Consider the following 72089-nt stretch of genomic DNA (forward strand, 5'->3'; position numbering starts at 1 on the left):
AGGTACAAAAACCTCTACATGTTGATTGTGAGCACTTCAACGGATGGAGCGAAAGCAACTATTGTAGATTCCACGTCTCTACATATGTGGCATACTCGTCTGGGCCATATGAGCGAGAGAGGCATGACGTTGCTTTCTGATTGATATTTGATTCCAGCTTTTAAAAATTATGATTTAGATATATGTGAGCATTATATATATGGTAAACAATCTAGATTGTCTTTTAAATCTGAAAAACATGTATGCAAGAGAATGCTTGATTATATGCAGTCTGACGTATGGGGGTCATCGCCAGAAGTTTCCATAGGGGACTCGTCATGGTTTGTTTCATTCATTGACAACTACTCCGGGAAGTTAGGGTTTACTTCATAAAACGTAAATCTAGAGTTTTCATCATATTCAAACAATAGAAGAAAATGGTGAAAAAACAGTCAGGGCGAAAAATAAAGATTTTAAGGACTGACAATGGTGGACAATTTACTTCCACTGAATTTAATGAAAGGATGAAGGGATCATTAGGTACAATACAGTGCGCCACAAACCTGAACAAAACAGTGTGGTTGAGCGAATGAATCGGACTCTCTTGAAGAGGGCTAGATACATGTTAAGTAATGTTGTGTTGGGTAAGGACCTATGGACAGAAGCCATTAACACATCTTGTTATTTGGTGAACCGGTCTCCTTCTACGACAATTAAATGTAAAATCCCAAAGAAAGTATGGAGTGGTCATAATATCGACTACTCAGATCTCCGCATATTTGGTTGTGAAGCTTATTCTCATGTACCGTCAATTGAAAGAGATAAGCTAGATCATAGAGCTAAAAAATATATTTTTGTTGAATATGGTATTGATGTGAAAGGTTACAGGTTATTCGACAAGGTTCACGCAAGGTCATCACTAGCCTTGACGTCATGTTTGATAAAAGTTCTCTATTCCATAAGAATATCAAGAAGAGCAAGAGGAACTAGAAAGGTTGACCGTAGACATTCAAATTGACATACATGATACTCGGGCAGAGACAGATGCACAGATAGATGTACAGGATCAGGTGAGGCAGCCACCTGTGAGAAAAAACTCATCACGTGATCGCAGGTTATCGGTAAGATATAGGGACGACTCTAATATTACATATGCTCTCATTACGGATGAGGGGGACCTATCTACTATTCAGGAGGCTCTTGATGAGGCTGATATAGAAAAGTGGAAGGCAGTTATGGACGATGAGATGAACTTGTTGCACAAAAACCACACATGGGAACTGGTGGAGCTTTCAATAGGCCAAAAAGCGATCGGATGCAAGTGGTTATTTAAGAGGAAACATAATAGATATAAAGCGAGACTGGTAGCGAAGGGTTATGCTCAAAGAGAAGGAATCAACTTCACAATGATATTCGTGCCGGTGGTTAAGCAGATGTCTATTAGATTCATATTGGCGCTGGTTGCCTAATACAATCTCGAGCTGGAACAGATGGATGTCAAGATTGCATTCCTACACGGTAAGTTGGAAGAGCAGATCTAAATAAAGCAATCAGAGGGCTGTGAAGTTAAAGGGGTAGAGAAAAAAGTTAGCAAGTTAATGAGGTCGTTGTACGGCCTAAAATAGTCGCCTAGGCAGTGGTATAAAAAATTTGATTCTTTCATGTTGAGTCAGAAATTTACTCGGAGTGAATACAATCACTGTGTCTATTATAAGACACTGAGTGATGACAAATTCATCATCCTAGTATTGTATGTTGATGATATGTTGATCGCGAGTCATGATATGTCTGAAATTAACGTACTGAAGACTCAGTTATCAGGGCTACAAAGATGGTTCTCGGTATAAATATTCATAGAGATAGGAAGAGGGGCAGGCTTTGGTTATCACAAGCAGAATACCTTGAGATGGACCAGGAAAAGTGAGTGAGCGTTCATCACGCAGCTCACTTCAAGCTTTTCTCAGAACAATGTCCTAAAACAAATGAGAAAAATCAGATTATAGTTCATGTGCCTTATTCAAATGCGGTTGGCAGTTTAACGTATGTCATGGTTTGTATGAGACCAGATATTTCATAGGTAGTGGGTGTTGTGAGCAAATAAATATCAAATCCCGGCAAGCAACATTAAGAAGCAGTGAAATAACTACTTTAATACATTCGAGGCACAAAAGACGACGTCTTAATTTTTTAGAAGACAGGGGCAAAGTTGGTAGAGTATGTGGATTCAGACTACGCAGGCAGTGTGGATTCCAGAAAGTCTAGTTCAGGATACTTGTTTGTACTAGCGGGTGGAACAATTAGTTGGATGTCGAAGCTTCAGTCCGTGGTAGTTCTTTCCACGACCGAAGCAAAATATATGGCAATAACGAAAGCGTTTAAAGAAGGTATTTGGTTAAGAGGCATAATAAATTAGTTGAAACTTCAGTAGGAGGCCGTGCCGATTAACTATGATAGTGAGAGCGTTATCAATTTGGCTAAAAATTATATTTACCACTCACGTACTAAACATATTAATGTTCGTCACCACTTTATTCGACAGGTGCTCGAAGAATGAGGCGTAACACTGGAAAAGAATCACATTAGCGTGAATCCAGTAGACATGCTCACCAAGGTCATTCCTATATAGAAGTTCAAGTTTTATACAACTTCTCTGGGCTTGACGATTGCATAAAAGAAGAGCGGAGTGTGCACGAGAAGCGTTGATTGAAGCTATAATGTGATTCAGAGATAAGAGAAGAGGACAATAAGCTACATGCTTGTAAATTGAAGACATAGTAGAGATTGTTGTTAAGAGATGTCTTAAAGTTGGAATTTTTGTGATCCTCAACCAGTCGAAGGTCAAGCTCAACTAGTTGAAGGTTACGCAGACTGCATAAATTCGAAGCGGTTTTCAGATTTTTCCAAAGTCGGTGTGTAAGTGGAGTTTCCTAAACTATAAATAGGAGTCCCTAAGACTTTTCTAAAATATGCTAAGGCTTTCTAAAGTATTCTAAAGGGTTTTTAAAAGGGTCCTAGGGTTATCAAATGGTGTAACAAGGGTGAGATTCATGGTTGTTCGAATCAGGTAAGTCCTCTCTCTTTGTAATTTCTATTTTCATAGTGAATTTCTATCACTTTGTGCCGTAGTTTTTTTCGTATTCCACATTAAATCTTTGTGTTCACTTGTGATTACTTGGTGCTCTTGGATTGCTATCCTAGATTCATATCTGTGTGATTCCACAGCACAAATTCTGCAGCACAAATCACAACAAAAAAGAATATTTCAAAACATATTGTAAAAGTAAATTTTAAACACCTTGAGTCCATTTATCTCCAAATCCAAGGCCATCAAACACAAAAATCAACTATTTCAATTTAAAAAATACTCCTTGACCACCAAATCCAAGATGCCAAACGGGGTGATAGTAATGTTTGATTTACCGTTGGATTGGTAACTTCCAGGGACTTTTTAACCTTTCATTTATGGCAATCAATTAGATGGTTATATTTGGTTTATTAGTGGGATCTCCGAAGTATGTTATGTACGCAAGTCCCACATTTCATTTATTTATTTATTTTAATGAACTGGATAGCCGTATATGAGTTCATCACCACCATTTTAAAAATGATGACCGATTGTACGACAATGGGCGCTATCGGTGGATACCAGATGTACGTACGTCAGTGGATCCTGATTGTGGGGCTCACCATAGTATATATTCCTTAAATCTACGCTGTCCATCCTTTTTGAAAGCTCATTTTGGCATGTCAATCCAAAAATGAAGCAGATCAAAATCTCGGTTGGACCACACCACAGGAAAAAATAGTAATTGACTATGAAAAATTTACTGTGGGCAGCAAAAGTTTTGGAACAAGCTGATATTTGTGTGGTCCCTTCATCTAGGTCCTTGTGATCTTATCAACAGGTTAGATGGAAGATAAATACTCCAGTAGGCCCTAAGAATATTTTAATAGTCGGTATTCAAACACCACTGTTTCCTATGGTGTGGTCCATCTACTATATTTTTTTGGATAACGCTCTAAAATGATATTTAAAAATGTATGGACGGCGTGGATGTAAGGGATCCACCGAAGGCGCGCCATTATCCGGAGGCTGTGTAGTGAAAAGTAAGGAGAGCAGGTCGACTCTCATACCGAATATGCTATGGTTGATGTGCATGTACTTATAAATTGCATAAAGTGTATAAAATCAAGGTAGATCAAACCGTTCAAATGGTGGGCCCTACTTTTTAAAAGCCATCTAAAAAAATTCATATTGATTTGATTGACAAGATATCCGATCACTACACATATATCGGAACTTGAAGTGAGATGAAATCCAACGGTCAAAACTCAGAAAGAAAGTGCTCAGAAATCAAAGATAAAAAAAAACGTTCGAATAATTCAATTCCGTGCTGATGACATATCCACCATGGGTCCAAAAATTTGAACGGCTTGATTTTGTCGATTCATGACACGTGTACAGATACGAGAGTTTGCGTGTTAAAGATCATATCAGCGGAGATAGTGGGGTTATTTCGCTCTTTCCAGCCGTCCCGAATCCCGATGCACTTTCAAAAAGACGATGTGCTATTTTAACTGTAGCAAATCAAGTTCTTGGACTAACGGACGGATCCTATTTCCTCGGGTCTTATCTCAAGCCTTGTAAACAAACGCACCATACCTATCAGAACCGTCCACGTGTTCAGAATCAGGACCGTTCATGAAGTGTGAACACTATGCAATTGTTATATTTCAAAGAATCAGATCAGTCCGCTTATTATAATTGCCATTTTGTTTCTTATCCGTCCATTTCTTACACCATGTGTGACCCAAAATGATATATGAACACCCATATTTTTTGGACAGTGGAAGATTCAAGTGGTGGTCCACCTTATGATCGTCCAGGATCCTGCGTACGTGTGCAAGGTCAGAACTTTTGTTGCGTTTGTGTTCGGCGCTTGTAGATGGGTGCATGGAAGTAGCATTTTTATTGTTAAAAAGAGGGAAATTGCCGCCAATCCAACGGACTTTATCTTTCACCTTTTGTGGGCCCACCTTATTAAAGGTGGTTATTGAGAGACAATTCATAGATGTGGCTTTGCCCTTTTGCCTTCCTTTGCTAACCAGACCATGATTAAAGGTGCATATTTGGGACTTATTCATTCCAAGAGGATCTAGACCGTCAATCAGATTGGTCCTGTCCAAGGATAGCCGGTAGTTGAATATCATATGAGAAGGACGTTCTTGTTAGCATGGATAGTGGGCGTCAATAGAAGGTGAGGATGAAAATAGATTCAATGGTAGAAAATGTTGGATAGGATGATCCGTTTGGTGTGATTTTCAACCAATGGCCATCAACAGACAGGACCCACTAGTTGGACGGCCCGGATCTACTTCCTCACATGCCACGTGGCCAGTTATTGATAGAAAAATCACCCTTCTTGAACATGCGCTTGCACCTGTCTAAAGGCCAAGTTAGGAATTGGTGGGCCGATTGTTGTAGCAGTGGGCCTAGACCCGCCCAAGTCCACACGTAGTTGTTAAGGTATGGTGAAGGCCTCATGCAACCGGACACGTTGTAGGGAAGATGCTGGATCCGGACCATTCAATGGGTGGGCCAACACATCAACGGCTTTTAAATGGACGGTAAAGAAGAAGAAGAAAAAGATCAACAGCTTACATTCAGCAGGGAAAACTGATGAGAACTAATGGCTATTATTGATGTTGAGATCTGATCGTCCCGTTAAACTGTCGTGTACTTGCAAAATCAAGTGAGAATGGGGGCCCTAGTTGTAGCCAGGACTCTCCGATGCCTAAGTCAGAATAAACACACTTCGGGTCTAGTTGAATTAGGGTAATAGTAAATACATTCTATCATATGAAGGGTTCTTATTTATAACATTTTAAGACTTCTTCTGTGTATGGTAACGAGTCTGCCTTGTAGACACGTATCACACAAGGAATCTTCCCCTAGGTATATAACACTTATCTCCACATGATTCTTGGCGAAGATCCCGAGAATGTGATCCTTTCAGTATATGAAGGAGACATCTCCCAGTGATCAGCGTCCAAAGAGGTTGTGGTCGATAGGATCCTAAGTCGCTTTGGTTGGAGTTTTGCAGACCGACCTTGGTTGACGATTGGCGTCGGGACCAAATTCTATGATCAGGTTGACGCGCATAGCTGTCCCTTTGTCGCTACAGTGAAATGTCAACTAGGCGACCAACACCACCACTCATATCTAGTAACTGGATTAGCCGCAGAGGTTGTGTTCGGCATATGAGGCCAAACTCTTTCCCGATCTTTCATCCGAGCTGTTTGCCTTCATTGATTTCATTTGTTCAAATTCGTTTGGTTAATCTAGTCAGTCAGTCTAGTTTTACCCATAACAGCTATGATCATACAACACTATATTTTTTTTCTCGACAGCAGTCCATCCATGATGGCCCCATTAGGGGGACATTCCTGATGCGCCATCCTTCCCTGCCAAGTTCAAAGTTGGAATGGTTTTTACCGTACTCCTATTCTTCCATCTCTACCGTTCATTTCCTGAAGGTAAATATTTGAAACATACGCGTTTCAGAGCTTATATTCCTTGGAGTACCGTGGACATGTGAGGGAGCTAAAGCGCACGTGGATCGTCCAATAAATCAGCTGGGCTGCCCATGTCCGAACCACAGCGATCAGACGATCCAATTAATTCGAAAGTGGGCAGATGGTTACGATCTTTTGGTCCAAGTGGTTGTTTGAACCAAAAAACAAACCACGACACAAAATGGACGGTTCAGGTTCTGTCCTGGATCAAGTTCTCCTTTAAAAAAAAATCTTTACCGTCTATTTCATGGGCCATCCATTAGAAGGTTAAAATGGATAATTGGTAATGATTTCTATGTGGTGGCCCATTATGTATGGGCTGAACTAAATGGACGGTTCAGATAGATTAATTGGACTGCTCATGCAACGTGAGGTTCAAACTCGGTTTGGCTCGGTCCTCGAACTTGATTGAGAGCTCGGTCAACTTGGCCAGAGTCTGCCACCCGTGCAAGAGTAAGGATCCCAGTTCAATCCAACTTAAATTTGAGTTTAAGTTTTATATATAATATATAATATATAATTTATTTAAATATATATAAAATATTTATATTAAGTGAACGTGATCTTTGATCTGAGTCAAGTTCCAATCAAGTTTCGAGCCGAGTCGAGTCGCGTTCGGCTTAAGCTTGGCCTCGGCTCAAAATTTTTTGAATCTCAAAAAATCAGCTCGACTTGGCTTGAACCCAGTTTCAAGACGAGTCGAGTTGAGTTTTTCTAAGACAAGTCGTGCGAGTTAACCAGCTAACTCGGTTAAAAGATTCAACGAGTGGGGTCGACTCATTCAGCCCTAAGTTGAGCCGGCACTCGCCCAAGTTGGGGGCTGATCGGTTAGATTTTCCCGAGTCAGGGAGACTCGTGGCATTGAAGACGATCTAGGATTACTGATTCGACTCAGACGAGTCTTATCAGAGTCTTAAAACACCGGGCCCAAACAGTTCTCAGAAGAGCTCTAAATGGGCTGGGCTGGTCCATCCCATTTATGGTTTGAAGGGAATTATTTTCATATGTATGATGGGGCACACATAATGAAAAGCCCAGATCAAACCCCCATGCATTTTGATTTCTGAGATATTGCTCGTTGAGGGTGAGCCCATTCGATAAACTGACTTGAAGGTGGGCCCACGCCTGTTGAACTTTCGTGAGTTTTGAGGCCAGCTGACATCGGACAGAGAGAGGCCGGGTCCGGATACCTAGCTCAAGAAATAGGGTTGGAAATTTTTTGGCCCGACCCATTTATATCCATTTATGGCTTTGGTACCAAATCAAGCTCAGTAACATGTCTGCTAATTCATGGGTCACACATATGCAGAGATTGTCGAGGAATCGGAACCGTCGAACGTTCATGCTGAAAGAATTCCAGGGGCATTGATATCTAATGTTGAATGTGGACGGTTAAAACATTCGTTCTCAATGATTAACATTCATACGTAATCGTATTGATGTTATAATCTATGAAACTAGCCTGAAATTCATGAGTTATTATTGAGATTTTCATTTTTAGTTTGTGTAAGTATGACCCATAGTTCAGTGATCCAAACCGTTGTTATGATGGGCCTTACCTTGTAGGGGTGTACATCGAACCGGTAGAACTGTGGAACCGAACTGGAACTGACCAAACGGTCCGGTTTGGTCCGGTTCTAGAGCACACCGGTTCCGGTTCCAAAAATTAAAGAACCGATTACATTGATTCAGTTCTCGATTTGGGGTATGTAGAAGCGAACTGAACCGTGGATCCAAACCACGGAACTGAACCGTGAAACTGAACTTAGAACCGAACTATGGAACCGAACTTAGAACCGAACCAGGAACCATTTGATTGTTTCCATATTTGACTCATGATTTATGGTTTAGAATGCACTATTTGATTGTTTTCATAAATGTGTTTTTGCATACCTTTTACAATATTTAAACCATTCATCAAATGAATCACAACATGAATGGATATGGGCTAGATTATAAAATAAAACATGCAATTGGACTAATTATAAAAAACTTATAACCGTAGAACCGATCCAGAGCCGAACTGGTTTTAACGGTCCCGCTCTAGGGTGCTAACGGTCCGGTTCCGAATATCCTAGAACCGTTAGGAACGGTTCGGTTCTGGTTTTAACCTAGAACCTGACCGAACCGACCGGTGTGCACCCCTGTGATACCTTGGAATGCCAGTGCACAAAAAATGCACCAGATTGCATGATTCTGGCTGTATATAATGTGGCCTTTGATTTTGTTAGACATGCACCGTTGGTGCATTTGCTTACTTAACTGTTTATCGAATTGAAGGGCTAGGGATCTTCCATTGTGAGAAGTATACGGCCTATCTACAGTGGGGCCCACAATATCAACTGTTTTGGTACCTACTTGTACAATCTATAAACCCAAGTGGTACTGGTCCAACCAAATTACTCTATCCATTCAATCTGAACCATGGGTCCCCTCCAAGTTCTTAATTTGGACGGTTAGCACCATCTGGTTTTTGCAGTACAACCCATCATCCATTGTAGGGCCTACAAGATGAACCCTCGTAACTTACGGTAAGTCATCCATCTTGCATATTGCACAACTACACTACAATCTAGACCGTCCAAATTGCAAGCCCTGAAGCACAGCCAAAGTAACCAAATTTACGGGACGATCATAACCATTCAACTAGTGCTCATCAAATGGATGTCTTAAAAAATGGTCAGCGGTCCAAAATTGACTAGCAAACCAAACATGAAAAGGTCGTCCAATCGCTTCTATTTTAAATCTGTACACTGTCCATCAACTATTTGGACGGTCCAGATTGGTGTGAATAGAAGCAACATGTACAGCGTATGAGCTGCCACAGCTTGTTAAACTGTGACAAACGCACATTATAATCTACATTCGAATCCTATGTAAAAACCCCCCCTTAGGCAGGAGAGAAACGTTGATACTCTGGCAGAGTGTGATGGATGATACCCAGGTGCTTAGAACCTACTTAGAAATTGCATTCAAATTAAACGGTCCAAAAATATGAGTCCCCGATTAGATGTGCCATAGACCTAAAATTCAGTTTATATGATTTTAGGACTATAGGCTTTATGAACATTTATTGAACGGCAAAAATAAAAAATAAAAAAAATCAATGGTCCTATTTTAACAAAAAAGTGTCTATGAATCAATGGTCAGGAATTCTCAAAAAAATTATTTTCTATGACTTACAATCAATGGTGCAGTTGATTCTATAATTTAGTCGGTTTAATTTAAGCTAATGCATCCAAAGTTGTACAATTTCTGAGTGCATGCGTATCAAGCGTCATAATCTGCTAGAGTATCAAATAACTCCCATAAAAACAGTCCAAGAGCGACGCATCTGACTCTGTCGTAAAATTTCTTTTGACTCGAATTCAGCTCAAAATGAGATCTTCCCATACACACGTTTGCTAGCCGCACACGCAGCACACGTGCTACCTGGCAAGCATGTCAAACATCAGATCAATTGATAAGGTGGCCCCAAGCTTGAAGATGATCCTATTGAAAAATGAAAATCAATCGTGTCTACCAATCAGGCAAGCCAAACGTGTATGTTGAATGTGGAAAATTGAAAATTTTATCTAAACCGTCGATTTACTTTTTATGGATATGGCCCACATGATAAGTAGAATAGACTGAATTTTGAATGTAGATATATTCATGAATAGGTCCACCTTATGATTTGTTCAGATGTCCCAGAAAATTTCCAGATTGTCATGTATTCTGCGTGGAAATGTGCGTGTGAAGAGGGTACGCGTAGGGATAGCATTTCCTAGTCCAAACGCACCGTCTAGGTAAATTACTAAAAGTGCACCTATATATGGGTTCATCAGCGCATGGATTATAGGAAACGGATTAGCTACTCCCCCGCAACCAGCCAATGGCTGGTGGTCGGTGCTCTGTGGGCCCCAACATGATGTATGTGTTTAATCCATTCCGTTAATCCATTTTTACGGATCATTTTATGATATGGGGAAAACAATGGAGTATATATCGATCTCAAGTGGAGCACATTACAGGAAACAGTGTTGAATGAACGTAGACCATTAAAAACTTTTTGGGGGCCATAAAAGTTTGGATCAAGATGATATTTGTTTTTTTCCCTTCATTTAGGTCTGTATGACCTAATCGACAGATTGGATGTCAAATAAAAAGTACATCGGGCCTTAGGAGGTTTTTAATGGTGGATATCCAATCACTATTGTTTTCCTGTGGTGTGGTTCACCTTAGATTTATATCCCTTTAATTTTTGGGATCAGCCTAAAATGATCTTTAAAAATGGATGAACGGAATGGATGAAACATATACATCATTGTGGGGCCCACGGAGCACCGACCAGCAGCCACTGGGCTGGTGGCAGGGGGAGTAGCCAATCCTTTTCCGGATAATAAGTAGCCAGGGAGGGGTATTTTTGTCATTTTGAAGCATTCTCTGGCCTCTTTCTAATCTCGTTAATCGTTATCCACCGAAAGAAAAAAAAGAGCGCGAATGCATGAAGGAAACCGTCATGGCAAATGATGCGAGATGATTCATGCACGACGGGTGCTATATCTACTCGCGCGTGTAGTATTTCAAACCCAATTTTCTCTACACATACAAACACTCCAATGAAGGATCACAACCGTTCATATTTTACGCCAGGAGTTCGTGTTTATATAATGAAAAACAAGCGATTCTTGATCCCAATGAGCCATTTGGATACCTTCAATGCAAAATTAATCTTGACTGTTCATTATTTCATATACAATGACCCAGCTAACGACCACACCGATCTGATCTTTAGGCCAAGGAAAATTACGACACTTGATCCCACCAGATAAACGACCAAGATCTCTAACATACGTGCCAATTTCACTCATGTGGGGAGATTAGAATGCATAATTGCTACTCTCGCGAGTAACTATCGCTTTTTCTGAAAAAAAAATTGATACTCTGGCTGAGTGTGATAGATGATATGCAGGCACTGATACATTACTTAAAATTTGCTTACGTTTCATACAATGAATTTAAATCGAACTTTTCAAATTATGGGTCCCAATTTCGATTCACCATGAACCAAAAATTTCCCTTATTGGACAATCTGACCATCGGATTTAATGGACACTTATCAGACGGTTAAAATGGAACAATATCCAACGGTCCTATTTCAACAAATAAGTGTCGTCTAATCAGAGGTCAGGATTTCTTAACCAATCTGATTTTGAACTATGACTTGGCCACAGTACAATGTCTGTATACCTGCATATCAAACACCATAGTCTGCCAGAGTACCAAATAAGTCCCCTTTCTGGCTTTCAGCCTTCCTTTCTCTTTCAAGGAGTTATATGATAATCAGGTGCAAATGATGCTTGATACACAGGCACTCATACATTGTACACGTGGCATATATTGACTCAAATAAAACCGGCTATATTGTTAATAACAATATTTTTAACATAAAAATATGAAAATTATATTTATTGAACAAATTTAACCCTTGATTAATGGACACTTATTCTTGGAGAAAGGACCGTTGGATTTTTCATTTTTAACCATCCAATAAACGTCTACCAATCCGACAGTCCTATGATAAAAAAAGCTTAACCTTTTTCGTTTTCTAATACATCTTCACTGGATACCATAATTTGAAGATTTTGATTTCACTATTTATCTTCCATGTATGCAATTTATTAATAATTTCTAAGTGCCTGCATATCAACTATCAGACTCCGCCAGAGTATCAAAGTTTTTCTATTCTCTTTATACATACACAGATTACTTGTTCCTTGAAATATAAGCTTACAGCGCTTTTACTTCTGAAATTCCGGCCGGCCCACTTCGGAAAATCTGACACACACCCTCCGGCAGAAAATTCCGGCAGACCCACTTCGGAAAAATGGCCTCCCACTGCATCTCCGGCTGCGTGGACGCACATGCGCCGGTCAGAGCGACGTACACGAACCTCTACAAGTGGCCGGAATCTGATGCCGAGTTCGTGAAATCGGTGAGTCGAAACGGGGGTTGTCCTCGAGTCGTGGAGAGCTACTCGTGCAGGCAGATGTATCTGAGGAGCTACACGTTCTCCAAGAAGGAAAGCGTGCATGTGAGGACTAGGAAGTGCATCGGGAGAGTAAAGGAAAGGGTGGTCCCGCGGACTACCAAAAGAAAGGGTGGTGGGAGGAAGAGGAAGAGGAGGAGGAAGAGGTGTGTGGTTCTGAGGAAGGTGCGGGAGCTAACGTGCGCTGCGCTGGTGACGATCTTCCAACGGCTGTTATCCTGTACCACTAGCGTGGATGTGGTGGACCGTTAACACCATTGGAGCTCTTGTGAGTGAGAGAAGCTGATTGTACCGCTAATTTACCGTCCAACCTGTGGAGTTTTTCATCCTGTGATGTTCATACAAAATCCAAACCGTCCAAAAGGTTGGCCCCACCATAAGGATCAGATTCTGAAATATTCTGCCTAATCCACCTATTTGATGGGCAACATCAACATTTCTTTACAATATCAACAGGTATCCATTTTTCTAAGGTGTGGCCCACCTAACGAGTAAAATAGGTTGAATTTTTCAATGGGACATACTTATGGTTGGACCCACCTATTGGAGGGGTTGGATTTTGTACGCACGAAAGATTGGAACTTATGCGCTGGTTGGACACTAACTGGTTGTCCAACTGGTTGGATGTGAGGGTGATTTTTTGTTTTGTTTTGTTTTAATTTTTGTGAAAGGTTGGAATTATTTGTATATTTGAATGTGTTTTTTTTTTTTCATTTCGGAAATGATAATTTATCTTAGTAAAAATTTTGGTTGCACCAAAATTTTTATTTTCATTGGGGTTTTTATTTGAGAAATTGCAGTGCTCCTTGTTGCATTGGGACACTTGGACAATCCAATCCATTGATCTAGACGGTTCATTAGGTCCGGAACACAATTCACAGGCTAACACGAGAACATCGCACCGACCAAACAAATATTAACCATTTGATCAATATATGGACGGTCGAGATCATTTGTACCAAAATAGGTCCAATCAACAATCTGATCCATCTATTTCTTCGGACCCATCATGGATTCCCTATTATTCTAAAGAATCATTTTTATTAGGAAACTATAACAATCTCATCCATGGCTTAGAGAATGGATGGTTAAAGAAAAATAACACCAAATCCAGGATTAATTTGATAATCTGATCCGCACGATTTTTGCATCATAACTCGTAGAATATTTCGTAGATTTAATAGATGGTCCAACTGAACCAATGCAACTCATAGCACTATAAAGTATAGTGCTGAAATGTAGCATTTCTCCAAAATTATACATAAGGGAAATAGGAAATGGGACTTACAACGTCCACCTAGTTGGGACTTCCCAGGAGGTTGGGTTGTGTGGCCCAACCATGATGTGTATCTAACATCAACTCCATCAGTCAGATGCACCATTCCATGGTGGGACAGATGCTTAAAAATCAAGTCAATCCATGATTTGGGTAAGCCACAACACATATAACATTTAAGAGGTATTAATTTCCTGTTAAAACATTCATAATCATTTATTGGGCCCACCGAAATATGGTTCAAAAATCCAGCCCATCCATTGTTGTGTCCTACTTGGATAAGGGGTCAGGCCAAGCTTCAGTCTTCCTAAACTCAGGTGGGCCCCACCTAATGCTTTTATATGCTTTAGGTAGGTCTTCACACGGTTTTAAATAATATATCCCACCTAAGTTCTGTATATGACTGATTTTTCACATACATCGTATCAGGATAAGGTAGGACCCACAAGTTCTCATGAAGTTGACCTTATATTGCCATTTCCGATATATATACACTGGATTTTTTTTTTTTATGACCGTCCAATAAATGTTAACCAATCCTACATGTAGATTATCAAATAAGTTTTATTTTTTTATGACACATTTATGTTGGGTGTCATAATTTGGTCGGGTGGTTATATATAAATGTCCACCAACCATTTTAAATGATGATACTTAGTATAAATGTGTCATGAAAAAAAAATAGAACTTATTTAATAATTTAAATATGGATTGGTGGATATTTATTGGACGGTCAAAACTATATCACACGATATTTTTCATTTTTGACCATCCATATATATCACTGGATATTTTTCATTTTTGACTGTTCAATAAATGTCCACCAATCTGATATTTAGATTATCAAATGAGTTTTATTTTTTTCCTGCCACATTTATGCGGGGTGTCATAATTTGGACAGGTTGTTATATATAAATGTTCACCAACCGTCTAAATTATAAATGTGTCATGCAAAAAAATAAAACTTATTTGATAATCTAAATATAGGATTGGTGGATATTTATTGGACTGTCAAAAATGAAAATTATCCAGTGATTGTATTTTCATAAACTAGGGTACACCGATGGGTGATTACGGTTGTTCAACCAACCTGATCTATTGTGACTTGAAGACATGCTCCCGCATGCAACCCCATTTTGTGGTATATCGTACATCCACCGTACTTGAGACCCACTTTTCGTGATCTGAACCGCTCATCAGATGGATCCGGCCCAGTATGGATGGCCCACAGCGATGTAATCACACCCCATGAACACTTCTAACAATGTACTTAATGGACTTTTACTAGTGAACTGATGACCTCTTTCATCGACTGTTCCATTTGCAGGCACAATGGAGACTCTGGATCATAAATCAACGGTTGTGATTACTGATAGTTGGCCAGTGGACTATGGTTTGGGGGTGTACACCAACTCGAGCTCGACTCCGCTCGGCCACTAGCTGACCCTAGCTTGAGCTCGGCGTGCTTCTTGCTCTAGTGATCAGGCAGCCCTGTCGGAAGCGGAGGAAGCATCCTGGGAGGAGGAACCAGCTTACCAATTACTAGAGCCCGATCCGGATGACCTCCGAAGGCCAAATCCCCCATATAACAGGGGGCCTAATGGGACAAGAGTGGCGCAAATTCATGCGCTCTTCAATCAAAACAATTATTCAGTCATTTCACTTGGTGAGCAACATCAATATCAGAGTAATCGGGTCACCGAACTATTTTGATTCGAGCTCAATTCGAGATGGGGTTCAATTTGAGACGAGTCAAGCTTGGACAAGCTCAAACTCAATTCAAAATTTTTTTCGAGCTAAAGAATTCAGCCCTAACTCAGCTTTGAACCTAGTTGAATTGAGCTTTTTCGAGTCAGTTGGGCGAGCTAACTCGGTTCACCTACACCCCTAGATGAGTCCGTCTGTTCAGGTTTTCAGTTTATAACAAGTAGGGCCAATCTAAACCATTAATATAATGGGCCTCACCTGAATGGCGCCAAAGTATATTTGGACCTTCTCAGTTTGAATGTGAACGGTCGCTCTAATTTATTTAACTTGATATGCCTTTGTCCACCTATTGAACGGTTGGGATTTTTCCATTTACTTTTGTTCATGGAATGATGGAGCCTGTCAACGGTTTGGATCATTGAACGATGGGCCTAGTTGTACAATTGAAACCGTCAACCGATACACAGATTGTGGATTGAATTAGATGGATGATATTATGCATCTGGACCGTAGAAGTTCTATGCAACCACCTCAAAGTACTATATGGTACAAACACGTGGCTGATCGGGGCTGTTGATCAAGTGGGCTACTATGTAGATAGTTCCATATGCGAGCACCATGGAGATTGGGCCATGGGACCCATCTGATCAGTGGCTGAAAATGGAATTGTTCAGACAATGGTCCATATTAGGCTAGAAAAACTCACAACAATTATGTGGTCAGAGTTTTCCAATCACTTGAAATATGGGTCAATAGCCTGTCCATGCAGCACCCCACCAGATCAACGTTTAGACGGTTGGGATGTCGGGTCTTAGAATATTTCATGATGTCGACCACCTAATGGATGGCCCACCTTTGATGGGCCTCGAGACTGAAACTAGTGGAAGCGGTTGCGTCGGAACCCCGGTCGGACAATAAGCCGTTCGACCAGAGCTCCTTGGGGCAACTGTAGTGTATCTGTTTATCAACGCAGTCCATTCTTAGATCATTTTAAGGTATGAGCCCAAAAATGAAGAGATCCAACGCTCAAGTGGACCACACCAAATAATAAGATTGGTTGCATTAAATGCAAGAGTAATATCTGGTGTGGTACAGTTGAATATTGGATCTGATTCATTTTTGGGTTATTAAATTAAAATGATCTGAGAAAATGGATGAACGGCGTGGATAAACAGATACATAATGTTGGGCTCCACAGGAGCTCTTGTCGGACGGCGTATTGTCCGACTCGGTTCGGACGCAATCCGCTTCCGAAATCCGCGTTCCAATGAAAACCTTACGTGGAGTAGCTCATCTGGCCTTCTCTGGATTAAACGATCAGCTGTCGGAAGCTAGATGGGGTCCACCGTGATGTTTGTCAGAAATCCACCCGTCCATATTTCCAGCTCATGTTAGGACATTAGATCAAAATTGAGATGGATCTAAAACTCAAGTAGGCCACACGACGGAAGCATTGGAGATTGAACGTCTACGGTTGAAACATTCTTAGGGCCACAGAAGTTTTGTTTCATGCTAATAATTTTATATTTCTATTCATCCAAGTGGGAATGACCTTATGAACGGTTTGGATGTCACATAAACATCAAGTGAACCTCAGGAAGGTTTCAACGGTAGACATTTCTCTCTTATCTTTTTCCTGCCATGCGGTCCACTTGAGTTTTGGATCCACCTCATTTTTTGGCTCATTCCATGAAATAAGCTGGAAAAATGGATGAACAAGGTGATTTCTCACAAAAATTACAGTGGGCCTCACCTAGCTTTCTAGCGAAGGAATGTGTTGTAGGCTATCCGTGTCCAACGCGGGCTTTTTTATTGTCTTATCTTGATCAATGTGCATGTGGACCATTTAGATGCGATTCATATTCAGCACTTGCATCAGGTGGGTCATACTGATTAACAAAACAAAAAGGACTCCTAAAATTATTTTTTTCTGGCCATTCATTTTTTTACAGTGTGGTCCACCTGAATTGCGAAACGGCTTGATTTTCCGGCTAGATCTAAATAGTGTGGTCCACCTGATGGAAAGCCTAGAACAAAATACTGCACAAATCTAACGATCCTAACCGTTCAATCTATGTATTTTTACCATCCAACCGCAAATAATCAACAGGTTTAGTGGCATGAAGGGCCCATGAACTCTGGACGATCCACGCGATTAGATCTAAACAAATGGATGAGATGCATTAATGTATGATAAGGACAATGTCCACGTTTTTGAACGGTGGATCCTTAAGGTTCTCTCTTCCCGAGGAAGGAGTAGGTGTGGTCTACGTGGATTTGGCGGACGCGGAATGCGTTGTGAGCCTGCAACTGCGGATCTCGGTGGTGACCGGGCTTTGTGGAGCCTACCGTGATATATGTGTTTAATCCGCGCCGTCCATCCATTTTTTCAGATCATTTTAGAGCATGGACCTAAAATTAAATCTTATCCACAACTCAAGTGGACCACACAGGGAAATAATGACGTAGTCACCCTAGAAACCTTCCTAGGGCCCACAGTGATATTTATCTGCCGTCCAACTTGTTGAAAAAGTCACACAGACCTGTATGAAGGTAAAAAAAATCAGCATGATATAAAACTTTTACTTTTGTGACCCCAGTAAATATTCAACGGTAGGTATTCAATCCCCACTGTTTCATCTGGTGTGGTCCACTGGAGCTTTTGATATTATTTATGTTTGGTCTCGTTACCTAAAATGAGCTGGAAAAACGGATGGACGGTGTGGATAAAACACATACATCACGGGTGAGCCCCACAGAGCCCTGCCACCGCGGAGGTCGGTGGTGGTAGTGTCATGATGCAATCCCCGTCCGGATTTGGCGGACTACCTCTCAAGCATGAATCATGCTTTCATTCTTCTACATTGAAATGATAAGAATGATATGATACACCACCGACTCTTTGGACCCCATCCACGCGTGGGTTTACGTTTCGAAATCGGATTGGGTATTGAGTTACTCTGTAGGCTTTATCTTACTGACCAAACTCTGTTGGGCCCACTGTGATTGTATGTGTTTTATCCACACCGTCCATCCATTTTTACTGGTCATTTTAGTGCTTGAGACCAAAATTTATGTATATACATATCTTAACTGGACCACAACACAGGAAACAGTGAGAATGATGATTTCATCTGTTGAAACCTTTCTAGGGTCCACAGTGATGTTTATTTGTCATCCAACCTGTTCATAAGATCATACGGACATGGATGAAGGGAAAACAGACGTATCAGTTTGATCCAAAACTTCCGTGGCCCCCAAGAATTTTTCAACGGTAAAAGTTCAATTCACACTGTTTCTTGTAGTGTGGTCCACTTGAGAGTTGGATATGATTTATCTTTTAGATCAAGCTACAAAATCATCTGTTAAAATGGATGGACGGAGTGGATAAAATACATAAATCACGGTGGGCCCCACAGAGTTTACTCAGTACGCAGTCCGATTCCTTTCATTTATGGCAAGTGGGCCCATGCTTTGGTAATCCAGACCACTAGTTTGTTGCGTCCCATCATATATGGACGACTCTCTCGAATGCTACTTGATAAGATAGGATTAACCTTTACTTTTGGGGCCTTAATCCTAAATACAGCAGCCGTCCACATGCAACTGAAAAAAGTACAAAATATCGTGTCTAGAATCTATCAATCTGGGAGAATTTTGACAATGACCTATTGAAGACTGGGGCGCAACAGATCAACGGTCTGGATTACTGAAAAACCAGGCCCACCTATCTGAATCGAAACCTTGTGGACTGTGCAAAGCAACAGATTGCTTATATCCTAAAAATCCTTTATTCTACGCTGTAATAAAGAGGCCCGGCCCATCAACACGCAGACACACAAACCAATATGGGACACGTGCGCTTGATCTGAGCTTTTCATAAGGTGGGCCACGCTGTTTAGATCTTCTGGCATAAAAACATGCCATTTTGGGCCACGGCATGCAAAACAACTAGAGTAGAAAATTCTTTCAAAACTCTATTTTCTTTGTATATTGTGGCCCACCCAAGGAGTAAAACTACTTGATTTTTTAGTAAAAAGATCTAAGAATCACATCCAACTAGATGGAAGGTTCAGATCTTGCACGCTTGTCCCATATAGGCAGAAGTGCACGCATGCGGATAGATAAGACAAGGTTTGGAGTAGTCATGGACACAAGCTGTGCTGTCCACAAAAGCAGTCATGGGGGATGGGCTGCTGTCCACAAAAGATAATCATAACATCCACCCACAAAGGATAGCTTATTGATGGGAATCATACAAAAGTAATCCCTTTGATTTCAGCGCAAGCGATCACAGAGGGCCCACCTAATGCTAGGGTCATGATAGGAATCGAGTTCACCATGGTAGGGGCTAGTCTCTCATGTTAGTTTAGAGCCTTCGGAGAGTGGTGGTGATTCATCCTCCTCACAGGTCGCACTCATTTAGGGTTGTTTGGTTGCCTGTATTTTATATACATATATACATTGTCAATTACTATAGAATTCATGTAAATTAAAATTATTAGCTGTGTTTGGTTGTGCTATAAATCAAATTTTACTAAAATCTATTAATTTGTTAATCGAAATTATCAAATTGTTTTTTGGCCGCCTAAATTCAATAAAGACAGTAAGAAAGATATTGTAACTTGTGAATTGGTCCATGTGAAATGGAATTATGCGGTCTCTACTCATGGCTTAGTAGTAGAGTCACAAGAGTTTCAACACTAAGGTCATAGTTCTATGTGTGTACATAAGGATGCGTGTAAGAACAAAAGAGATGAAATTATGGCCTCTTGATGCTTTAGTAAGACCATCCAAATTTCACCCATAAAAAGTACATTAATTTTATTATAGTAAAATTATATAATTTTATTTTATATAAATTTCAATTATCATTGATCCGCAAGTGTCAGTTTTCTTTCTCATTTTCTAACTTCTAATATATTTCAAATACAAGTAACTATATATATTCACAAGGATTTTAACTACAAAGTTGTTCGGCAAATTTGGTTAACATGGATTCGATGGTATTTACCAATGCATATTGTTGTTGATGTCTCAAATATTTCAACAATAGGGTGAGTCGATGCCATCGACAAACCATTCGATGCCATCGAGAGCAATTCGATGCCATCGACAAAATTCAAAAATCTCACGTTGGTTGTTGGACACTTAAGGTGTCATGCTCAATGTCATCGAATGGGGTTTGATGTCATTCACGAGCCGTCGATGACATCAAAATCTCATCAAGGTGTCATTGAGAAAAATTGAAACATTCATGTTTAGTCACTAGAACGGTTTGATATTATGCTTGATGTCATTGAATAGTTGCGCGAAGTTATGTAGAATTGCGTAAGTGCGGAATTTGTTTTCTATTTTGATTGTGATTCTTCTAGAGACTATATATATGAGTGTAATCGGGAATATGGGTATCAAAGAACTTTCTAAATCATTCCTAGGGTTTCAAGGATATAGCGTAGGTGATTCGTAGTTTGTTCGAATCGGATAATTTCTATATCTTGTAATTTTCTACTTTCATAGTGCATGTCTGTGACTTTGTGCCGTTGGTTTTTACCACGAAGGTTTTTTCACATTAAATTCGGAGTTTTTGTGATTAGGTTTGATTGTAAAATTGAAATATTTTGCTTGATTCATCCACATGTGATTCCGCGATTCCCCAACCCACATTAAATAAGTATTCCCAAGCAACCTTGAATACTCACCACCATTTCATATACCGTGCAAAACAAACACGGGAGTCGAGCTGAATAGGTATAGATCCTAAGTGCTCCACTAGCCTTTTATCCCATGGAGTGTATGTTTGGATGATCCGATGACAATCAAAGTCCCAGATTTATGATTTGTGGGCCTTAGATCTACACAATCTGGCCCATCTGATGGACGGCATGGATCTTTAATTCTGGGACATGGGCAAGACTGCACCGTGTTAACGAATCTCTAAGCAGTGTTTAAAAACTCGCCGTGTCAACTCGGGGATCGGCCATATAGGTGATCGGATCGCCCATTTACTCGGAGACGTTGGATAACTCGGCCGAGTAAACTCGGGAGCATATCTATCCTCTGTTTGAAACCCAGAGAACCCGAAAAGTGGAAGCAACAGATTCAGGAAACGGATTGCGTCCTGCCCCCACCTTGATGGAATCGGTCCCTGCAGGGGTTGTGTGGGACCTACCGTAACGTATGTGTTTTATCCACGCCGTTCATCCACTTTTTCAGATGATTTCAGCCTAAGATCAGAAACATGAAGTAGATACAAGTCTCAAATGGACCACACAGTGGGGATTGAATTCTTACCATTGGAAACTTCTTGAGGGCTACAGAAGTTTTGGATCAAGCTTACATTTTTGTTTTCCCTCCATCCAGGTCTATGTGACCTTATGAATAGGTTGGATGGAAAGTAAACATCACGGTGGGCCCTAGGAAGGTTTCAACGGTGGGCGTTATTATAACCTCTACTTCCTGTGGTATGGTCTGCTTGAGCTGTAGATCTGCATCATTTTTTGGATCACATCCTAATATGATCTGAAAAAATGGATGAACGGCGTAGATAAACTGTATACATCACGGTGGACCTCGGGGAGCTCTTGCCTGGGCTGGACGCAATATGCTTCCGTAGCACTAACTGGTTATATATATATATATATATATATATATATATATATATATATATATATATATATATATTATATATATAACAATTAGTCTGAGGTTTTACCTTTACAAGGTTTTTACTTCATTTACCTAACTTTTTTTTTTTTTTTTAACGACCCCTCATGCCAGTGCATAACGGTTACTTATCTATGAAGTTGAAAAGATTTTTTTCCAAAAGGAGAATGGGTCTCACTAAATTAGAATTGGGCCCATTTCATGGGAGATCTGATCCACTCATTTTTATGAGTGAGCCGTGAAACCATAAAAATGATTTTTCTTTTTCTTTTCTCATTTTCTTTTGAAGCTTTCAGTAGTCCACAATGGCATTGATGTTGTTTGTTTATTCTGATATGTTTCCTCCATTGTGATTCATATGTGATGATTTTTGTCATCAAACTTAGGCTGATGATATGAAATTAAAACCTCTATCGGCTGGATTGGGTGAATTTGCTTCATGACAAGCCAATGAGCCCCACACAAGTTGTTTGAAAAGTCTTTATGTGCGACCAGACAGCAGGAGGGGTCATTTGCCCCTTTTCTCTTTCTTCTTTTCAGGAGGGGACCACGCACTTGTCTAAGCTTCCAAAATGGTTGGAAGGTTTATGCCGGAGGTCACCACACTCTTCGGCAATGCTCCGACACTCCAACATACCACACTCTGGGCAGAAAATGAGTATTTTTAAAGATTTATGTCCACATTTTTACTCCTTGACGTATGAGCTATGGTAGTCAAATGTAAATTTATGTAAAGATAATAGTGGGTTTTTGGGGTTTTTTTTCTTTTGGAGTATAATTAGTAGGAGTTTGTGAAAGGAAAGATAGTATTATGGTCCACTCTCTATAGTTGTTTTTTTTTTAAAAAAATAAAATTATTTATTATTATAACTTTGTTGGGATATCAACGGTGGGAGTTTGTGAAAGGGAACAGAGTACGGTAGTCTTCCCCTGTTGTTGTATTTTTTTCTATTAGGTATCAATGGTGGAAGTTTGTGGCAAGTACTCGTTGGTATCTTTGACTGGACCTTGTTAGTGTCCTTCAATGAACTTAAATTGGAAATAACTATTGAAGTGATCAAACAATAATGACTCAGGGGGCACTAGTTGAAAAAGTTATACATAATTGATTGTTCATAAATTGAAATAATAAAGAATTGACTAATCATACATATATGACATTTGAACTTTTCCAGATGACCACATTTGATATTTCATATCATTGTGTGGTTGTACCTTTGTGTATTTTATCGGATGACCCGATGTATTTTATTATGCTTTCGGACAATTGTAAAACCATCCATTTTATGGGATTTTATGGAATGGTTAGTCATTGTGCAACTATACCTTAGTGTATTTTACCGGATAACTAGTTATTGTGTGGTCGTCACTTTTGCAACGTAGGTTCTACCCACGATTGCCAGCTGGATATGCATCACCAGGCTGAATGCATTTCATGCACCCATGTATTTAAACAAGATTAGCATTTATGAACTGTATGTCTTGTTTATTGTTTTCCAGTTGAAAACTACAATTGATTATTACATTGGATGTGTAATCTTGGGGAGATTTATTACTAAGATAGCCACTCAGGTTTGTTATATGCAATAAAACCAACTAGATAATTGAGTATAGTAGAATGATGGCGCATTTGAAGATATACCTATGGAGGCTAGTGAGGAGCCAGGAGCAGAGGAGTCATATTTGAGTGCCGCTGAGCTCTACAAGCTCAATCAGTAGATTGCTAGTTTTACTTTCAGTAGATTGTTGGAACTTTGAACTTATGGTTTATATTAAGTCCCCATCTGAGTGGCCATTTGGATTGTTGAGTCGTTGATTGGAACTTTATCCTAATGTGTGGTATATCTTGCTTACATTTGATGTCTATTAGAAAAATGTTAATGTGACTATGTGGAAATACTGTCACGTACAATTGTGTTTTTCTATAAGTTTAACACATGAGATTTTATTATAAGAGTACTATACTCGAGCTACGAAATCTGGAGTGTTACATTGGGTCCAATAGTGGTTCAGCAAAGCAGAAAGTTTCGGTGGCCCAAAACCAACCAACAAATGTCCAAAAATCAGATGTAAACAACAACCAGTGGACTTGATTTGGGAACAATGATTCACACATATCAAGTCCCACAAATTGGTCAGTTTGATTGATTTATGTATACCATGTACACCCTATGTATCAACAACCATCACGATTTGCGAAACTATCAAATAACACTCCCCTTCTGCCTTCTCACATACCAAACAATGGTATGTTATGTAGCTTACTGGGAGTCGTCTTCCTCCTCGAAATGGAGTGTTACATGCTGAAACCTACTTTCCTCAGTAACCCAACTTCCTCACACCAAAACGACCCATTTGGGGCATGAGATTACGTGTCTGTTTGCAAGTGAGTCTGGTAATTATGTATCAGTGAGCCCATTATCGAGTGAAGTGAGCCGTATTGGTGGGGTCCCTGCTATTGAGTCAAGAAAGTCATGTTGGTAAATCATGTATCAGTGGATCCCTGCCATTTAACTGCACGAGCACCAACTTTCTTCTATGCCAGCAATCCGTGGGCTAGTTTGAAGGACCATTTCAGTACCGGGTGAAACCCTCTCGCAGGAAGTTCCTGCGCTCAAAAGCTAAGTGGTGCCCACCGGCCACCGTGATGTTTGTGAAAAATCCACCCTGTCCATCCATTTTGCCAGATAATGTTAGGATGTGATCTCAAAAAACGAGGCAGACACAAATCTCAAGTGGGCCGCACAACAGGAAACAATGACTATTGGACGTCCACTGTTGAAACATTCATGGGGCCACACAAGTTTTGGATCATGCTAATATTTGTGTTTTCAGTTCATCCAAGTAGGAATGACCTAATGAGGGGTTTGGACGGCATATAAACATCACAATGGACCCCAGGGAGGTTTCAACAATAGGCATTTCCTAGCCCACTTGTTTTGGATCTGCCTCGATGGGGTAGATTTCTCACAAGCATCACGGTGGGTCCCACCTAGCTTCTGAACGCAGGCAGAGAAAATAACAACAACAGAGACTCTTGACAATAACATATAATTAAAAGCCCTAAATATGTAGGAGAAGAGAAAGTATAAGATGACAATTGAGGACAGATAAGACACTCAACACATTCATGCCTAAAAGGCATCCATAGATTTCACAGACAACTCAGGCGTTCCCCCAAGGGATTGTTCTAGTGAATGGGGGCATGATAATTCAACCATTTAAATAAATAAATAAATAAATAAAAGAGTACAGCATTCCATACACAGCTACAATCCAGTAGGAATTAATATTTACCCTACTGCATAGTGGGGAGCACAAATGATCATAGTGGGCCATTGGATAGAACAATTTCCACCGTGGATGTGCAGACCCAAAGAATTGCATGAAACAGAAAGTACTCAGGATTGGATAAAATCATAACCAAAATGAAAGAGATTAGCATTGGCCTCACCGTCAATTGTGTTGGGTCCCCATATTTGAATGCATGTGGTCATCCAACAGGGATGATATTGAGCCCACCTGCAATCTGTAGTTGACCACTCCAACCTAATGGTCTAATGTGATTATAAGTGGGACCACTTGGGGGCCCACAGGAACTGGAGCTGTAATAATGTAAGAGATTTGTATGGGATCACAGCTCCCTAAAGCTAGTTGGTCATCTTCTTTCCATTTTCAGGCTGTAGACTCCTACTAAAATACTAGGGCACTATAGGCTAGGCAAATTGCTTTGATTAGCAATGCATGAGAATTATTTCTAGAAGTACAGAGCAGTCATTCAACCTCCACTCTTTGGACCTTTGAAACCCTAGTTTCAATATCAGCCGATTGTTAACATTGCGACACCAAATTCAAATACCCTTCATATGCATATCTTTCTAAAATGTTGAAACGTAAACACAGAAAGCCACGAAAAATTGGAAAGTGAGTTACCGTCAGCAAGTCGATGTGACTAAGCAAATCGCGACCTGCACACTGTACCACTATTATCTCAAATTTCTTCTTCTCCACCAATGGATGCCGCTCAAAAGCAACAACAGAAGCATCTGAACTTTAGCGTCGATCGAAGGACAGACGCTTAGCTTGTTGCGCTTATCAACCAACAAAATACGCACTTCCAATGCGTGCAACACTTGCTAAGGTCCAATTGGAATATCCTAATCGCCACCGTTCTCCTATATTTGATCATCAGAGAAGTTGACAGCCAGATCCCAATAGTGTCCAACCCCAGCATCAGAGAACACCTTATGTGCAGCAGCTTCAGTCCTGCACTGGTGGATGAGGAACCTATTGAAACTTGGTTTCGCAACACTGCCCTGCCACACTAGCGCGCATTTGTTCACGGGTGCATCTTCGTCATTTTCAGCTCCCTCTTCCTCATCTGCCACGGCAGCGGCCCAGTTGATCCGCCTGAGCATCAGCTTCCAGTACCTTTTAATGGGCTTGCTCCCCCCTTCTACAACCACAACAGTGATGCTGTCCGACATCACCGCGACACCTGTCAGTCGGTTCTCTTGGGCATTCACGTCGACCTTGAAGCGTGTTTGTGGGTGCGAGAGGTCATTGATCCTGTAGACAGAAACGATGGTCTCCAATGTGCTCGGATCGTCAAAGAGCTTCCTTTCTTTCTTCTCCCGGCGCTCTGCCGGGGTGAGCTTGCGAGCAATGTTTCTGTCGACGTGGGCTTGTTCGCGCTCAGCAGCAGCGCTGCGGATTTCCATTTCAAGTCTTGTTGGGTCTTGAGTAGCTTCAGAGCCAAGCACTTTCATAAGATTGCTCATCTTGACCTTGGGCTTTGGAGGCTCTATTAGACCTTGCCGTATCATATCCTGCCTCCCCTTTTCCTTGGAAAGGCGACGCTGAGTCCGTAATTTCTTCTGTTCCTTTTTCGTTAGCTTCAGAGGTTGTGGCGAGGGTGGCACAGGTTCAGCCGGGGGCTCAATTGGAAGAGGATGTTCTATGTAAATTGTAATTTTATCCATCTTCAGCTTGTCGTCGGCGATGTTATCATCAGTCACATCACTGTAGTTACCAGAAACTAAAAGTGGCACATCCCTGATTTCAAGTGCAAATGAAAACATTATGAAATCATCTATAGATGGCATGTCAAAGATGTATTATACAATGCTTAGACAAAACCAGTGTTTTAAATAGCGGTAGCGTGTTGCATAGCGTTCAGCCCTCTGTAGGGTGTAGCGTAAATAGCGTAGCATGTTGCGTATGCTACGAAATACATCTATTTTTTAACTTAAAGATATGATTAGTAAGAAAAAAGCAAAAAATATAAAAATGCCTAAAAGATTATTCATTTTTTCAAGTATAAGCATGTCAAACAAGTTATTAATTATCGTTTATCAAAAGTCAATCCACATATGTAAAGTCACAAACCAAATCAAATAATTATCAAATCAACAACTTTCTAAGCAAACCACTTCAATTAATAATGTCTAATTGAAAACCACAAGTCACAACTCACAAATATGAAAAGAAATAAAAATTCCATATATAGATGTCATCTATACAAAGAGGGGTTTTCGAAAACCCTTTTTTTCTTTTGAGTTTAGCTTTAAAGGGTTTTTAGCATGAGTTTCACACCAACTTTAACAAAGGATCACCACCATTTTAAGGAAAGTAAAAAAAGAAATGTTTGGTTTTAACTTTATATTTTAAGCTTTTTTATAATGTGAGTTTTACACGATTTTTGACAAACAAAACTTTTTAAAAAAAATGTAGCAAACAAAACTTCAAAAAAAAAAAAAAAAAACATTGTAGCGTACGCTACCACCCTTGTAGCATATTTAGCTCAGTGTTTTAAATAGCGTAGCGTGATGCGTAGCGATCAGCCCTCTATAGCGTGTAGCGTAAGCTACACGATACTTTTTAATTTAAAAATAGGACAAATATAATAAATAGTGAAAAAAATATAAAAATGCCTAAACGATGATTCATTTTATCATTTATAAGCATGTTCAAAAAAGCTATTAGTTATCGTTTATCAAAAGCCAATCCACATATATAAGCCAAATCAAATAATTATCACATCAACAACTTTCTAAGCAAACCACTTTAATTAATAATGTCTAATTGAAACCACAAGTCACAATTATGAAAAGAAATAAAAATCCCATAGGTTAAAAGTATCAAGTATAATACAAGTGTCACATCCCTCAACATTAGAAACAAAGAAAACGTGAGAAAAATAATTTAAAAAAATAAAATAGTAAAAAAATGCATTGTAGCTAACGCTACGTAATATAGCGTACGTTACGCGCTACGTAATATAGCGTACGCTACGACCCCTGTAGCGTACACTACAAGGGATTTACGCTATTTGGGACGTTACGTAGCGCTACGGCCACGCTACGCTACGTAGCGTACGCTACCGCTACGCTACAGGCGCTATTTGAAACACTGATTTAGCTACACAACGAGGTGCTGCGGCTACACTAAGCTACGTAGTGTATGTGAACGCAACGCTATGATTGCTATTTAAAACACTGGACAAAACCAATGGCAGCTTTGTTCCGCCCATCATTTCTTACAGCCTGTTCATCTGATGAGTTTCATCACAGACAGGTGATAGACGAAAAGCATCCTCCAACCAAATAGTCCCAAACCATCCATTGGTGGAGTTTTCACTTGTTGCATACAAAAACCATTGGCTATAATGTTTCATTAACCATCCATCCATTTGCAGGCCAAGGGGGTGTGTCAAAAAATCACGTATCAAGTGGAGCCACAAAATAGACGGTTTGGATCACTCAAAGGTGGGACCCCAGCTGTGAGGAATGCTGGCCCCACTAAAAAACCACTAGTTGAGGGCAAGAATAGTACGTCTCCCCAGTAGATTGGCTATAATTATGTCATGGAAACACCCTAATCACTTACCACCACTCAACATCGGGGATTGGGTCCTTGGGTTTTTCTTTGGTAATAACTCTTTCCGAGACCTCAATCAGATTTGGGTTGATATCAAGATCTGCCTTTGCTTTGGCAAGCTGCGCTTGCTTTGTCTTGAGCTCTTTTGCTTGTGCTTCCCCAAATTGGCTCTGCAGAAAGTAAGTTACAAGTATTATGCAGGAGAAACATGGAACAAATTTATGCATGGGCATGTACCCAAAGGTCAGAATACCTTGAATCGGATTATTTCTGCCTGTTTCGACCACTTGCCTTCTTCCACAAACTGAAATGTCATCCTCTTGGCCCTCAGAATCTTCGTTTTATTTACACCCATTCTCTCATCGAAATGAGGATTTGATTCTGTATCAGCATCCAATTCGGGCCTGAGTATTTGGAATGCTTCTTTTTTCTGTTTGTTGATGTTGACCTGGTATTTTCAATTAAAAAAAGAAAAGAAAAGAAAAGGAAAAAAAAAAAAAAAGAAGAAGCCAACTTCAGTAAGAGCAGTGCTGATGGGGCATGTATGGGTCAGGTGGGAAGGGATCCTTCAAGGCACACATGCCAATGTGTGATATGTGGATCATTCATATTTAAGGCACAATGTAAACATGCTCAGGTGCAAAAGAAATAGGCTAGTGTACTCACCACATGAACCACCATGAGTGCGAGAAATATGGACGCTTAGAAAGAAAGGGCCAATGGTCCATATTTAATGCACATGTGTGGCCCACATAATGAGTGGACCATGTGCCATGAGCACTTCCATTCCACACATGCAAGTCTGTTTGAACCTCCTTCAGTAACGACCACAGGAAACAAATGAGAAGAATAGAGAGGCATTGGAATGAGCAAACCTTTAAGGTACTGAGATTAGTCAGCTTAGGCATATTGATTACATTTCCATGCTCATCTATTTCTCTACCGAGTGCATCTAGACGCAGAACAGGCGTCTTGGCTGGTTTCTGCTGCACGACCACGTCTGTCGACATCTGTCCAGGAAACATATTTATGAGAGGAGCAAACTCCGGGTCCTGGTGAAATCCCATCTTGGAAGCTAGTTCCTGTGCTCGTTTTACAGCTTCTATATTTGGTATGGATGTAATCCCAGCAAGAGCTGCCATACCACCTGCAGGTGGATTCGCTGATGCTGCAGCCGCAATTGGCAAGGCTGATGTGCTCGGTACTGCTGGAATGGGGGCTGCAGAAGCAACCATAGCAGGTGCTGGAGAGTTTGAAGGAACTTTGAGTCCCTCCTTGTTTAGTCCTACCTGCACAACCATCTATAGTCATTTACAGAAACATAAAGACGAAATCTACAACGCTTGGTCGAGCCTTTGACTGGAGTAACAAACTATACGTCCTGGGGGACCCACCTGGCGATTCATGTTGGTCACATGGTAATCCTCATAGTGGTTCAGATATTCCCCAAATCTCCATCCAATGATCCAAAGTACATGTGAGGATCCCACCTGGTGATTCATTTTGTTCACATAGGCCTCATTGTGGTTTGGAAATACCCAAATCACCCCCATCCAATATCCACTCCATCTGAATCAGCTCCTGCTAAATGTGGGGCACCAGTAGCAAGTGCCCATTTTCAACGGATAGCTACTAATCATGGTATCACCTGACGGGGAGATTGGTACACGACCAATCCTTGATAGGTCCCACCAGATCAGGTCACCAAAAGTACAAAAGGTGCTATTTCTCTCAATCAAGCAATGTACAATGATACCTCCAAGATTAATCATGCAGAGTTTGACAAACAGGCACCTAAATTAGATAAAGGAATTCCATTGAAGAAATTACCTGTGGAGCTTTATTCAATTTTTCTTTCAGTTCCTTCTGCATTTGTAACACTCTCTTAGCTTTCGCTAAAGCATCAAGAGACAGATTTCCGCCTTTGCCAGCAGCTGAAGTTGTTGTCCCATCTGTACTGGAGTTTCCATGAACCTCATGAGATCTGGTAACACTAACTCCCTTATTTTCATTGGTGGTAGAAATTGAAGATACCTTTGTGGGAAGGGGGTCATTGGAAGCAGAAGATGTTTCAGGCAGTGCCACATTGAGCGGTCCCAGAGCAGCACCCTGTAAGGAGAACTACAAGAGTCAGTAAAAGGCCTTGACACCTTTGTACAAATCAAGATCTTACATATCCTATCCTGGTGCATATGCATCAAGAAAAAATGTAGTAGGCTAAGGAGAAAATAGCATGCCTATAGTTTCAAAATGGCCAATGGCCCCACATCATGGCACTAGAAACTAGAAGATCGTGCTTACTTGAAAAAGTGATATTCTGATGCTTGTTGGCATCAAGAGATAGATGCAGAGGCTAATATCATAAATGCAACGCTGTGAAGTGAAACGACCAAGACTTGTAAAGGAGTTGGTAGTCGTATCATGTTTCATGAGAGCACATGGCAGAAAAATGAGCAGTCTCCCTCCCCCACTCTTTATCTATGGATCATACATGGCAAGAACAAGAATCCTTTTAAAAGAGGAGAAGAAGGCCATGCACATCGAGACCTCAAGACCCATTAGCTATGGAAGAGCATCATTATCTCTTCCCCACGAACAATGTTTGTTTGCTTTGCTATCAAGATGCGGAAATGGTGGACCATCTTTTTATCCATTGTTCTTTCGCTAGAGAAGTGTGGGGTCACTTTTTGGAGTGCTATGGGCGCTGCTATGCTTGATAGGTATGGGGGTATGGGGAAAACAGGGAGAAGAATTTGGTGGCTAAGCATGTTACGGGTATCTAGACTCAAGACTTTTTTTGTATCTGGACTTTATGGCTAGAAAGAAACGATCAATGTTTTAGGAATAGAAAGAGGGACGCTAAAGATGCCTTTAGAAGGGCTAAACTTCATGTTATGGAATGGGTGAGGGGGTTAAATCTCTTGGACCATTTCCCGGCCTGTTGGCGGGTCCTGTGATCATTTGTTGTATATTTGAAATTAGTGGCTGTGGCCTTTCATCAATGATATTGTCAATGTTCAAATTTTTATTTTTATTTTTAAAGGTGAAATCAAACCTTGCATTGCCTACTCATTTCTGAACAACCACCAGTAATGGGGAGGTTACTGATCAAGCTCCACTAATATAGATTGGCACAAGATTCCATGCATTCATAGCCCATTTAAAGGTTTTTTCTTCATCAAGGATGCTATCCTTGCTTAGAACTATTTCCTTATGTATTGGATTATAGAGTTAGTACACCTTTTTATTTTCACTATGGCCAATGAAACTACACTTTTAACTTCTGCTATTCAGTTTCTTCATTCTCTCATTAGTAACGTGAGAGTAAGTGACACAACCCAAAATTCTCAAATGATGTAAACTTGGCTTGTTTTCACTTCAAGCTTCCTTTGGTATCATATTAATGAAACTGTTGTGGGACAAAAAATTATAAAGATGCACACCCCAATTTATTATTTTTGTCCAGAAAGCCTTAGGCAATGCCTTTACTCTCAACATGCTTCTACCCATATTCATAACCATATGATTCTTCCTATCTGCGACCCCATTTTGCCACAGCATATACCAGGACATTAATTGATGCCTTTTTCCATTCTTCTGACAAATATTTTTCTTTGTTTCCCACTCTGCTTTACAACGAGGACCTTATACTTTTTTAAATACTTAAAATGCTTCAGAATTTTCTTTTAAAAAATAAATCCATGTCTTGCAGCTAAAATCATCAATAAAAGGGAAGAAATACCTTTTGTCTCATTAGAACCTTTTGTCTCATTAGAACGAGGTTCAATCGGCCCACAAATATCAGATGCACTAGATCTAACAAATTCTTTGGTTTTTTTAGACTTTCCTTTAGAAAACAGTTCCCTATGCTGCTTTCAGTACAATTTATGAACAGCAAAACTTTTTTGTACAGAAGCTTTAAAGTGTTAAAGCTCAAGTAACCATATCCAAGTGCCATAATCAATGCTCATCTCTAACAATGCTAGTGAAACATACCAAAATCTCATCGCAAATGTATAAAGGGAACATTCAATTTTTGTATTATTTTTACATTTGCAATGAGGCGCTTTTGACCATCTTCAGTTCAACAAAACCCATTCTTAATATTTATCTCATATTCTCTATTGGAGCTACCCCAGACTTAAATAATCATTTTTCAATCCCAGAACATAAAAGATGGCCCTTGATAGAGTGGATTGGTGGAATAGGATTCATGTAGCTAACCCTAATTAATTGGGATAAGGCTTAAATGATAACAGTGCTGAATCCCATAACATAAAAGATGTTAGATATAAATGAATTCTTTCCATAATTAGTTTGGATTGAAAATTTTCCTTTCCACGTAATCAGTATTTCAGAGTTGGCCCCAAACTTGACCATCAAATGGAATGTATCATCCAACTTTAAAAACAACTCTTAATACAACTAAGCCTCAAACATATTCCACTCCCTGGATAAATCTCAATGTCAATACAACTAAACTCTAAGAGAACTCTAGCCCAAAAGATGATGCCATGTTTTTAATGGCGGGTGACTCTCCTTGGAACAAAGCACATGCCTCTCCTAGGGAAAATGGCATCAAGGCATACCTTGAGGCTTAAGTACCAAGCTTAGTCTTATGCCTCCTCCTCAAGGCATACATCTCCCATGAGGATTAAGCCTTGCGTATGTGGGATAAGTAAAGATATTTTTTTATCCACTTATTTATTTTGTTTCGTGACTTCCTCAGGACAGCTTTTTTTTCCTCATCAGTTCCAAGTAGGGGCGGTGCCGGGGTGGTTGGCAGGATAAACCTATTGGTGATCCATGTTAGTCATGGACCCCATCACAAGGGCATGTATGTTTTTATATCTTAAAAGCGCATGTAAGATTAGCATTCCTCACCAACAACCCAGCATAAAGTTGAAATTAAAGGCTAGGATCAAAGGCTAGGATTATTCCAAAGGCTAGGATTATTCCACCAGATGGAATCTTAGATAGGTCAGTTAGACAACTGATCTAGAACGATGATCAATAACGATCTTCATATCTTAGACGGGCCAACTGGATGGTTAGGCTCTTTAGATAATAGCCCAACCCTTGGAACATACTAAAGCCCTGGGAAGCGAAGAGCCGACATCGAGGTGCCAAACCTTCCCATTGATGTGAACTCTTGAGGAAAACCAACCTGTTATCCATAGAGTAACACCATCCAAAATAGGACTGGTGGTTCCGATGAACCAAATGGGATATGCAATTCTGCCACATGTTCCACAGGTGAGTGTTAGCACCATAGAAAAGGTGCACTGTGCTTCAACTTACTTTTTTCTGCAGCCGATTCCTCTCCAATGTCGCAGAATAAGCTTTTCCTACAGCACTATTTCAACCATCTAATAGTTATTCCATGGTGTTAAAAAAATTATATCCTAGGCCCAACTTGGTCCAACAAATTCAATGGTCTAAATTTTAGCCCATCCGATGGGGGAGGTTCCTTTTTTCATAGATGGTACTTAGTGGAGCCCATAATATCAATAGTTCATGGTGTGTTGTAACGGCTGTTACATAATGGTAATGGTGGCGACCGTTACACGCTACGGGTAGAGCTGGGCATCGAGTCGAGTCGGACCAAGTTAGGGCTGACCCGACCCAATCCGGTTTTGAAATATACCTGATCCGAACTCAACCCGACTCGTTACTGAGTCCAGCATGCCTGACCCGATCCGAGTTCGAGTTTGGCCTAGACTAATCTGGACCGAGCCCGAACCCAGTCATAATGACCGAGTCGGGTTGAGTCAACACCGAGTTGGATCATGTTGAGCTTTTTTATGTCTTTTTTTTTTCCTACTTGAGTTGAGTCGTTTAGAATAAAATATTGTCGAAGACTCAAAAGTAATTTTAGAAGGAAAAAAAAAAGAACAAAGTAAATAAATATTGTCAAAAATCAAAAGTATGATCAAAATCTCAGATGGAATTCCACATTCAAACCAATAAACCATTCATTCATTCAATATCATCTATATGATGAATGCCTTTATGACGTGTAACCCAAGTAACCTTGTCCATAATAGTAACCCCCTCCCTCCACCTTTGTCGCCAAAACCATCCTTTGGTTCTCTTTTTACAACCTAAACCGCGGGAGAACTCTGGGCAGAGTCCGAGCTGGAGGTGTCTAAAAGATGGTTGTTTACCTCTTCTGAATCGGATGGTGGAAATGCATTTCCATTGTCCTCATTCATAGATTCAACAAGTCTTTTCAGCCTCTTTTTATGATCCAATTTGTACGGGATTCCCAACCGCCTATAGAATGCTGCGAGACTTTTAAGAAACTTTGATGATTTATCGCTTGACGTATGTCCCATACTCGTGCTTGGTTCGGCATTATCAATGTTGTCAAATCACATATGCAGCATGCGATCAGCATGTGCTGTTCGCATATGCGATTGCACAATCGTGTATGCCATGGCATTTTTTTTAAAATAATAAAAACTTTAAAAAAGGAAAAAATTGAAAAAATTCTTTAAAAAATATGAAAAACTTGCCTAATTAGTACACATGATTGGATTGTATTTTACTTATTTCATTATAGTTTTAGTGTTTTATTAAGTTATATATTTAATTACTTATATTATATTATATACATTTTAACAAAACAATCAATAAGCTACATTAAAAGAGATTTAATTATTAAAAGCTTCAAACAAAGAAATTTTACTGATAAATGGATAACTTGAAACAACTTACAAGTTATAACTTACAACTTAATTTACAAAAAGTAAGCACAACTTATAAAATACAAAAAATAAACGTACTTGAAATAATTGTAGAGAGATTAGAGTAAGAGAGAAAGAGGGGTAAGAGAGAGAGTAAGAGATTTAGAGCTTTGGAGTAAAGAATAGTGAAAATGGAGGGGATATGAGTGCCTATTTATAGGCAAAAGTTCTCCAAATTGAAAATAAATAAAAATTGCTTCCACTCTGGCTATTGGGAAATATGCGATCGCATGCTCGCGTATTGGTCGCATATAAAAGTATGCCATGGCATACTTGCCAGGATCGCATATGTCATCATGGCATATGCGATTCGATCCACAGTATGCGCATATGTGATCGCATATACACATATGCGATCGCATTTGACAATATCATGTTGTCTCAGAGGGGGTTGATGTTGTCTAGTCCTAGACGCTAATTTCAAGCTTTGTTTTACGGCCTCTTTATAATCTTGTTCTTCTTGTTTCCTTAATAGTATGTCTTCTTCTTCTCTACTAACTGTGGGGGTAATAATTCCTCTACTTGACCCTTTTTCAATTATAATAGATCTACTTCTATAACTTTTGTGGCTGATTGTATTGGTTGTGGGAGAATGGGTGGTGAAAGCTTTTGTATTTGAGTCAAGAATAGCTCGAAATAAATCCCGAACTTCTGGAGGAGCTTTGCTACATGGGACAACGTCTCCTCCCCGACAAGCCAAATGTAATTTTAAATGATTTGTTTTGTTTACAAATTGTTTTCCACGCAACTCGCATTGCAACTTTATCTTTTCGTTCAGGGAGTAGACTTGGGCTCCATAATCCCAAATATCTATCGATGGATCATCTTCCGATGACATATCTATAAGTGTGTACTTTAAAAGATTAGCGGAGGCAAAATAAATAATTAAGAAATGAGGATAAATAAACGCAACCAGCCAACCATATAAGATTTAAGCAACATTAAGTCATTTAAAAGCATAAACGAAAAGATGAAAAATATAAAAAAAGAAACATTAAAATACATAAGCTGATAAGTGATAGGCATAGAAAATATTCATCCATCCATCAAATGTTACAATTCAAGTCCACAAATAATAACTATCAAACTGTCGTAAGCAAATGCAAGAGAAATAGAAGGCAGTGTCTCATCCTACTTCATGCAATTGTTGCGAGGACTGTCTCATCTTGCTTCTCACTCTCTTCTTCCTCGAACTCCTCATCAACAGAGTTCCCTTCTCCCCAGATTGGACGCAGTCAATCCTATGTACAAATGAGCACTTCAACTGATTCCGATATAAGTGAGCTTTGATACGTGTTCACGACCCTATTCCCTGTACTAAAAGCAGATTCTGAAGCCACGATTGAAATTGGAATTAATAATATGTCTTGTGCCATTAACGAGAGCATGGGATACTATGATTCACGAGCTTTCGACTTCCACCGGTCTAAAACATCAAATTCTTCGCCCTTGTACTTTACAAGTAGCTCCTTGAGATGGTGGTCAAGTTCTATTTGGGTGTCTGCATTTGAGTCTCTATTTGTGCCACGAAAAACACGAAATCGTCGATCGTGTTTTTTTGTGCAACAACACTAGAACTAGAACCCACTTGAGGAGTCTGACCTGCGGTATTGTCTTTTGTGACCCCCATAGTTTCTACATAGAAATTATACAAATCTTCAATTGCATCACGAATCTTATCGACCTCAGTGGCACTCTTCTCACCATATAACTTTTTTTAAATGAACATAACTATGAATATCTTGTATCGAGGATCAAGAACGAATGCAACAGCCATTACCAAACTGCACTCAGACCAATACTTATCAAACTTTAACTGCATACTCATAGTCATTAATTGTAGAAAGTCTAGCCCACTACAACTTTTGTACAAAACATATTTTACTCTCCAAAGTTCTAGTAGAAATATATTTGTTGTCGGATACTTGCTTCTTGAAAAGATCTTCATTATGTTATAAAAACTGAAAGGAACTTGTGAATTGCTTCAGCTCTTATCCAATCATCATCAGAAGGTAACCACTGATACGCACTATCATGCTCCGCATAGTGAGAGAATGCATCTCTAAAAACTATCGCTGAATCCAACATTTCGTAAGTTGTATTCCAATGTGTCATGACATCTACCTTCAGCGTTCTTTGAGATGACAAAGCAACCGTTTCACGATCTCATTTCATGTATTTAATTGTAAAGGTGACCCCCATATGTACTTCACACTCTCTCTGATGTTATCGATCATTGGCTCGATTGTTTTAAGTCCATCTTGTACAATCAAGTTTAGGATGTGGGCACAACACCTAACGTGAAATATTTTTCTACCGAAATACAAGTCACCAGTGGCCTTAAACTGGTTCCGCAAATTTGTTATCACGCTATCGTTTGCAGAGGCATTGTCTAAAGTTATCGAGGAGATTTTCTTCTCAATGCCCCATTCCACAAGGCATCTGTAAATGCAGTCTGAAATCAATAAACCAATACGAGGGGGCGCAAGATAACGGAAGTTTATAACTCTTTTGCAAAGTCTCCATTTGGCATCAACATAGTGGGCAATTAGTGACAAATACTTCTTTCGTTGATTGGATGTCGTCCACAAATTTGATGTCAGGCTGATTCGGGAAACCGATGCCAGCTGTCCTTTCAATATGACCTTCTCATTTACATACATCTGCATACACACTTTCTTTATTATTGTACGGGAGACCTTGTATCTGGGGTTAAGGCATCTGGTTAATTCAACAAAAGATGGACTCTCTACCATATGAAATGGTTTTTCATTTGCAATAATAAATTTGGCCGTTAACTCATTCGCACGGTCTTTATTATACTTGTAGGTGGACAAGGTACCTTGCGACGGATCCACCAAAGATTGGGTAAATGAAAGTCTTTGTTGGCCTGATGTCTGACTTCTCACTTTTTTATGACACTTCAAATGTGTTTCCTCGGAGTTGTGGTCGACCCATCTACTTGTTTAGCATATCGAGTCTTGCAGTACTTTCACTGTATCTTCATTGTGTCGTTATTTAGGGTTACTTCTTCAAAATATTCCCACACTACCGATCTTTTTTTTGCTTTTACTGAACTTTATAACTATGAAGTACTAATATCAATGGGCACATCTTCATCTTGTAGACCAAATCCTTCATCCAAGATCATCGGCGAAGTGACTGACAAACGGCTAGGGGTATTGGGAATTTCCTCACCAATCATCTATGAATTGAAAGATACTAAATCAGATTAGCAATTTAATGCCTTAAAAGTTTATACTAAACCCTAAATTAGAGGTGGGCATCGAGCCGAGTCGAGTCGAGGTGGGCCAAGCTCAACTCGGCTTGTCCATGGTGTACTCGAGCTCGAGCTCGGCCTCGAGCTCAACATTAAAGCTTGGCTTGTTTGCCGAAGCTGTCGAGTCGAGTTTGAGTCGAGCTCGAGCTTGTTCATATCATCATATGATAAGTTAATAAAATTTTGGCTAAAAAATACAAATTAAATGTCTCATATGCTAATGCCACATTACTAAGACATAAATGATAAACCCCTATATACTATCAATATCATACCACAAAAACATAATTTGTCCTCAACAATCAACATCAACATCAATTCGAAATAATTAAAATATATCAAAAATTATAAATCCGTTCATGAAAATATTTAAAGCTTTCATTCCTTCAAGCATTCGGGCCCACGTTTTCAATTTCATTGTCCTCTTTATACTCTTCAGGATCGAAAGTGCTGCCGCCCCAAACTGGATCCAACCAATCTTGCGTATATATCAGTGCTTCAACTATATTCGAGGTGAGTGAGCTTCAATATTTGCTAACTACCCTATTGCCAGTGCTAAAAGTTGATTCTGATGTCACGGTCGAAATTGGAATTGATAAAATGTCTCGTGCCATCAACGAAAGTCTAGGGTATTCACAAGCTCGAGACTTCCGCCATTGCAAAATATCAAAATCATTATCTTTTATCCTTATGACCGGTTCCTTTAGATACTTGTCCACTTCGAATTCAGTTTTCTGCATCTCCGTTTTCTTCTTCTTCTAAAAAAGACAAAGTTACAAAGTCGCTCGCCCGCAGTAGAAGAACTATCCGCAATTTGAGAATTACCTATTGCACTTGCTGTTTCGGCCGAATTATCAACATATGATGCGAACAACTCTTCAATTGCAGCATTAATAATGGCAGTCTCTGTTGAAACTCTTTCAGAACGGAAATAAAGCGATCTGAAAACAAATCTAACCATTGCCATCTTGTATCATGGATCCAGGACAACTGCAATGGCCATTAACAAGCGGCATTCAGCCCAATACTAATCAAATTTCAATTGCATTCGTAGAGCCATCGCTTTTAAAATTCCGGACCATCGGCAGCACATTTTTTTAGCGCATTCATAATAAAAATAATTTCAGGAAGAAATTGATTTGCCATGGGATACTTATTTCTTTAAAAAATCTTCGTGCAGTCATAAAAAACTTTGAGAAACCGATGAACATCTTCAGCTTTCTTCTAGTCTTCATCACTTGGCACGTATGCGTACATTTTATCGCGTGCCGCAAGTTCAGGGAATGCAACTTTAAGTTGTAAAGCCGTATCCAACATCTCATAAGTATAATTCCAGCGAGTGCAGACATCTAACTTCAACTGTTGTTTAGATTTCAAATTCAAACGTTGGATTATATCATTCCACGTACTCAGTCTTGAATGTGACCCCTTTATATATTTAACGTTATCTCATATGTTTGCAATCGTTAAATCAATTGCTTTCAGCCCTTCTTGCACAATCAAGTTGAGTATGTGAGCACAATATCTAACTTGGAATATTTTACCTTCGAAGAATAAATTTCCGGCAGCCTTGAACTGAGTACATAAGAAAGAAATCAACGAATCGTTGGACGAGGCATTATCTAGAGTAATTGAAGAAAATTTCTTTTCAATGCCCCACTCAACAAGACAGTTGTAAATGAAATCGGACAGTACCACACCGATATGAGGAGGAATGTGGCGGAAGTTTAAAATCCTCTTTTGTAGTTTCCAATCCACATCAACAAAGTGTGCGGTTTATGACATATATCTTTTTCTCTGATTCAAGGCCGTCCACATATCTGATGTCAAACTTATTCTGGATACGGATTCCGGGAGAGCTTTCAAGATAGCTTTCTCAACAAGATACATCTTCATGCACTCTCTTTTCACAGTAGATCGAGAGGCCTTCTCACATCTAGGATTTAAAATTTTACAAAATGCCATGAAAACCTTGCTTTCTACCATGCTGAATGGCTTCTCATTGACTATCACTAACCTCGCAAACCACTCATTTAGTTTATCCGAGTCATAAGTTGAGTGCAACTTTAGAGTCGTCATCTTCAGAAATAGTAAATGAAAGTAGTTGCTGGACTCCACCCTTCGATGTTCTTGGTCTCTTCACATATTTATCTAGATGCCTCTGATAGTGAGTTGTAGAAGAACCAGAATGTTTGCTGTAAAGAGTCTTACAAAACTTGCATCTAATCTTGACAGAACCATCTGGTTATGTGATCTCATCAAAAGATTCCCATATGACCGATCTTTTTTTCCATTTCAAAGAACCTGAAGCCGTTTCAACTTTGTTCTCTAATTTTTCTTCATCCACGGAAAAAGGATAACTGATTGACGCACCAAGGCCAGAAGTACTGGGGTTTTCTTCAGTAGTCATCTAAAAATCAAAAGATAACAAGAGTACGGTAAGATCAAGGATTTTATAGGTTGAAGGAATCAGTCAACAACATTTATACGTATATATAAATATATAATACAAACAATATCGGGCCCCTCCATAAACTGCAAGACACAAGTGTCTCAAATAGTCCCCTAATAAATAAATCCACCGGGATACATACATATACATAACTATAAATTGTCCATAATTGTTTCAAATTTTGTTTACTAATTGTCTCTAAATATCTTATTCTTACTTGTCTCTATCTAGATGTGCTAATTGTCTCTATCCCATTCGGTAGCATACCATGTACTGTCCCCATACAATTTACATGCGAGCCGAAATTTCAGCAGCACCTCCATATATTTTCCAGATATATGTAAAATTTAATACTAATTAGTTGTCACACCCACATGTAATTCATTACACATGTAGTGGAAACCAACTAGTAAAGAACCACATATTCAGAGAAAATATAGGGAAACACTACTGAAATTCCAATTACATGTAAATTGAATGATGACAACCTAAGTACATGGTATGGTATTGAACTGTCCAAAATGGGACAATTTAAGAATCTATAAAGAACAAGTATTTTCAGTGGAATGATTGTACTTGGTCAATATAAATTCTTAAACGAGGGGTATATTGTTAAACCACTATGTGGCCTAAATATTAATTAACAACATCAGATGACAAATAATCATAAACATAAATATTTAAATAACAAATATCAAAATATATAAGAAACAGTTTTTCCATACAACTACAAGTCTACAAGAAAAAAAAAATTTAAGAACAAATAAGAAGATAATGCATATTATGGTAGACAAGTTAAGTTAGAGCATTACAGTAGGAAAGTTAAGTCAATGTATTTACTCCATATAAGTACAACTACAATATTACAAGTAAAAAACTTAATACATCAAAGTTAATTTTTAATATTCTCCTTATCCTACTCTAGATCAGATCCATAATTTTCGTCATCCAAACTCGGGCTAGTGGTATCCTCTCCAATATGATCATTAACCTCCCCTGAATCAGAAGGTGTGGAGACTGTTTCACCATGCTCTTGTATAGATTCAGCTAATTTTTTCAAACTATTTTTATGAGCTGATCTATACGGAATACCCAAGTTCTTATAGAATGAGGTTGGAAATAAACTTTGATGGCTTCTTGCTTGTCGAGTTCAGTCCTGCTTCTGCGTTATGTTGTCGAGGAGCACATCGTTGATATCTTGGTGTATCTGCCTCTTCTTTGCTTAACTTCAAGGCTAATTGTAATTGTTCTTCTTCCAGTCTTCTTAATGTAGCTTCATTCTCCTCTTCCTCTTCCCTACTTATTCTCTTCACCCTCTCTATTTAAGAATCTTCGTTGATTATAACGGGTCTGTTATTGTAATCTTATGACTAGTTGTATTCAGTGTGGGAGATAGGGTAAAAGGCTTCTTGTTGGAGTTTACAAGAGCCTGGTATGAAAATCGTACCTCCTCTGATGCTTTGGGACATGGTTTTGCATCTCCCCCCTGACCCGATAAGTGTAGTCTAAGCCGATTTGTTTTGTTAACAAATCTGGCCCCACACAATTTACATTGGATTTTCATTCTTCCAAAGTTTGGGGAGTACACTTGGGATACATAATCCCAAATATCGGTGGATGGATCATCTGAAGACATTGTTGCACACCATTTAGAAACAAAGCATATTTAGTGAATGTTTTCTTTTTCTTCCAAAAATTATGCAGCTAGACTACTAGAGCCACTTTTATCATAATCAATTTGGACTTGTTTTATTCAGAAGGTCTAAAGTCCAATATGTTGGATTATAAGTTAAGGTCCAACCAATGTATAGCTTCCAAGCTTCCATGTGTATATAAAATCCAACCAATCCAATATTTGTTCACAATCACATAGATCAGCTTCTAAGCTTCCATGTGTATATAAAATGATTAAAATCCAACCAATGTAGCTATTAAGCTTCCCATGTGGCCATGTATATATAAGTTAAGCGCCCCCCCCCCCCCCCCCAACTAAGCCCCGCCAACCCGACCCAACCCAAACCAGCCCTAATCTACAATCATATAAATCTACAAGTTAAATAAATTTTATAAAAAAAAAAAAAAAAAGTTAAACACCTACCTTAGAGAGATTGGGAGAATAAGAGAGAGATCGAGCCGAGTTGGGATGGAATGCGGGTTCGCTCGGAGCCTCGGAGAGATCGGGAGAATGAGAGAGATTGGGCAACTGGCGGAGCCGAGCTGGACTGCTGGGTGCGGCGGGCCGTGCGAGCAGCGGCTGGGGCTTGGGTGAGGTAGAAAGGAAGAGAGGAAGGTGGGATAGGAAAGGGTAGGGGGGCCGGTCGGGTGCTAATGCTATTAGGGTTTCTTTTCTTCTTTTTTTTTTTAAAAAAAAAAAACTTTAAGTATATATATTATATATATTTAATATAAATATAATATATACAATATTAAATATTTTGAAATTATTATTCGAGCCGAGTCAAGCTCGAGTTCAAGCTTTGAGTCGAGTCGAGTTCAAGTCGAGTTCGAGTTGAAATGCACCATGCTCGAACTCGGGTCGAACTCAACTTGAGCTTCATAAAATGAGGTTGACTCGACCCGAGTCGGCCTTTCAAGCCGAGTCAATCCGAGCTGACTCGAGGCGAGTTAAGCAAGCTTTTCGAGCTAGCTGGACTCGTGAACGGCCCTAGTTTTAAGTTTAGGGTTTAGGGTTTAGGGATTAGGTTTTAGGGTTTAGGGATTAGGTTTAGGGATTAGGGTTTAGGTTTAGGGTTAAGGTTTTAAGGATTAGGGTTTACGTTTAGGGTTTAGAAATAGCTCAGCCCGAGCCAGCCTGAACGCACCCGAGCCAACCCGGATTCACCATACAGTCCACACCTAGCCCGACCGCACCACATGGTCCACACCCAGCCTGGACGGATGCCACAGCCAGCCAGGACGCACCTGATTTCAACCATGCCTGAACCCAATTTCACGAGTATGTCACAGGCTACTGGTGATGTCTTAAGTGTATCTAATGTTGATTGTTGGGCGACTTTCATGAGTATGTCAAAGGCTAATGGTGATGTCTTAAGTGTATCTAACGCTAATTGTTGGGCGACTTTCTCGAGTATGTCAAAGGCTAAGGGTAGTTTCAAAAGTTCCAAGAATGATTCATGAGGGGATAAGATTGACTGATGAAACCACCACTGATCCTAAGGAATGAAAATGCAGAATCACAAGAAATTAGAGATGGTATTCTAGTATAAATATTCCTTTTACCATTGGAAATGACTGCCAATAACAAGACAATCTCTCCAGCCAAAAAGGGGCACCCAGATTGTCTTTTTTATTTTTTACGGGGAACTAATTCCCCCTTTTCAGTTTGTTTCTAATAAAAATTATCCATCAAAATAATAATAATAATAATAATAATAATAATAATAGTGAACCATCTAGTTCAACCCATCAATAATTGATTAAAAATGCCTACTACATTGGTCAAAATATTCCTCTCTAAACCTAGCTTGAAAGCCAATCTGAGAATGGATGTCGGCTGCTCTTGGGAGATTCTCTCTATGTTGATGGATAACGAAAAGATTTTTAACAGATCTCGACAACAACAAATAAGCACCAAATGTCCAAGTGATGGCACAAGGAGGACAGCAAGCATGTCTTTTCGTCACACATGATACTAACTTGCAGGGCAAGGTGTCTTAAAATCCATTCTTTGTATTGAAACATCTCAAGCCCTTCGCTGATGTACTTCTTTCAATAAAGTGCAATGCAAACAGACTAATCCCATTTCAAGAGATTCACAGCTTACATGTGCCAATGTGGAATACATGTGAGATAATACAACTGAGTAATCAGGAGAGACCCACCATGCATATTCCCTTGGAAAAGATCAGGTCAATCCGCTCATCTGGTGGGACACATTGTGCAGTGAATGTGGATTCCTGGTCATCTTTCTAACTGTCCATTTCTATTAAATGTAAGTCCAACCTAATAAGCAGAATGTGCTGACCAACCTAATGAGCAGAACATGAGTGAACAAGCAGATAAGCATACTGGTATGATTTTTGGGCAGTTACATCCACATGGTCAGCCCTGTCAGATGAGTGGCTTGAATCTAAACAAATGTGTGCCATTACGCCGTGTGCGTGTTACAGGTGGCTTGAACTCGGACTTGCTTAAGTCACGTTAGCAGGGCTCTTCAATAAATGTTAATTACAAGTTGTTCCCAGCCAACTTGTTCCTAGGACTCAAACTCGATCTCCTCTCAAGCTTCAATGCTTTTGTCATCAAGATACTATCATTTATTTAAAATCATGCTGAGTAAATTAAAAAGTTAAGAGTTCCACACTAGGTTATGCGGCCCAAGGACTCTAAAGCATGGTGTGCCATAAAGGCCGTTACATCAAGGTAACGGTGGCAACCATTACACGTTACGGAGTCCAAACGATCGGAATAGCCATTATGGAAAAAATGACCTGTAACCACCATTAACGGCCCATTACGCCCCCTTGTAAAGGTCGTAACAGCCCTGTAATGGTCTGTTACAGCGCAAATACAAGTTTTTCAGATTTTTTTCAGCGTTATGGGACAGATACAGTGTTTTAAAAAAAAATTAATAATAATAAATTATTTATAATAAAGGAAGGGGGGAAGGGAGGGGGGGTTCTTGCAATAAACAAAGAGACTGTAATGGCCGCTACAACCTGTAACGTAAAGGTAACGGTGGTAGCCGTTATGGCCACCGTTACCATTATAGAATACCTTGCCCTAAAGTAATTGCATAAAAGAACAGAAAAAATGCATGTAGACGAAATGAATGTCGATAAGACAATATTTAACAACCGCCACATGTAGCAAGGATCACAGAGAACAAAACACCTTGAAAGGTAGTCTCTCCGGAGTAGCAAAACAATAAGGGCCAGTTTGGTATGTGGGCTTAGGAGCGATTAAGTGGGATGGAATTTCATTTGCTTTCGTGCAAATTCCATGGGACATTTGGAGACATGGGAAGGAATGGGATTAGGTGGAATAGAATTGCATTTGATCCCATGCAAGATTTCCATTGGATTTTGAAATCCACTACATCTGTGGGGCCCACATTAATGCATGTGTTTTATCCGTGAGGTCCATCCATATGCATCCTTTACACTTGACATTTGAGTTGTATACGTGTGCACGTAACCGACATCAGCTATGAATCTGTTCCGTTGATTATAAATAAATGGCCCACCAAACAAGGTGTTGCTTAATAGGGTGGTTTTGTCTCAGGAAGAATCTGATCCCCAAACATGGAGATTGGATGGTCGAAATACCATGGTATTTCCATTCATGCAATCATTGTGCAATAATGATGTTAATCACATCTAATGCAACTCCATACCATTTAATCCCGCGGACCAAACAGGCCCTAAGGGTAATACATGGAGGTCATCAAAAAAGAAAAGAGAAATGGATGATCATAGCAGGACAACTGCAAACAAATCAAGATCGAATCACTCACAAGGATGAAGATGAAGAGATGGTAGGAGCTAATAAAGTAAGCATACAATCAAGAAGAGGAATTATGATGAAGAATATTATAGATAGAGTGGAAGAATGTCGCTGGGCGAGGAGAAAGTAACTATGTCAAGCGAAAGGTGTTGATGCCTTAGCCGCATGATCCTTCTAACAGGTGCTGCTCCCACCTTGAAGCATGCTTCAGACTCACACTCCTGCTTCTACCTACTTATATGTGAAAACATTGTACAATAGATGCTTCCCGCTCCTACACCTGAGCCTGTTGCACTTCGATTCACGCTTTGTGAATTATAGTTGATGCTTCAAGTTCAAGAGTACAACCATTGGCGCAGAATAGTGACAAATGTGAGAAGACAATGGCTGAATGAATACAAAGGAAAATTTGTAAATTTCCTCGTAATAGTTGATGTTTGAGACTTCTAAAGATGATGGCTTAGTATTAAAGAAACTTCGTCAGCTGTTTCTAGATTGAAGTGCACAACCTCTATAAATTTGCATCCTTGAAACCAAGATTGATTTCTCTACAGACAGGGCCAAAGAAAGATAAATCCAGTAGTTGGATGTGGAAATAACTCAATGTGCAGGGTCCCCCTTTTTTATGGATAACAAGAGAAGTTTACTAAAGAAACCAAAACCATAGGCAAGCAAGGTCCCAAGGTTTCAAATAAACGATTCCTCCACATATCTGCAATTTGCATCAGCAAATAAGTCCATAAACAAATTAAATCGAACCATGATCATAGTGGGGGTAGTATAACCAGCTAATCTTTGGGTATCCTCGTCACCTTTTCTAATTGAAGTATCCTTGTCACATTGAATGCCAGCGAGAGACCTTCATGCTCTTTTTTTTTGCTAGAGTTTAAACTTTAATACTTAACTCACTCATCTATTTAACATTCTCGACAACTAGTCAACCCATGCCTGTGAGAAACAACTAATGGGCTTAACATTATGTGGTGTTGTCAAAAACTCATCCAATGGCACTGCTCTGGTTATGCATTGATCCTCATTGACACAAGTGTAGTTTTTTACCGCCCCCTCTTTCGAAGCCTGGTCAGCAACAGCAGAACAATAACCTACTTACCTAGATAATGTTAGAAAGATCATTAGGCACTATTTATGTGCCAAGGATACAGTGATGTTTTCACTTTCTTAGGCAATTTGATTGGAGAAAGAAAATGCAACCTAAGAAAAAAGCACATACTGGATTAGATAACCGAATCTGGATTACTGTCACAGTTTCCAATGCTCACAGGTCTTAAAACTACCTCACGAAGCCAATCAAAGGCAGAATTCTTTTCCACAAATTGATGTCAAAAGCGGAAAATGACAGCCTGCTAAATTGTATACTGAATTCCGCGCAACCCCAAGTGCTCAGTAGAGATGAATTTAGATGTTACTAAATTCCCATTGAGCAGAATGCCCACTTGCCTCAATTACCATTGTTCCTGTTCCTTTGAATATAGAAACGAGCTCAATCTGCCATTTCAGGCTGGTTCAGCAGAGGAAGTCCATTCCACCCAATGCAGAATGTGATTCCTGCATTTTCCAAATGGCACACCCTTGAATATTTGGGTGGAATGACGATCTGAGCACTTTGATTTTCCAAACTCAGACTAAGTTAAAAACCAAGTCACCCAAATGACATACTCTACCAAATGCAACTTGAGGGCACTCCCAAACACACCCTAAATCTTATTTACAGTCTCCACTGAAAATCACATAGAGCACTATGAAAAGAGCATATACAAGCAAAATCGACCTAATATAAGCACACCAAAAACCAGAAATCAAAGAAAGATAGCTAGTGTCCAAAAATCAACTCACATTACCAACAGAACTGCTCCCATTTGAAGCGACGGCACTGCGAACGATATCGGATGACTCATTTACAGCATATTTCTTCTCTTCTTGGGCATCTACCGCCTCCTTTTCCTCAAATTTCCGCCTCTCTCCCCTCTCTTTCCTACTAATCCCATTCATATCCCTAGAACCCTCATCTTCCACAACAGCCCTATCCTCGAACCGCCGCCTCTCTCTCCTCTCCTCCGAAACCCTAGCTCGCTTTTCACTGCGATCTGACCGCTCATCGCCGTGATCTTTCCTCTTATGCAAGGAAGATGAAGACCGCCGCTCCAAGGATTCTTCGTGATCCCCATCGCGGCTACCCTCTCTCCCATTTGTCCGGTCGCGCTTAACGAGATCCTGCGGGCGATCTTTCAACCGATGCTGGTCGGAGTCTCTGTGCTTCTGAGACTTGTATTTGGAGGCATCGTCTTCTTTCGAAGGGGACCCATCGTGCCGGTGCTTCTGAGGCTTGTTCTTGGCGGCATCGTCTTCTTTTGAAGGGGACCGATCGTGCCGGTGTTTCTGAGGCTTGTGTTTGAAGGCATCATCTTCTTTCGAAGGGGACCGATCGCGTCGGTGCTTTTCGTGGCTGCTGTGATGGTGGTGGTGCCGATTATCTTCGGTGTCCCGCAATTTACCGTCGTGGCTGCTACGGTGATCATCTTCGGTGTCCCGCGATCTACCGTCGCGGCTGCTGCGATGATCGCGATCTCGATCTCGATCTCGGTGGTGGCGTTTGGGGGAGTCTCTATCTGTGTCGTCTCTGGATTTTCTGCTCGATTTCTCTCTTTCGGAAACCCTATCCATCTCTCTCTCTCTCTCTCTCTCTCTCTCTCAGCCCTTCAGGAGGATTTTTCTGTCGATGGGGAGTCGGGAAGGGACGATTCTTCGCGCCTGTCCAGATGATAAAAGAGCTGCGCTAGGCACCCGCGGACGGGTTACTTCCGTAAACCCAGAGCCAAGTGGGTGCAACTTTCATTAGATCCACTCCGTCCATCAGGTACTTTGCTTAATTTTAACCGTTGAAACCAAAACTCATTTGGGCCACACCACAGGCAAACATACATCATTAGTTCTGTACAGGACCCACTGGTGTTGTACTGTAGCAGACAGCACCGACCTCGTGATGTGTGGTGCTTGAAAACCCCTGTGGACCCACCATGATGTATGTGTTTTATCCACGCCGTCTATCCTTTTTACCAAATCATTTTATGGTCTGATTTCAAAAGGAGGCAGATCCAAATCTCAGGTGGACCACACCACAGTAAAAAGTAGTGATGGAAAAGTGCGGGCGTGGTAATCCAAGCCATTGGGCTGTGCATATCATCAGGGAAGGGCCATTCCATCATAGTCCATCTACAATGGAACTCAACCCACCGATGGTTGGGATTACCATGTTCAGGCCCATAATTTGCAGACATGTTCGGGCCCATGTGACGATAGTAACAGGCCAAGTTCAGGGGTGTGTTTATAATTGGGCTAAGGCTAGTTGTGGCCCACATTTCGCTGGGCCAATGCATTTAGGGGTGCACACCAAACGGTAGAACCAAGTGAACTGGACTGGAACCAACTAGACCGCACTGTTTGGTTCGATTCTGAAGTGCGTCGGTTCCAATTTCAGTTCGGAAAATGAAAGAACCAATTAGTTCGGTTTGATTCTTGAATTGGGGTTCCACGGAACTAAATTGGACCGTCACCCAGACAGTAGAATTAAACCCCGGAGTCGAACCTGGAACCAAATCCCTCTGTCAATAAATATTTAAATATCATTTTTTTTAACATAAAAAACTAGACCATTTATCAAATGGATCATAACACTAATAGACATTGGTGTCAAAATCATTTTGGGAACATAAAGGGTCATAAAAACAAACCATGACAAGATTACCCTGTAAAAATTCCTAGTAGAGGAGCTTTGGTTGGATAAAAAAAAAAAACCATGCAATTGGCTGGATTATAAAAAAAAAAAAACCTTATAATTGGACTGGATTATAAAAAGCCTAGAACCTAGAAATGAATTGAAACCAAACTGATTTTTTATGGTCTAGTTCCAATTCAATTCTAGGGTGCAAAAGGTCTAGTTCTAGTTCTAATTTTCCTAAAACGGTTAAGAACGGTTCGGTTTCAGTTTCACCCAAAACCAGACCAAACCGAACTGTGTAAATGTGTTAGGCCTGGTGTAACCATAATGGTGGCCTCACTGGAAACAATGATACAATGGGCGTGATCCTGACCTTTGATCAACACGTACCCACAGCCATGGGCCTGAATTTCTGGACAAGCTGGGCCTTATGAGTCTGCATTAATCTTAGGCCTTGAAAAAAGACAAGCTATTTTACAATGCTGTAGTTTTCGGTTCTTGGTTTCTACCAGTGGAGCCCATGATTCAGAGATCCAAAAAGTCAATATTATGGCCCCACTAAAATGCACCAATAGGACTCGACATAGGCAGTTTCCCGGGAATGGACAGGAGTTTTAAGTAAGAGAACAACGGTTCACATTTGATGAAGCTAGGCCCCACCTTTGGAAACTGAAAACCGCAATGTACTTGGCGAACTCATGACCTAAGCATCGTAAAAACATAAGGCTGGCAATGGGCCGGACTAGGACTGGGCATGGTTGATCCTAGCCTAGCCATTGTACCTTAAACCTTGGCCCTGTTACAGCCCCTCCCCAGTGGGGCTGATAAGGCCTGGCCCTGGCCCTAGAGGCCCGTGCCACCCATTTGATGAAAGGAATTTAATGATGTAGGATTTGAAATTGTCCAACCTAAGATTTTTATTTTATTTTTTTCATTATCATACATGTAGGATGAGTACCATTAGGAATGCTCACCTGCCCACTAGTTTTCACGAGAACCTGTGAGAACTTTTTCAAAACTCATCTCCCATTGTACAAGCCAATAATCTGAACCTTCTACGTGATACAACACCCAATGAAACCTCCAAGGCCTAACTTTTAAAAGTTGATCCATGGGAGTTTCATGGGGTGTTGTATCATGTGGACGGTTCAGATTTTGGGTTCATATAACGGGAGATGAGTTCTGAAAAAGTGTGTCTATACACACACACACACACACACACACACAAAGTGTGTGTCTACACACACACACACACACACACAGAGGAACACTCAGCTACACATCGGTTCGCACGTTATTACGTGCGAACCTTGCTATCAACCGTCGGATAAGGCAGATAGTCTGGATGAAGGCGCACGAGTTTGAAATAGCGAATTTCTTTCTCTCGCACGTCTTTTCACCCTCTCTCGACAAAAGGCGGTGGAAGCCTTTTCACCTAAAATTCTTCACCTGGGATGCTAGGTGGGTCCCACCACAATGTTAGTGATAAATCTGTGTCATCCATACATTTTTAAAAATAATTTTATGGGGTGAACCCAAAACTGATGTAGATCAAAATCTCAAGTGGGCCACATGGTGTTGATTGAACTCTCACCATTAAAAACTTCATGAGGCTACCAAATTTTCGGATCAAGCTGATATTTGTTTTTTTTTCCATCATTCGAGTTTGTTTGACCTAATCTACAGATTGGATGTCAAATAAATATCACGGTGGGCCCTAAAAAATATTTAACGATGAGAATCATTATCACTGTTGTTTCTTGTGGTGTGGTCCACTTGAGATTTGGAACTGCCTCAGTTTTGGGATAATGCACTGAAATGATAAGGAAAAATAGATGGATGGGGTAGATTTCTCAAAACATCATGGTGGGTCCCTCATGATGTCACTTCGGTAGGGAGTTTGACTACTCAACCTATCCGTGGGTAATCCGAACGCGGATTGGTTACTGACCCGTTGAGTAGCAAGAATGCTATGGAAGTCCCGTCACCAAGTTTTGTGGGACCCACCATGATGTAAGTTTTGTATCCACATTGTCCATCCATATCGAGAGATCATTTTAGAGTAAGATCTAAAAAATGATTCACATCGAAAACTCCAATGGAATCCATCACAGAAAACTGTGGGGAGACTGACGCCACCATTAAAAACTTCTAAAGGCCACAAAAGTTTTCGATCAAGCTGGTATTTGTGTTTTCCTTCTCTAATGTTTTTGTTAACTTTTTAACAGGTTGGATTTGGAAAAAACATCATAGTAGGCCTTAGGAAAGTTTCAACAGTGGGCATCAATCTTACCATTATTTTCTATGGTGGGATCTGCTGAAGGTTTGGATCTGCCTCATTCTTTGGCTAATGCCTTAAAATGATATCTCCAAATGAATGGACATCGTGGATACAACACATACATCATAATGGGGTCGCTTGGTGATGTCACTTTTGTGGCGAGTCCCGCTACTCGACCTCTCAATATCTAATCCGCCTCCAGGTAATCTGCTTCCGAAGTCACTGCTTCCAAAGTCACTTTGCACACGTATCATGGATGTCTAATCCTAACTGTCAATTTAATACGGAATCGTACAAAGCCTCAAGGCACAAATTTTAAACCTGATAAAAAAATTCTGGTGTGTCATATAAAAGAGAAATGTAAATCAAGGAAATATACCATTTTCATTTTTAATGGCCCACTAAAGTTTTGGATCAAAGTAATAATTGGGCCAAGAGGTTTCATGAGGTGTTGCTTCACATGGACAGTTAAGATTTTGGAGTCACATCACATATGATGACTTTTTAAAAAAGTTACTATGAGTCTAACTAGCGCGCAGCTGATCATTCGGCATGACAGAGAGGGGACGCTAATGGCGTCGTACTGCCGCCCATCTCCGGCTATGAATGGGCAGGAGCTTCACGTAGTCCTGTGATGCATGGGTTTTATACATACCGTCCATCCATTTTTCCTTATTATTTTAGGGTATTATTCCAAAACTGAGGCAGATCCAAATCTCAAGTGGACCACACCATAGGAAGCAGTGGTGATAATGATTCTCACCGTTAAATATTTTTTAGGGCCCACCGTAATCTTTATTTGACATCCAACCTATAGATTAGGTCATACAGACCTGAATGATGGAAAAAAAATAAATGTCAGCTTGATCTAAAAATTTGGTAGCCCTAGGAAGTTTTTAATAGTGAGAGTTCAATCAACACTGTGTGGCCCACTTGAGATTTTGATCTACCTTAGTTTTGAGTTCATACCATAAAATTATTTTTAAAAATGTATAGATGGCATGGATTTATCACTAACATCTTGGTGGGACCCACCTTGCATCCAGGGGAAGAATTTCATGTGAAAAAGTTTTCGCCGCATCCGTCAGAGAGTTAGAGAATAGGGTGAAGAGGCGTGCGTGAGAAGGAAACTCGCTCTTTCAAGCTCGCGCTATGAGCACTCATACCGTCTACTTATCTAATGGTTGATAGGAAGGTTCGCACGTAATGACGTGCTAACCAGTGCGTAGCTGAGCATTCCTATATATATATATATATATATATATATATATATATATATATATATATATATATATATATATATATATATAGAGAGAGAGAGAGAGAGAGAGAGAGAGAGAGAGGAGAAATGCTCACGCACAACTAGTTGGACACTGCGTTTTGGTCCAACTAGCTAGGCATTTAATGCTGAGAGAGAGGGCGTTTGCTTCACCTTAGCTTTTTAAGAGGTCTCTTAAGAAAAATCCCTGCCTTGGTTGGGCCCCACTGTGGTGTTAATGTAAAATCCACCTTGATCATCATGTATGACAACCCATGTTAGACCTAGGAACCAAAAATCAACTCTATCCATGGTTCAAGTGGACCACACAATTGGAAGTAGTGTGTGAAAAAAGCTTACCTTCCAAAATAATTCCTTTAATGAGGTACACTTAATTCAAGTATGGCCCTAATTTTTGAGTTATACGTCCAACCTTTGGTGTGACATCTAATGGTTGGAGTTGGTTTAATTTACTCATGATTGTGAATATTATAAAAATAAGAGATTGACATCTCTCCCTCTACTGTTCTATTGGTGTGGCCTACCTGAATCAATAGTCAGTTTGATATTTTGTACCAAGACGTAGAATGAGATAACACATCTGACGGTCAGATTGGATGTCACATGCACATCACGATGGACCCAATAAAAATAAGGTTCTACATTCCTCTTCAGCCATTAAGTTTCTTCGGCTCGATTACAAGAAAAAAGTGCTTATTATATTTTTTGAAAAAAGAAGAAGAGTGGATTAAGTGGGGCCCCTTCCTCATGCAACACAATTCGTTCCTAATCATGCAGCCCACATTGATGTGGGTATTGTATATCCACGCCGTCCATTGGTTTTTTTAGCTCATTTTAGAACATTAATCTAAAAAATGAATCAGTTATAAATCTCAAGTGGTACACACCATAGGAAATAGTGGATATTGAACTGTAACGCCCTGAAAATCGGGGGTTGAGCAGAAGCTCAACTCCCGCGTTCCAAAGCATCACTTATGCAACATAAAAAATGATGTTTAAATGTTGTCCACATTAGTGCATTAAACATGAGTAAGATTATACTAAAACAGCATATCATACTCTAGAGATAATTAAGTTAAACAAGCAGAAGACTGAGATAAATATATAATGTATAGGAGTGTTTCTCAATCCCCAGAGTATGAGTAGGTTACCAGGCTAAATATATACATGTGTTGATCCACAATATACAAAATACAAAAAAAAAATGTACATGTCAAACCAATTCATATAATCCATGTAATCCCGTCGAATCAGAACAAGGTCAACGAGGACCTGCCTGATCGCTGAACATAGGAGAATTCTTCCTCCTCATCCATGAAATCCCTTCCAACTGCATAGACTCCGACATTACCTACATCTATAACAGAGTCTGGGTGGTGTTTTATGTGGGAATGAGTAGCTAATTCAGTGGAACTATAAAGCAAAGGTTAACATGTTATCAATTCAGTCAAGCAGTAATGATAAAGCAGTATAATAATCATGTCCTAAGTACTCTTGTCAATGCAAAGATGGTATGCGACAATGATGAATGCCCTCTCCTGCACTCCCTCAGCGACATTATCTCATGATCGCGCATGCAACACTCCCGATAAACGTGTGCTTCCTCACCAAAGCACATGCAATGCAGTGCATGATCGTGTTAGCCAAGTTCTTATTTAGGCTTATTTATACAGCAGATTCGGGAAGCTAAAGTACCTCCCTTATATCATTACCCAAACAATGATCCATCTAGGGTCGTCAATCCTAGTCAATCACATACGATAAGCAAGTTAAGGTCACTACGGGAGGCTCGTCACCATCCGTGTAGGCCTGTTTATACTCAAGGGTATTACAGAAAAGATCGTCACCTTAGCGCAGTCCTAGTGTAACATCCTCGATTTTCACTGTTTTGGATTTCCAAAAATCCATCAATTTTTATTTTTATTTTTATTTTATTTAATTAACCTAAATATTACTTAATGACTATTAGCACTCAATATCAGTTTATACAGGGTGTACCAGTGAAGAACCGCACAAGTCCGGTTAATCATGTAAGTCCCATCCAACCAGAACAGTGTACTGAGGCGTTCTCGTAGGATTTGCCGCAGGACCGTTCATTTAAAATACTCATGGTTTGGTGCCATAACTAAATTAAGTTAGGATTAGCCCATTAGATTAGACTAGTCGGGTTGTGATTGGGCCAAGTGCGGGCCGTCAAGCCAAATGGCCATTTACACTTGGCAGCAGCCCGTGCAGGCTATACCGCGACATGAGAAGGTCAGAAAATTATAAAAATTGAGGGGAGCATAGGGACCATCGGGGACCACGGACCCAGTGAACACCCAGAAGTGTAATCTGGCACTTGCCAGATACGCCCCACCAATGCCAAAATTGGAATCTGGCACGTGTAAATAAAAACTGAAATGTAAGACATTTCAGCCATCAGATTTCTTCATAATTTACGATGAGGGTCTAATGTATTTTTCTACACCCGCCCACAAAATCTGGGTCCCGATCGTGGCGCGGTGACCGTTGATCTCAAATCAGACCCGTGCGACCAAACCCCATATCCGATCATCTCCAAATTTTGCATGGCCCTTCATCGAGCCATGGAGCACCTATCCTATAAGTTTCATGGCCAGAGGACCACCAGAACTACCTTTGTTATCTAAACAAGCTCTAGACCGCTCGTTGGTGGACCACTAGTTCCAAAACTATAGAATAATGTCCATCTCATTGGGCTTGATGTTCTTCGCGGGAAGCGGACCTCGGTATGGTCCAGAACCGGTCAACTTGAGCCAAAGGACGAGTGCATGAGAAGTGCAAATACCCTAAAGGAATGAGTTGGAACTTAAGTGAATTGAGTCGTCCATTCTTATGCAAAGTTGAGGATTTCGGACCGTCGGTTTGCGACCAAACTTTACCCATGGAGTAAGGATATTTCCCTTCTCATATTCGTATAGCCGCGACCCTGATCGACTATCGGTGACCGTTGAACAGACTTCTTATCATATCTGTCGATCGGCGCATCCAAATGGCGGGCCGATCATATTCATACGTAGATCATCATTAGGGCTAGCTATCCTATGGTGTATATTGACTTGTACACCCCATAATGGGCCCTAGAGGCTAGAAAGACCCTCTCATAGGTCTAGTATAGTGAAAACCCATCCCTTAGGGCCATTTACACTAAACCTGAGACTATATAAAGGCCTCATTTGGGGCACCCCTCTCCCCATACGAATTTGCCCTAGAGAAAGGAAAGAGAGAAGAGAGAAAAGAGAAAAAGGGAGAAGAGGAAGAGGAGAAAGGAGGAGAAAGAGAGAGGAAGAAGAAAGGAAAAGAGTATGTGGTAGGAGGTGGGGCCCAAGGAAGCTCAAACTTGCAAACTCTCTACCCATTCTCTAAGGAAACCTCCACCAAACCCACCCATGCCAAGAAGAGGAGGTAAGAATGGTATATTTTCCTTCAATAGAGCAACTTAGTGTAGATTTATAGGCATTAATATTGTCTTTTTGATTTTGATTTAGGAAATGGTGGTTTTACCCAAATCCCCAAACCCTAAGATCTCAAAGAATGCAAATCTCCTCTTAAGGTGCGGACTATTACTCTTAGGTGACCTTGCACCAATTTTAATACGAGATTAATGATTTTGATTGCTTGGATGTTATTTTTGAAAGCCTAGGAAATCCTACGAATTGTAGGTTGGTTGAAATAGTATGGATTTATATGTTTAACTCTCTCTCTCTCTCATGATGTCGTTTATGTTTCTCACATGATTTGATGTATGGATGATCGTATGCTCATGCCGTGTTGATTTTTATACGTTGTTGCTTCATATTTCGTATGATTTCATTACTCTTATGTATATGATTTCTCAACATGGAGGAAGTATTAACTTCCTCATTAACCCACACCACACACATACACTTTATTTATAATATTAATGATTTGCTTGTAGGGAAATTTGAATTGTATGTTGTACAACATGAGAACATGGTGTTGAATATGTTTGATGTTACATTGGTAGTTGGCATGCTATGAGTCACTATTCCTACCCTTAGGTTGGTCAGGAACATAAGGAAAGCGAAGGTGGTTCCGTTGGTAGGACCACCTTAAGGCTAAACCCATGGGTTTGAACGAGTATGTGTGGGCGGCAGTAGTTAGGCTACATGGGTCGCTTGTACCCGATGTCGTTCCGCCACATACTTGCCTGGGCTCGTGCGGTTTAGTCCACTGGCTGACCCACCTAGTTTGTTAACCTTGTTTGCTCACATATGTATGGAAACTGGAACACCCCACCACCGTTGTAGCCCATCGATACCGGATTGAAACCGATCCACGCCTCGTGAGCCGGGCATGGTGGAATGGGACACTATGTCCGAGCTGTCGGCCTACGCTGGGGTAACGCGCCTCCCCGTAGTGACCGCGAGCGACCCCACATTCAGTATCCCCCATGTGCTTGAAGTCGGAGATGGGGGAAACCCGACGGGGTCAAGGATCGCGGGGTCTCGGCCTCACACATTGGGGGGTCTTGGCCTCGCAACTAGTTCAGGGCATTTGATACGTGGGGTGTATCAGATTCTCAAATCTGCTGGATGAATGGACTTAACTAAGAACCTGGTTAACATCATCATTGCATGGCATTAGCTAGGTTGACGACTCGGCAGTCGAGGTCGCACTGAGGGAGTGTTACATTGGCGATCGTTAGATGTTGTCGCACGAGGGAGCGTTGTGGTGAGGGCATACATCATGTCATCCTGCATCCATGCACATTAACAAGACTAGATAGATGTTTATGATTGATTGCTTTTCATTAAATTCTTATTATAATTGATGCTTGTTGCGACTTAAGGCTAATAGCACCCACTGAGTTGATCACTCACTCCCACTCTGGGACGGTGTTTTAAAACACCAACCAGACCCGTTCATAGATGCAGGTAATACAGATCTCATGGAGCCTGGCGATGCGAACCTCGAGGAGGAGGACGAGTTCCCTTACTTCCAGTTGATGAGCAGGACCCCGTCGGATCAGTAGATGGGTCGTTGGATCGCTGCGTAGAGGGCTCAGCTTTATTCCTTTTTGTCATATTATTCTTGGTGATTTTGTTGGGTGACACCATGTGCGACCCTTTATTATTTTTCCTTGGTCATGTATATGTGTGTATATTTATATATATATGCTAGTTCTCTTTCATTTCAGTCGACAGGTGCATTTGTGCTTCATGTTCCAGGAACTCCAGGCTGCGCATTTAAACCCGATTAAATGCATATTAAGGGAAACCGATTATAAGTGACCCCGGGAACTCGGGAGTCGAGCGTATGCATGACCCCCGATTTTCAGGGTGTTACACCTAGTGTATACTCGAAGTTACTTTACCGACGTCCTACCAATTGGCAGTCTTTTTCGAAGGCTCGTCACCAACCTGAGTGGGGACCCAATCAGGCTGCACTGGGGTAGGCTGACAGCTCGAATACAGTGTCTCATATCACCGTATTCGGCTCACGAGTTTAGGTTGCTCATTGGTCACTATGGGGAGGCTCGTCGCCCCAGCGTAGGCTGACAGCTCGACCACGGTGTCTCATACCACCATATCCGGCTCATGAGTCTTAGCGAATCGTGGTACCATGGTTGAAATGGGCTTTTATATTGGTAAGTAATACCTTAGATTCAAGTAGTAGCGTTCATACATGGTAAACACATAATAGGCCCATCGGTTTATTAGACAAGTTCGACTGGTATGAGCGTACGCTGAATTAATCGACATGGTACCACTGTCGACAATCATCGTACGACTCGGATTCATCGAACTCATCCATTGTGGGGAGACTAGTTTGACCACTCAAACGGGAACCATTACTGATTGCCTGGACTACGTAGTAGTCCCAATCATACTCAAATGCAACATATGTATACATGTGATAATCATATAAGCATTTAATGAACATTTCAAAAATAAATCTCATTTGAGCATTTCAACAAAATACACTAAACATGATATTGTACATATGCATTTTATACATAAATCACATAATAGTAAGAGAGGTTACATAAAAAAAAAACTATAGCTATAGATAAGGTAATTGAAAATCCTATCTCAACACCCTCATTAAATACATTTCAACAAGCATTTTCTCATTCAGGCATTTTATCAAACACTTAGACTACACATATCAACATATAAGTAATAAAGTAGTTATAACATACATTATAGCAAATCCTTTCACAAGGAAGTTGCCACACGTACAACAATCATGTATTCCTAAACAGCGATCATGGCAAGCACAAATCATAATTCCATATTCATTTTACAAACATTTCAACAAACACATGAAATGCATTAATTTCAACATAGTTTATATATATATATATATATGTAATACGTGGAAAACATCGCATTTAGGCATATGTGATAGCACTCAAGTCAGTCATAAATCATTAACTAACATTGAAAGCCTTGAAAACCATAACCTAAACATTTATAGTCCGCACCTTTCGCCAGTAAACTCGTACCAAGCTTAGTTTGAACACTACGTCTTTGTCTATGGCACAACGGCTACCTGAATCACGAAATAGGTTAGCTATTTCATTGATTCATCTATTTGAATACCTAAAACAGATTAGGGTTAGGATTTCTTACCCATAAATGGATTCGAATTCGTCAGTGTAGCGACACGGGGGAAGAGATTCAGCCCGTGGAGTGGCAGGAACAAATCCCGGCATCAAACCACAACTCTCTCTCGCTTCTCCTCACTTTCTCCTTCTCTTTTTTCTCTTCTGTCTCCTAAGGTTAGAAAATTCGTATGGAATGAGAGAGGGGTGGGTTAAGGTCCTTATATAGGCCCAGAACTAACGCAAAATGGCCCCAGGGCCATAGTATACCTAGGTTATAACCAAAAGGCATATGTTTCAGGCCAACAGAGCTCATCTGGAGGTCCTTTACCTACACACAGTCAGAGGTAAGTTCCCTGACAATGGATCTAAGCTAGGTTAAGATTTCGGTCCGATCAAATTTATGGATCGACCGTGGGGGACCAGTTTCACTTCAATGGCTATCGTCGCTTGATCAGGGCCACAAGTATACTGACCCGTGTAGGAAAATCTCCCTAATCCAAGGTTGTAGTTAGGTCAGAATCTAACGGTCTGAAACCTTAAATTTGGCCCGCAAGTGAATGGCCCAAATCACTTAAATCTGAGTTCATTTTCTAAAGATATTCGTGTTTCCCACACACTTCACTTGGGGCTCAAGTTGTGCGTTTCTGGACACTAGTTGAGCTCGATTCCCACAACGGTTTTCAAGCCCAATAAGACGGTCATAACCGTATAGCTTCGCGGTCGTCGGACTTTCGACACGCGGTCCAGGTTCGATACAGAGTTCCAATGTGCTCCCGTGAGCAACTGGATTTTGAGATTGCCCGTAGGTTTTTAAGTAATATTGGGTTAGTGATTTTAATGGTTTTGGGTCTTGTAGCTTGTATAGAAAGTAGTTCAAGCCAAATCCATCGATTGTTTAGTTTAGTACTTAATTAAATTCCGCCCTAATTACGACAGAATAAGGTCCTAGGGTAGTTCTATGCCCCTTTTTGGCACTTTTAGTTAGTATATTATTTTAATTATTTTTTTAGTAGTTCGTCATCAAGTCTACTTCATCTCTACCAAATTTTATTAGATTTCGTATTGTAGAAAAATTCTAAAAATTTTAGAAGCAGCAGCTGTCCAAACTAATAATTTTTACACAGTTGTCACAACAATCTATATTTAATTATGTTAAAAATTTTATTATATTTTTTACTTATTTTTATATAAAACTAGACTTATCAAGCTTCAATTTGTCAATTGAATCACCTAAATCAGAGTTATATCGAGAGAGATATGACTTTTCGAAGTCAGAAAAAAACTGTAGAAAATGGGGCAGAAAACGGGCCGCCTGGCCTGCCGGACGGCGAGGCCTCGCCATTGTGGCGATGTCATTGCCACTCATTATCCTATCTGGTGGTAGTTTCACCATCTAATATTTGAAACGGGTGTATCTTTCAATCCGGAATGAGTTACGTGATGTGTAATATATGATTTTGAGGTAGGAGAAGCTGCTCTATCGAAATAACCTATTTATTTCGTGAGATTCCAAAAGGTTAATGGTCAAAAGCCTATTTTATTTATTTATTTACTATTTATAGTAAATTTTAGTTTAAGTATTGTTCTTCATCACTTAAACTTTAAGATTCATGTTTAGTATGAAAGTACTTAGAAAAAAATTAAAGAATAAGGTGGTGAAAGGTGAGATTTTGAAGGAAATGGGTTAAAAAAGAATTTTAAACTTTGAGATTGAGTTCTGAGAAGTTAATAAGGTGTTATGATCGACCCAGTACCTAAGGACGTCCATCGGTAAGTTGGAAAAAATTCAGGATGTTACAATCTACCCCCCTTAAAAATAATTTCATCCCCGAAATTGGCTAAGGGTAATAAGTAAAGATTTTATTATTTCTTTTGCCTAAGTTTTATTGATTTCAAGTTTATATGCGTGGTAGGGTGTATACTATCTATACTAGTCTGCTCAATTTAGTCTACTCTCCTTAAAACTTTTTTCACCCTGAAATTGGTTAAGGCTCTTATTAAGTTAATATTCAACGAGTACATTTGTAGATACACTGACATCAGCTATTGTAATTCAGCTCGTACTCATTGTTACGCCAATTCTTTAATATGAATTGGTTTAATACTTGAACCCTAATTGCTTTCCTTCAATGACTTCATTATTAACATTCTAAGGAAGATTCAGATCCTTTTTAGTGACCTATCCCTATGCACAACCTAGATCAATTTCCTTCGATCCCGGGCCAGTGGGGCAGGGGCCCACTATGCTTCCGCTGCGCCACTTTGATCCAATGGATGTATAAACTGACTTAAAGTAGATTGGGCTCATGATGTTCTACCCCTCTTAAAAATTATTTTCACTCTCAAGGCTCAAGGATTTACGTCCTGATCCGTATGTCGGAACAAGGTGTAATTTAGGAACTATCCTTGACATGAAATGAGATACGATCTCCCAATACATTGGTCTCCCTTTCATCGATGATGTGTGTTATAACATTGGTACCTATAGTTATAGAAAGGAGCTAAAAATGATGGGTGTTGTGGTTGATTTCAGGGACGGGTGTGAGTGTGTGGCAAGATGCCTAATTCTACCAAAGAAGGACTTTTGCCACGGTCCCGACTTACCTCCTTTAATCATATCCAGATTAATACTGTAAGATAATCTATACATTATTAGTACATAAGGAGTTTGGACAAAATAGATTAACAGGCAGACTATCTTTCTAAGTTCATGTGCACAATATGTATGCCAGAATGGTCTGTGATTCGGGACCTAATTCCTAACTGTTTGTTGCCCATTTGAGGAATTTCTTGGGCCTACAAAAAAAAATATTCCTATTGGCTATATGTTCTTAACACTTCTTAAAGGCGAAGTAATAAACTTTTGGTTGTAAGTGGTTGAGCCAACATGGAAGGAAAGTTGTGTAGTGGGTCTGAGCCGGATACACAAACCTTCTGCCTAACTATGACAGAAATTTTGTCATATCAGTTCTTAATCCTAGTTGATCCCAATCTTCTGCTTAATCAGATCATTGAGTTCATTGGTAACTACCAGGATTTAGAATTCGATTCATACCGCGAATACTTCGCTTATATATAGTTCCTCTACTTCGTATTCTCGATTGCAATAAGTCCTTGGGAAAGCAATTTTAAGGGGTGTATTGACTTGACATAACGTTCAATCCGAGGGATATATAAGTTTTCTCTGAACGTGACTAGTTTGTAAGTCAAAACAGCTTTCCTAAGAGTTATTAAAGAAGCCTATAACTATCAAAGGAATCCAACGAAAGAATGAGGTCTCACTCCAACCTAATCAAGCTGACTAACTAAGTCTATCATTCAATTATCTTAGCATAATTTGTCTTTTACATTCCTTAGTATAACCAGTAGCCTAGTCTTAATTTAGGAGTAGCGGTAATCCAATAGTTGTAATCCAAAGTCTATGTTTATACGCTAGATGATTTTGTACCATTTCTAATACAGGGAATTGTTTTATCGCTTAGGGTCAAAAGTTGTCTGATTGGAATTGAGTTGTCCGGACTTGAATTTAACTGCACTCGAGCACTTCACATATGCCCATACCAGCTAAAGAGGTCCTAGGGTTCACGTTATTAATTTATTGAGTTTCCTATACTGTCAAATTTTATATAATCCTCATTCCCAAGGTCCTAGTTATCTCATTACTTAGCTCTAAAATTCTTGGTTTGGGTTCGTTTTTGTGGTCCAACGCGCCCGTATTCGCGCCATTCGGATCCGTTTCAAGTTTGGAATTCGTCAACTAATGACTCAAACCTGTCGACTGACGGCCTAGAGGCGACCTAGGTTGATTCACGTGATCGAAGATACGTTGTAGACTAAGTTACGGTATTCAGTCTCGCCTGTTGGCGAAACCTTGGGATCCTAATATCATCTCTAAATTCCATCGCCCTCTTCTTAAATCAGAGTATGTCAGTGAGCGTCGTGTTACCATAACTCAGGTCTAGTTTAATCCAAATAATGCTCTGATACCATCTTGTAATACCCCGAAAATCGGAGGTCGAGCAGAAGCTCAACTCCCGAGTTCCAATGCATCACTTATGCAATATAAAAAACGATGTTTAAATGTTGTCCACATTAGTGCATTAAACATGAGTGAGATTATACTAAAATAGCATATCATACTCTAGAGATAATTAAGTTAAGCAAGCGGAAGACTGAAATAAGTATATAATGTATAAGAGTGTTTCTCAATCCCCAAAGTGTGAGTATATTACCAGGCTAAATATATACATGTGTTGATCCACAATATACAAAATACAAAAAAAATTTACATGTCAAACTAATTCATATAATCCCTGTAATCCTGTCGAATCAGAACAAGGTCAACGAGGACCCGCCTGATCGCTGAACATAGGAGAATTCTTCCTCCTCGTCTATGAAGTCCATTTCAGCTGCATAGATTCCGCCATTACCTACATTACAACAGAGTCTAGGTGGTGTTTTAAAAATACCGTCCCAGGTGGGAATGAGTAGCTAATTCAGTGGAACTATAAAGCAAAGGTTAACATGTTATCAATTCAGTCAAGCAGTAATGATAAAGCAGTACAACAATCATGTCCTAAGTACTCTTGTTAATCCAAGGATGGTATGCGACAATGATGAATGCCCTCGCCTGCACTCCCTCAGTGACATCATCTCACGATCGCGCATGTAACACTCCTGGTAAACGTGCGCTTCCTCGCTAAAGCACATGCAATGTAGTGCATGATCGTGTTAGCCAAGTTCTTATTTAGGCTTATTCATATAGCAGATTCGGAAAGCTAAGGTACCTCCCTTATATCATTACCCAAGCAATGATCTATCTAGGATCGTTAATCCTAGTCAATCACATACGATAGGCAAGTTCAGGTCACTACGGGAGGCTCATCACCATCCGCGTAGGCCTGTTTATACTCGAGGTCACTACGGAAAGGCTCGTCACCTTAGCGTAGTCCTAGTGTATACTCGAGGTTACTCCACCGACGCCCTACCAACTAGCAGTTTATTTTCAAAAGCTCGTCACCAACTCGAGTGGGGACCACAGCCAGGCTACGTCGGGGTAGGCCGACAGCCCGAATACAGTGTCCCATACCATCGTATTCAGCTCACGAGTTTGGGTTGCTCACTGGTCACTACGGGGAGGCTCGTCGCCCCAACGTAGGCCGACAGCTCGACCACGGTGTCCCATACCATCATGTCCGGCTTATGAGTCTTAGCGGATCGTGGTACTATGGTTGAAACAGACTTTTACATTGGTAAGTGGTACCTTAGATTCAAGCAGTAACGTTTATACATGGTAAACACACGATAAGCCCTCGGTTTATTAGACAAGTTCGACTGGTATGAGCGTACGCTGAATTAATCGACATGGTATCACTGTCGACAATCATCGTACGACTTGGATTCATCGAACTCATCCACTATGGCGAGACTAATTCGGCCACTCAAACGGGAACCATTATCGATTGCCTGGACTATTTAGTAGTCCCAATCATACTCAAATGCAGCATATGTATACATGTGATAATCGTATAAGCATTTAACGAACATTTCAAAAATAAATTCCATTTGAATATTTCAACAAACACACTGAACATGATATTGTACATATGCATTTCATATATAAATTACATAATAGTAAGAGAGGTTATATAAAGGAAACTGTAGCTATAGAGAAGGTAATTGAGAATCCTATCTTAACACCCTCATTAAATACATTTTAACAAGCATTTTCTTATTCAGGCATTTTATCATACACTTAGACTACACATCAACATACAAGTAATAAACTAGTTATAACATACATTATAGCAAATCCTTTTACAAGGGAGTTGCCACACGTACAACAATCATGTATTCCCAAACAACAATTATGGCAAGCACAAATCATAATTCCATATTCATACAAACATTTCAACAAACGCATGGAATGCATTAATTTCAATATAGTTCATATATATATATGTTATACATGGAAAACATCGCATCTAGGCATATGTGATAGCACTCAAGTCAGTCATAAATCATTAACTGACATTGAAAGCCTTTAAAACCATAACCTAAACGTTTATAGTCCGCACCTTTCGCCGGTAAACTCGTACCGAGCTCAGTTTAAACACCACGTCTTTGTCTACGGCACAATGGCTACCTGAATTATGAAATAGGTTAGCTATTTCGTCGATTCTCTACTTGGATACCTAAAACAGATTAGGGTTGGGATTTCTTACTCATAAATGGATTCGGATTCATCGGTGTAGAGACACAGGAGAAGGGATTCAGCCCGTGGAGTGGCAGGAAGGAATCCCGGCATCAAACCACAACTCTCTCTCACTTCTCCTTCTCTTTTCTCTCTTCTCTCTCCCAGGGTTAGGAAATTCGTATGGAATCAGAGAGGGGTGGGTTAAGGTCCTCATATAGGCCCATAACTGACACAAATGGCCTCAGGGCCATGATATACTTCGGTTATAACCAAAAGACATCTGTTTCAGGCCAACGAAGCTCATCTGGAGGTCTTTTACCTACACACGATTAGGGCCAAGTTCCTTGACAATGGATCTAAGCCAGGTTAAGATTTCGGTCTGATTGGATTTGTGGATCGACCGTGGGGGACCAGTTACACTTCAACGGCTATCGTCGCTTGATCAAGGCCACAAGTACACTGACCTGTGTAGAAAAATCTCTCTGATCCAAGGGCGTAGTTGGGTCAGAATCTAATGGTCTGAAAGCTTAAATTTGGCCCACAAGCGAACGGCCCAAATCACTTAAATCTGAGTTCATTTTCTAAAGATATTCGTGTTTCCCACACACTTCACTTGGGGCTCCAGTTGTGCGTTTCTGGACACTAGTTGGGCTCGATTCCCGTGATGGTTATCAAGCCCGATAAGATGGTCATAACCGTATAGCTTCGCGGTCGTCGGACTTACGACGTGCGGTCCAGGTCCGATACGGAGTTCCAAGGTGCTCCCGTGAGCAACTGGGTTTTGAGATTGCCCCTAGATTTTTAACTAATGTTAGAGTAGTGATTTTAATAGTTTTGGGTCTTATAGCTTGTATAGAAAGTGGTTCAAGCCAAATCCATCGATTGTTTAGTTTAGTACTTAATTAAATTTTACCCTAATTACGACAGAATAAAGTCCTAGGGTAGTTCTATACCCCTTTTTGATACTTTTAATTAGTATATTATTTTAATTATTTTTTTAATAGTTCATCCTAAAGTCTACTTTATCTCTATCAAATTTCATTAGATTTCGTATTGTAGAAAAATTCTAAAAATTCTAGAAGTAGCAGCTGTCCAAACTAATAATTTTTGCATAGTTGTCACAATAATCTATATTTAACTATATTAAAAAATTTATTATATTTTTCACTTATTTTTATATGAAACTAAACTTATCAAGATTCAATCTGTCTATTGAATCACCTAAATCGGAGTTATATCGAGGGAGATATGACTTTTCGAAGTCGGATGAAAAACTGTAGAAAATAGGGCAGAATACAGGCCGCCCGGCCCACTAGACGGTGAGGCCTCACTGTTGCGGTGATACCATCGCCGCTCGCTGTCTTGTCTGGTGGTCGTTTCGCCACCCAATATTTGAAATGGGTGTATCTTTCAATGCGAAATGAGTTACGTGACGTGCAATATATGATTTTGGGATAGGAGAAGCTGCTCTATCCAAATAACCTATTTATTTCGTGAGATTTCAAAATGTTAATAGTCAAAAACCTATTTTATTTATTTATTTACTATTTATAGTAAATTTTAGTTTAAGTATTGTTCTTCATCACTTAAACTTTAGGATTCGTATTTATTATGAAAGTACTTAGAAAAATTTGAAGAATAAGGTGGTGAAATGTGAGATTTTGAAGAAAATGGGTTGAAAGGGAATTTTAGACTTTGGGATTGAGTTCTGAGAAGTTAATAAGGTGTTATGATCGACCCAGTGCCTAAAGACATCCATCGCCAAGTTGGAAAAAATCCAAGACGTTACATGAACTCTTACCATTAAAAATTTCCTAAGGCTCATCGTAATTTTTTACTTGCCAACCAACTTATTGATAAGTTCACAAAGACCTTGATGAAATAAATTAAAAATAAAAAACAAATTTCAGTTTGATTCAAAACTTTTAGCCCACAAAAAGTTTTTAATGGCTAATCACCACAGTTTCTGTGGTGTGGTCCATCTGAGAATTTTATCTACTTCATTTTTTTAATCATGTCCTATCATGAGCTGCAAATATGGATGTAGGGCATGGATATACAATACGTATATCAAGGTAGGCCCAGGGTTAGGGATGCACGGTCCTACTTTTTTTCGAAACACTCACCTTTTCTCTTGGAATATTGAGAAGTTTAACAAAGGGAGAAATGGCCTACTGAGTCATATATATAAGATCTACTCCGACCATCTGATGTGCAATCTCATTGTAGGTCTAGAGCCGAAATATAAGGCAGACTTGTAATTCAAGTGAGCCACACCAATAGAACATTTGAGGAAGAGACGTCCACCTTTGCTTTTTACAGGACCCCAACCATAAATATGTAAAATCCACTCTAACCATTAGATGAGACAGAAAATTCTAGGTGTCAGACCGAAAAATAAGATCCACACGCGATTCAAGTGGGCCTCATCAAATGAATCATTCTGGAGGGTGAGATATTTCAACACACTGTTTCCAACTGTGCGGTCCACCTGAACCACCAATGGGGTTGATTTTCAGTCCATAAGTCCAACATCTGGTGACACACATGATGGTCGGGTGAATTTTATATTAATACCACAAAAGGGCCCACCCAAGCCATTGACCATTTTGAAAGACCCGTTTGAAAGGTAACGTGAAACAAAGTCCTATCTCCAACATTAATTAATTGAACTAGTTGGACGGTCCGTGTGTGTGCATTTCTCTCTCTATATATATAGAGTAATGCTCACACACAACTAGTTGTACAATCCAAATTGGTCTAACTAGCTGACTATTAAATAACACAACTTCATCTTTTAATTCAACGTAATGTGCCATGTAAGGATGTGTGACATTAAGTCTTATATAAGTATGATGAAAATTATTTGTCAAAGATCTAGTTTGTTCATCACATAGAGTTCACTAATTAAATCTTATCTATTAAAAATTAGTAAATTGTTCTCATCAATGTAGCCACACTGGCAAGTTGAATAAGGACCATTGGAATAGATTTCTAACTACCCAAATATTTTTTAAAAATAAAATATCATATTATTGATCAAATTTTATTTTTTTTAATCTTCACCTACTTACAAGGGGCATTACCTAATTAACAAATCAAATGTCTTACATATGTGGTGCTTCATCCAAATACATAACATATGTACAATTTTTTTAGTTATCCCACTTTCTTTAGAAAGAATCATTTTCCTATTTTCTCGCTTTTCATCCAATGCATCTCTTCTTTAGGAGAATTTTACAACTGTACGACCCATTTACATTTTTGAGCCCACTTCTTTTTACCTCTCAAGAATAAGCCCCATATGTATGGACGGCTTCTCAAAGGTCAAAAATGCCCCTGCTTTTCCTTCCGCGAGAGGATCGGCTGGTGCTCGAAGACGAGCGTGACACTCCCCGAACTTCGAGTTGTACGAATGGTTCAAAAGAAATTAAAGTTACATAGGCCCACAATTATATATTTATTATATCCACAACGTTCAGCCAAATTTGGAGATCATTTTAGAGCATTATTAAAAAAAAAGAAAAAGAATCATATCCAAAGATCAACTGGACCACACCACAAAGAGCAGCGGGAAAATTGATTTTCACCGTTAAAAATTTTGTAGGGCCCACCATAACATTTATTTTCCATCCAATCTATTCATAAGGTCACAAAGACCTGGATGAAGAGCAAAAACAAATTTCATAATGATCCAAAACTTCTATGACCCCTAAAAGGGTTTCAATGGTAGACGTTCAATCCTCCATTGCCTTTTATAGTGTGGTCCACTTGATAGCTAGATCTGTCTTATTTTTCGTCTTAAGCCTTAATGCGAGTTCGCCAAATAGATGGACGGTTTGGATATAACACATACCTCATAATAGGACTCACAAAAAGCGGTGTGGATTACAACAGGAAAAAAAGCGAACCTATAGCTATGGGGTTCTAATGGCTATGGATTATAACCGTAGCCCATGCTTTTTCTATATGTCCTTTGATATGTATCGAAGGTCTTTTGATATGTATTTCGATATGGATCGAAGGTCTTTCGATATGATCGAAAAAAATCTAGAACTGTCCAGCGAGTTTGCCTAAAAAATCCTGCAAATATGTGTAGAAGGTATGTTTACCTGTAGCTATGGATTATAACCATAGCCATAACTGTAGTCCGTGGTAGTCTATTCAATTTTTTTATTTTTTATTTTAACATGGAGAAATTTATTCTAGCTACAATTTCCTCTAATACATATTTATATAAATATGTATATATAAGCATATAAATTATTTTTTTTCTCTTTTTTTCATTTCTTTCTTTATTCATTTAACAAGAATATCTTCTAAACCAAAATTAGTTACTTCACATACCCTATATGATCTTGGGGTAGGAGAAGCTACTTTAGCCGACCAACTTGGTAATTTTCCAAGATTCCATTAGGTCGATGGTCGAAAATCCATTTCATTCACTTCACAATCAATTTCAATCAGTTCGCGGTCAATTTCATTCATTTCATTTACTTTGTGATCAATTTCATGTATTTCAATCTCAATCCCGTCGATTCCCCTTCACTTCACGATCAATTCCATATATTTCACGGTCAATTCCCTTCACTTCACGGTCAATTCCGTGCATTTCACGGTCAATCCCTTCATTTCACGGTCAATTCCATGCATTTCACAGTCAATCCCGACTATTCCCCTTCACTTCATGGTCAATTTCATGCGTTTCACGGTCAATTCAATGCATTTCACGGCCAATTCCCTTTACTTCATGGTCATTTCAATGCATTTCTTGGTCAATTTGCTTCACTTCATGGTCATTTCCATGTATTTCATGGTCAACTCACTTCACTTCATGGTCATTCCTTGCATTTTATGGTCAATTCCCTTCACTTCACAGTCAATTCCATGCATTTCACGGTCAATTCCATGCATCTTTGCACAGGTCAAAAATACCGGTGC

The 72089-nt window shown here is 39.9% G+C and overlaps 2 protein-coding genes and 1 long non-coding RNA gene across 7 annotated transcripts; 2 read left to right on the forward strand and 1 right to left on the reverse strand.

Annotated features, from left to right (window-relative positions):
- Positions 1-12306: 12306 nt before the first annotated feature.
- Positions 12307-15256, forward strand: LOC131244620 (uncharacterized). The gene is made up of 2 exons (XM_058244127.1): positions 12307-12854; positions 15190-15256. Exon 1 carries the CDS (start codon positions 12425-12427, stop codon positions 12836-12838), a length of 414 nt encoding a protein of 137 aa, XP_058100110.1. The 5' UTR covers positions 12307-12424; the 3' UTR covers positions 12839-12854; positions 15190-15256.
- Positions 15257-26026: 10770 nt separating this feature from the next.
- LOC131243558 (protein RDM16) lies at positions 26027-49822 on the reverse strand. Of its 5 annotated transcripts, none has more exons than XM_058243003.1 (7): positions 48916-49117; positions 31149-31223; positions 30945-31071; positions 29990-30403; positions 29368-29562; positions 29124-29284; positions 26027-27290 (listed from the first exon to the last, which is right to left on the reverse strand). In XM_058243003.1, the coding sequence occupies exons 1-7, from the start codon at positions 48975-48977 to the stop codon at positions 26411-26413; spliced, it is 1914 nt and encodes a 637-aa protein (XP_058098986.1). In that variant the 5' UTR covers positions 48978-49117; the 3' UTR covers positions 26027-26410. The 5 variants fall into 5 exon arrangements, with proteins under 5 accessions (XP_058098986.1, XP_058098987.1, XP_058098984.1 ...); XM_058243004.1 differs by lacking the exon at positions 48916-49117 and adding an exon at positions 36999-37018; XM_058243001.1 differs by having other exon boundaries at positions 30945-31223; positions 48916-49822.
- LOC131243560 (uncharacterized) lies at positions 35556-36054 on the forward strand. The gene is made up of 2 exons (XR_009170122.1): positions 35556-35927; positions 35962-36054. It is a non-coding gene; the product is annotated as an uncharacterized LOC131243560 (long non-coding RNA).
- Positions 49823-72089: the final 22267 nt, after the last annotated feature.

Source organism: Magnolia sinica, chromosome 4, assembly GCF_029962835.1.
Source record: "Magnolia sinica isolate HGM2019 chromosome 4, MsV1, whole genome shotgun sequence".
NCBI lineage: Eukaryota > Viridiplantae > Streptophyta > Magnoliopsida > Magnoliales > Magnoliaceae > Magnolia > Magnolia sinica.

What these genes read in the sequence shown, in the direction of transcription:
- LOC131243558 (XM_058243001.1), bottom strand. Translation starts at nt 49,743, where the DNA reads ATGGATAGGGTTTCCGAAAGAGAGAAATCGAGCAGAAAATCCAGAGAC. An exon ending in GGAGCAGTTCTGTTGGTAAT is followed by an intron (nt 31,224 to 48,915) that starts GTGAGTTGATTT and finishes TTCTCCTTACAG; the next exon opens with GGTGCTGCTCTGGGACCGCT. An exon ending in CAGAAATAATCCGATTCAAG is followed by an intron (nt 29,285 to 29,367) that starts GTATTCTGACCT and finishes TACTTTCTGCAG; the next exon opens with AGCCAATTTGGGGAAGCACA.
- LOC131244620 (XM_058244127.1), top strand. Translation starts at nt 12,425, where the DNA reads ATGGCCTCCCACTGCATCTCCGGCTGCGTGGACGCACATGCGCCGGTC.